This window comes from Zingiber officinale, chromosome 8A (assembly GCF_018446385.1).
Source record: "Zingiber officinale cultivar Zhangliang chromosome 8A, Zo_v1.1, whole genome shotgun sequence".
In the NCBI taxonomy this organism is placed as follows: domain Eukaryota; kingdom Viridiplantae; phylum Streptophyta; class Magnoliopsida; order Zingiberales; family Zingiberaceae; genus Zingiber; species Zingiber officinale.
The window spans coordinates 85,541,332-85,613,420 of record NC_056000.1 but is presented as its reverse complement, the minus strand read 5'-3'; positions in this window follow the sequence as shown (position 1 = coordinate 85,613,420).

The window sequence follows — 72,089 nt, the reverse complement described above, 5'->3', positions numbered from 1 at the left end:
ATTCTTGATTGCTGCAAAGGCCAATTGGAGAGACAACAGATGAGCATGAATTTTTTTAAGACAGATTTTTCCGTCTCGACAAGAGTTTAGGAATACACTTATGAAACATGTCATGATTAAATATATGAGATATAACCCAGTTGACACCTTGATAAATAAAGTCAAAGCAATCTACTTCAATTAACCATGTATACGAAGAGTAGTTAGACAGGAGATGTGAAGTTCATGGTTATGAAATATGTAAAGGAACACCAATGTGGTACCATTAGAGAAAGTGCTGATCATCAAGCATGCTCTTCCTCATTTATAGCATCTTTTATTGAAGAGCGATTTGCTTCTAACAAATAGTACAAACCAAGTATAATTAAAAGCTAAGTTTGGAGTGGCCATACCATACAAAAAAGAATGCATAGCCTGAGAGAAAGCGTTGAAGACGGTCATTGGAGATTATGATCAAGCATATAGAGATTTTCCACTATATCTGCGTAAGTTAAGAGGCATGATTCCTGAAACTTGTATGACACTACACAGAAATGGTAACAATCAGTTCAAGCTTTTGACACTTGTCGAAGAATATTCAAGTCTTATCTACACAAACTTATTAGAATTGATGTCACACATCTAAAAGGAAAGTATCTAGGTGTGTTGTTGATGGCTACATAAATTGAAGGTAATGGTAAGGTCCCACTAGTTGCCTTTGAAATTGCTGAAGTTGAATGTGGGTCTACATAGGAGTGATTTTTGGATCATACGAAGAAATTCTTTATTGTCGATGCACAGTCAATGGGCATAGTATCAAATAGACATCGCGCTATTACATCAGTAGTTAAAAAATATACCCGACCACTCATCATGTTTTCTGTTGCTATCACATGTTTTGCAATATGGTAATAGATACTAGCAGTAGGTCAACTTTAGGTTTGTTTTGGATAGCAGCATGAACAAAAATAACACTCTAGTATGATCTCATAATATAGTCCATGCTTGAAAAACATCCAGATGTCCATAAATGACTTCTAAATATTAACTCTAAAAGATGAGTTAATGCACACTTTAGTAGGAGAAGGTACACAATGCTAACCACTAATTGTGTAAAGAGTTTAAATGCTTTGTTTAAGCATACATGTGAACTTCCCATAAATAGGTTAATTGATAATACCTAAAGAAAGGTAGCTAGATAATTCTTTAACCGTAGGGAGGAAGTCTCAAAATGATATGTTGCTTTAACATCTCATACTACCAAAGAAATAGATTCAAGGAAAGAGAAAGCTAGATCATATAAAGTTCACCCCTACTCTCAATCTGAAATAGAAGTAGAGACACAGGGTGCTTCATACATTATTAATTTGGAAAGAAAACATTGCAACTGTAGGGAGTTTCAAAATTCAGGACTATCTTGCTCACATGATATTGTCGTCATTATTCACTGGAATATGGATATACTCCCGCATTGTGAGTATTATTTTCATTCAGAAAATTAGAATGTCACTTACATAAATCATATTTACCCTTGTCGAAGTAAGGATTTTTTTACCTAAGGGTGAAAACAACATTATGATTCTATGCCCCCGTAGCCCTGTGCAGCCTAGTAGGCAAAAGAAGGAATGAATCAAATCAAAATATAGCGAGAAGATAAAAATCAAATACAACAGCTACAACAACTAGGTCATAATTGAAGGTCTTGTAGAATACCACTAGTCCCTGGTTCTTGACTTACTATATATGTATGCTGGAATATTATGTTGGATCGAGAAGCGCTAGAGGGGGGGGGGGGTGAATAGCGCTCGTGGATTTCACAGTCGATTTCATAAAAATATCGAGTTATAACGCAGCGGAAATAGTAAAATGCACAAACACACAGAAGACTCGAGAAGTTACTTCGTTCGGAGCCTATCTCGACTCCTACTCGAAGGCCCGCTGTCGCTAACTGCTTTCGGTGGGCAACAACTATAGTTTGTAAAAACTATTACAGACTAAGTACAATTCAAAGCAGTAATAATAAAACTTATACCGACAACAAAAGACTAAATCTGGAGCTCCGGGTTGTCGGTGTTGAGTTGAGGCTTTGTCGGAACGTCTCGTTAGCAGCAGGTTGAGAAAGATTGCTTGTGCGAAGTTGTAAAGAGCTGCTGTTCGAAGTCCCCTTATAAATAGTGCTGGAGGCGCCTCCAAGCCTATCCGAGGCGCCTCCAGGCCGCCGAGTCGTGCGGGTGGATTAGCACAAACCTGGTCGCATCTCATCCCTCTGAAGGCGCCTCCAAGATGCTCCAAGGCGCCTCCAACGCCTGGTCCAAGGCGCCTCCAGCTTCCTCCGAGGCGCCTCCAACTCTTCTGGACAACTAGCTTCGGCTAGCACCCGAGGCGCTTCCAAGCCCCATGGAGGCGCCTCAGTTAAAGATGCTCCTTTGTTCCTGCAAATTGTGTTAGTCCCAAACACAAACCCTGCAAAACAAAGTTAGCACATGGATAATATTATAGATAAACTTGACAGTCGTCGAACTGTTCGGGTCTGACTTCAGATTTTTGACCGGAAACCCTAGGTCGACCCGACACCTACTGTTCCCTCTACGGGGAACGCGTCCTCACTTACTCCACTTAGGAGATTTACCTGTTGCCAGTGCGATCCTCCAGATCGACTGGACTTTTGCTCGGTGCTCGATGCTTCCGGACTTTCCGCTGGACGCCCGCTTCTCGGCTGGTCCAGTCTTTCACCTGGTTCACGACACCAGGACTTTCCACCTAGGGTTACCCCCTAGGACTTTTGCCTGAAGCACTCGACCCATCAAGACTTTCCGCATAGGGTTACCACCCCCTATGACCTAGGGTTACCACCCCCTAGAGTTTTCACTTGCCTAACCACAGCTAGGACTTTTCCTGAAACACTTAAACAGACTTGTTAGATCACAACATAACCTTAACTTTGAATCCTTTGCCATTATCCAAACTCAGGTTCGATTATCGGATGCTTCCCGCACCAATAATCTCTCCATTTTTTATTATGGCAATTGAAATTCAAAGTTAAGTAAAACAAATGCATAAATATATTTAAAAGGTTTAAGTGAGCAGGCTTAAGTATATAAATTCAAATACAAGCATAACTTAAGCTAACACTTAAACTTTGTGAAGCTCCCCCTTAATATAGGGCTTTCTTTTACTTTTGAATTTCCCTACTCTCCCCCTTTGCCATTTATCAAAAAAATAAGCCAGTTATAACAAGTTTTAAGTTTTTAGAAAAAACAGATTAGGCTTTGAAAGAAGGTAAAAATGCTTGTGTAACACTTAGATTATAATTAAATTTTACTGAAAAAACTGTTAGCTAAGTGAGATAGAGGACTTAAGAGGAATATTTTTCACCTAAGTTTAAAAGGCTAATATATGGTTGACTTCGAAGGATGACTTTAGCCACTTTTGAAACTTAGTTGTTTTTGAAAAAAATACTTAGCTAAATTTTGAAAATCTATTAAGAAGAAAAACTTAGCTTGATTTTAAAGAATTTTTGGAGCTAAATAATTTTTGAAAAAAATTTTGAAGGCTCTTTTTACTTAGCAGAAATCTTTTCACTACAAGAAATTTTAGATTTAACCACACCTAATAGACAACAGTTTTTCGAGAAACTGTTGTCTTTTTGCCATTTAACAACGGTTTTATTGGAAACCGTTGTTGTTCATCATAATTTTTTTTAAATGACAACGGTTTTTAAAAAACTGTTGTCTAATGTATGTCAAAGACAACGATTTTTAAAAAACTGTTGTCTAATGTATGTCAAAGACAACGGTTTTAAAAAACTATTGTCTTTTAGCGTTGCTTACATGATAATATACAACAATTTTATTAAACTGTTGTCTATTGAATGTTGTTGAATCCAAAAAAAATAATAGTTTTTTTTAACTTCACGAAAAAAAACTCACGAACAAAGAGTTTTTTTTTGTTCGCGTGAGGCTAGGTCACCACTGCCGATTCCCCTTTCCCCTCCTTCCCAACCCGATACTTCTTCTCCCCGCATACATAACCACCAGCCAAGAGTTACTCGACGCCGGCTGAAGCCTCATTGAGTCGTGCCTTGCTCCAATCAACGCCATAGCTGCCGTCGTCGAGCCCTAACTCTTCCCCAACGCCGAAGCCATGAGGAAATCGATCGCGCTAGCACCAAGCGTCCATCGCCGGCTAAGGCTCTTCTCCACTGATCACTGGAGTCACTACTAGAAATATGATCTATTATGACACTTTCTTTATGACATTTAATTTTAAATGGCATTATAAATAATTTTTAATGACATATAACCCAAGATGTTATTTTTAATATTAAAATATCATTTTAGGTTATTTATGGTGACAAATTTTAATAATGTCATTATATAACCTATACACTTATACGAGTTATATGAGTTAGCGTTTATTTTTTTAGCAGCCGCATCATTTTTTTTGCCCGAGCCCTACTGTTCCTCCTCAGCGCCGATTCTTTCTCTCGTGCAATCCCTAATTCTCGTCGTCGTCGCTGTTCCTCCTGAGCACCAATTCTTTCTCCTCCTTAACTTGCTCTTGCCGTCGCCACTCCTCTCACCCATGTTCATCATCTCTATTGCTGCTCCTCACCCTTTTTCCTCCCTAATTGACCTGCTCTCGCCGTCGCCGCTCCTCTCACCCACGTTCACACATCCTTGTCTGCGCCGCCTCCAGGCGCCGCCAGCCGCCAACCTCCAACCGCCTAAGCATCCTTGTCGCCACCGCCTCCAGCCGCTTAAGCAATATGAAGTTTTATAGGTATTTCTTTGTTATCTGATACCTTTTGTTTTTGTGTACTTTTGATTTTGTCAATTCGAACCCTAGAGAGAAAGGCAAGAATATTTGGAACCCTAGAGAGAACATTTTGATCCACCTCCAGCAACCTAAGCATCCTTGTGTACTGTTGATTTTGTTAATAAGGTGCTTGGATAATTACTGATATGACAAGAACATTTGGAGATTTTTTTTATCATTCAGATGATTAAAACGTTCACTATAGGATATTCAGACCCTCCATCACTGCATTCTATGCAAGCTGGAAGATATGCACTAGGAGGAAGCTGTGCTGCTAAGGCAGATATATGCTGATTTTGATGCTTTAGCAGGGTTTGATTTATGCTTAATGAATATTCCAATTTTCATAATGCAAATCTTAGAACTCTTGCTAAGGTGGTGATCCACCTTTTTTTCAATCAGGCCGACTCTCCTTGGCAAGCTTGTAGAACAATAGATTTGTAGATAGGGAGATTGCCACTAGAGCTTCAACTAAGCTATTTTTTTTATTGTACATTTGTTAGCTTGACCCCTAACATGCAAGTTGCATTCCAAAAATTTGCTAGCCAAATTCTAGCCTAACAACATTTTTTTTATTGTACATGTCTTCGGATACAGGTTGCCATCTGCAGTCAATCTGTTTACTAGCGCATATTTGAATACTATGGCATAAGTACTAAAATTGCAACTTCATTACCGTACTAACACTGTAACTAAGCTATTTTTTAATTGTACATGTGTTAGCTTGATCCCTAACAACATGTATGTAGTATTCTAGTCAAATTCTAGCCAACACGTGTTAATTTGCTTGATCCCTAACAATCCTTATTTCTACGAATAAATAGCTAGCCAAATTCTTAAGTTTCAATAAAAGTTGCACATAGACTTAAGTAGCACATAGACTTAGTAGCACATAAACTTAGCACATAGACTTGCTTGTTTTCTATGCTTCTTCAGCAAGTCACTTTAAAACCTCAATTGCAGGAATAGAAGAAAGTAGTGAGTGGAGGTTTTGGCCTAAGACATCAGAAGCTTAAGCTTTAAAGGTCTTTCCTTGTTACCTTTCTTATTATACTTGAATTTCACTTGTAACTTAGTTCTTTATTTATGAATGTTCAATTTAGTATATATGCATTTTAAAATTCAACAATTTGTCATAATGTTAAATTGATTTTAAGAACATCCATAATGCCAACTATAGATATGCCAACACTTGGCAATTGAAGTTAGATGAACGATAGATAATAATCACATAAACCAAAATGATAAAATGAAGAACATCCATAATGCAAACTATATGAATAGTAGTTACATGTTAAATTGGCCAGGAACATGAGCAAAGGACCATGAAGTATTATAGTACCATGATATATTATCGACAAATTGACTATATTGATTATGTATTTATGATAAATATTGCAATGCTTATCATCTGACAAACAAAGTTGCCCTGACTCCATATGAATCTTTCACATTTCTTGGTTCATCTAAATAGTCAAGTGATTAATGTTTTAAGTCTCAATTATTTTGTCTAAGATGAAATTTAACCGAAGCATATCTGTAAGTTAGAGTTTTGACTAAAACATGATAAAGAACAATATTGATTTGCTCAAATTTCTCTTATCATAGAGATAGAAAAAGAACTGAGATGGTGAAAGAGTACTCCTCAGAGTCTATGTTATGTACCATGGCAACAACTCCATACACAGAGAGAGGAAGCATAGGCATACTGCAGCCATTCCTAATATAGTTGGTGAAAACCTTAACGTGTTCATGACTTTAAGAGCCACCATATTGTTTCAAGAGGTTACCATTTATGTTACATAGATAACGCTTTTTGCATTTCTGTTAGATGACTAGATCAAATGGTTTTTATGGTTATGTAACATTTATGCAGTGCAATTAGATTCATGCGTACAGTTTAGTTTTTAATTTGTAATATATATCTTTATTCGAATAGGTGTCCTCAAGAGTACTGGGAAGAATGCCGACAAGCCAAAAAAAAATGGAGAGACTTTAACAAATTAAGGAGCACTAGGAGCTGCAGTCCCTCCTCTTCACCGACATCTAAGTAGAAAATCTCGTGTTATATTGTTCTACCTTTGTTTTAATAGTGTTATCATTTTGTTGGTTGCTTATGAAATTTCTTCAGAATGTTATAGATATTATTTTTGAATGTTAGAAAATTGTATATTAAATTTTATTTTGAAATTTAATATTTTGAATGATTTATAATATTGGAAAATTGTGTATTATTTTTTTTAAAATTTTTTATCTAAAAAAGACAACGGTTTTTCACCGTTGTCATAGATAGTTTAAAACTGTTGTTGAAGACCCTGTTGTTAAAGGTAGATGCTCAAAGACAACGGTGAAAAACTGTTGTCGTTGAATGAAAAGACAACGATTTTTCACCATTGTAAAACTGTTGTCTTTGCCTTCAAAGACAACGGTTAAAAACTGTTGTCTTTGGGCACCCCTTTTAACAACACGACATTTAACAACAGTCCAAAAGGGACTACGACAACGGTGAAAAACCGTTGTTGTTAGACTTTTTTCTTGTAGTGTTTGAAAGCAATGAGTTAAGTTTTGCAAAAATATGCATTTTAATACTTTTAGCTAAGTAAAGAATGAATTTGAGAGGTAACTTAGAAAAATATTTTAGCAAAAATTTATAAAGTTAGATTTCAAGGTTGGCTAAGTTTGAAAAAGTTTGAAGGTTACTATATGAATCACTTAGCTAAGCCTTTTGCAAACATTGAATTTTGAAAATATAGCTTAAGTTTAAAGAGGTACTTAGCTTAATTTAAAAAAAACTTAATTTTTAAAAAAGTAGGAGTAAGAACTTGTTAAATTTTAGGACGAAGAGGGAGTAACTAAATATTTAATTTATTTATTCAAATTACTTGGTCCTTAAGTCCAAGCATGAGTCAAGTTAAATAGATTTTAAGTTATCAAAATTGTTTTGATTAGGTATCAGAGCCCTAAAGTACAAGCATGCTCAATCTTAAAAATCTCTATTTCCTTCACCAAGTGTCTAACCTTTAGCTACTTGCTGATTGCCTAGAGGACAGCAGCTTTCACTCGGTTAGTCAAGTTAAGTCATTTGGTCCAGTTAGATTTGACTGAGGCTGGATGACTTAAACTGATTACTGTTAATAAAGTATTTAACGCCCAGACTCATAATGATGCACAGATATAAGCATATTGGAGTCCAGGCTGTACCCTATGCATCTCACGCCGTCTATGTTTTTCAAACACAAGCAAGGTATACCTAGGTGTTTGTGAGATGCTCTGGCTTAAATCTAGGGGAACATGATTTTTAGGGTAGAGCCTAAACTAAGTCCAACTTTTGAAAATTCTAAGAAAATGAGATTTTAAAATCATTATTTTTCCTAGAATTTTTGAAAAGAACAGGATGATTAAATAAGAGTTTTGAAGTAAGACAATGAGTTTCAAAATCAACATCTATTCTACCCAGCACATTCCTATTTGTCTTCTAAGTGCACTGAACTCAAGTTCAGGTAAGGGTTTTGTAAAAATGTCAGCTAGGTTTGATTTTGACTCAACATGGTTGAGTGCAAGTTCACCTTTAGCTACGTGATCCCTTACAAAGTGGTGTTTTACCTCTATGTGTTTAGTCCTAGAGTGGTGAATTGGATTTTTTTGTTAGATTAATTGAGCTTATATTATCAATTAAAATTTTTATATTTTTGTATTCTAATTGATAGTCTTTTAAGGTATGCATCATCCACAAAAGTTGAGAGGCACACTATCCTAGGGCTATGTATTCAGCTTCAGTAGTGGATAGAGCAATACAATATTGCTTTCTGCTTGACCAACTTACTAGGCACTGGCCTAGGATTTGGCAGCTACCACTTGTACTTTTTCTGTCTAATTTGCACCCGGCATAGTCTGAGTCAGAATAGCCAAAAAGGTCAAAGGTGCTAGTTCTAGGGGTACCAAAGTCCTATATTGAAGGTGCTCTTAATATACCTAAGTATTCTTTTAACATAAGTTAGATGTGATTCTTTTGCATAAGATTGGTATCTTGCGCACATACCAACTGCAAATATTATATCTGGTCGACTTGCAGTTAGGTAGAGTAGGCTTCCTATTATACTTCTATAGTACTTTGGGTCTACTGGTTTTCCTTCTGGGTCAGAGTCAATGTTGATGTTAGTGGCCATTGGGGTATTTATGATTTTTGAATTTTTCATGCCAAACTTTTTAATTAGTTCTTTAGCATAATTAGTTTGGTAAATATAGATTCCATCTTTTGTTTGTTTAATTTGTAAACCTAAGAAAAAATTTAGTTCCCCAACCAAACTCATTTCAAATTCATTTTCCATTAATTTAACGAATTCTTTTAGAAATTTAGAGTTAGTTGAGCAAAAATTATATCATCAACATAGATTTGGGCTATGAAGATGTCTTTTTCTATAGTTTTACAAATAGGGTCGGATCTATGTGACCTTGGTTAAAGCCTTTGGATGTTAAGTAATTGGATAATTGTTCATACCATGCTCTAGGAGCTTGTTTAAGTCCATATAAGGCCTTTTTCAATTTAAATACATGATTAGGGTAGTCTAAGTCCTCAAATCCTGGGGGTTGGTTTACATAGACCTCTTCCTTAATTAACCCATTTAGGAACGCGGATTTTACATCCATTTGGTATAACCTAAATCCTTTATGTGCTGCATAGGCTAATAACATCCTAATGGATTCGAGTCTAGCTACTGGTGCATAGGTTTCGTCATAGTCTAAACTCTCAACTTGACTAAATCCTTTGGCTACTAGTCTAGCCTTATTTCTAATTATTTCACCCTGATCATCCAACTTGTTTCTAAATACTCATTTGGTATCTATTATTGATTTATCTAAGGGTTTAGGTACAAGTTGCCAGACTTGGTTTCTATCAAATTGGGCTAACTCTTCTTGCATAGCAATGATCCAGTCTAGGTCAGGTAGGACTTCTTCTATAGTCTTAGGTTCAATTTTAGAAATAAGGGCAATCTGACTAAAGTTTCTATAAGAGGATCTAGTTCTGACTCCTAGGTTTGGATCACCCAAAATTTCGTCAGGTGAGTGAGAGGTACTTGCTCTAGTTGGTCTTATGTTTGGGTCAGAAATTGGTTCCTCTGGTTTATTAGTGTTGGGATGAATTTCATCGTCTTCAATAATTCTTGGATTAATGTCAACATTTTCATTTAAGTTAGGTAGATTATTTTCTTCATCAAATATTATATTAGTTGTTTATTCAACTTTGAGGGTATTTTGGTTATAGACTCTATAGGCCCTACTGGTTGTGGAGTACCCTAAAAAGATTCCTTGGTTTGATTTGGGTGTAAATTTTCCTAAGTAATCTTTAGTATTTAAAATATGAACTTTACATCCAAAAACTTTTAAATAGTTTAGGTTGGGAATTTTATTATAATACATTTCATAAGGAGTTTTATTGTGAAGTTTGTTAATTAGAATTCTATTTTGAATATAATTTGCTGTATTTATGGCTTCGGCCCAAAATTGATAATTTAAGTTATATTCATTTAGTATGGTTCTAGCGGCTTCTTGTAGGGTTCTATTTTTACGTTCCACTAGACCGTTTTGTTGGGGGGGGGGGGGTTCTAGGACATGAAAATTCATGTTGGTATCCATTGATTTTACAGAATTGGGTAAACCTATGTTTTTTAAACCCCCCCCCCCCCCCCCCCCCCATGATCACTTCTTATTCTTTTAATTTTAGTATCTTTTTCATTTTTTGTTAACTTGCAAAAATTACTAAACTCTTCAAAAGTTTCATCTTTTGTTTTTAGAAATTTTACCTAGGTGAACCTAGAGTAGTCATCAATTATAACTAAGCAATACTGGTTCTTGCTTAGTGACTTGGCTCCATGTGAATAAAATTGGTCAAGGTGAAGGAGCTTAAGTAAAGAGTTAGTTCTTTCTAGATTAGTTGATTTGTGGGTTGACTTGGTTTGTTTTCCTTGTTGACAAGCATTACAGATTGAGTTTTCAATAAATTTTAATTTGGGTAAACCTTTAACTAGACCATTTTGACTCATTTTTGAAATGAGTCTGGTGTGAGTGTGACCCAATCTTCTGTGCCACAACTCAGTTTCCTCTTCTTGTGTTAGAAAACACTTTATTGAGGAAGTGGGTAGATCAATTGAGTACATATTATTTTTCCTAAGCCCCTTAAGTGTGATTTCAGGGTTTTCAATATTTTTAACTAAACAACTAGATTTGTCAAAGGTAACTAAGTATCCACTATCACACAATTGACTTATACTTAGAAAATTAAAATTGAAGTTTTCAACTAATAGAACTTTTTGAATAATAAAATCGGAACTAAGTTCGATGTTACCTCTTCCGATTACCTTAAGTTTGCCGTCGTTGTCGAATGCAACAGACCCTAAATTTTTTAGTTTGAGCTTTGTGAACTTTAATTTATCTTCAGTCATGTGTCTGGAGCATCCACTATCTAACATCCACTGATCCAATTCTTTATGTTCCTACACATAAATTGTTTGAATTGGACTCTATTTGATGAAAAGAAAGTGAAGTGATTAAGTTTGAGTTTGTATTGGTTGAAACAAAAGTTTTAACTTTAGGTTAATTTATTTTGAAAATTAATTTAAGTTTGATTAATTTTTAAAGAATAATTTAAGTTAACTTTAATTGTGAAAGAATAATTTAAATTAATTTTGAAAGAATAATTTAAGTTACTTAATTTAAAAAAAAATAATTTAAGTTAATTAATTTTAAAAGATAATAATTTAATTTCAAATTTAATTCTGACTTTGGATTTGAGTTTAAATTAGTTACAAATTTAATTTTGAATATGAATTAATTACGAGTTTAATTTTGAATTAATTTTAATTATGAATTTAATTTTGAATTAATTTTAATTACGAGTTTAATTTAATTTTAATTACGAATTTAGTTTTGAATTAATTTTAATTACTTAGTCATCTCACCTGATCTAAATTTTCAATCAGGGAATCCTATAATTTTGTGAGATGAATTAGTTTCAATTTAAGGGTTTTGTTTAACTTTGTGTTAGATTTAGGTTTAGTTTTGGGTTTAACAAGCAGACGTTTTTTGGATAAACTTCTGGGTTATGGTGAGTCACAAGGACATCATTAAAGTAACCATGTCTTCGAGGTTTTCCAAATAGTCCTACCCATTGAACTTAGTACAAAACATTGGTCTAACTGGTTAGGATCCATAAAGGGTAGCTTCTGTTGGAGCAGCGGGGACCGGCAAGAGGGGGGGGGGAGGTGAATTGCTTGCGATAAATATTATACCCTCCTCAAAGCTTTTCAACTCTTAAAATAAAGCAACAATAATAAAATGAATAGCAGAAATGAAAGGAGACAGAAATTAACCTAGTTACAACCAAGAGGGTTGTTAATCCAGGGCAGTAAGAAAAGCGCAGTAAGAAAACTCCTTTTCTGAAGGCAGAGAAGCCTTTTACACTTTGACAGCACAGTAGTTGCTAAGAGAATGAGAGTACAAGAGTTGCTATTTCGTTCATGTTTGTTGTTTTGTAAAGCTGCCCGAGACCCTCCTTTATATAGGGGTTCTAGAGCTTATCGGATGACCTGATCTTCGGGATCAGGTTTTGACTCGAGAGGGATCGGTCGATCGATCCCCAGGTTCGGTCGACCGAATTTGCTGTACCTGCCCAATCTTCCGTCCAGGTGCAGTCTCTGTGGATCGAGCTTGGGTTCGGTCGACCGATCCTTATGTTCGGTCGACCGATCAGCCAACAGTCTCCAGCTGAGTTGGCCCGATCAAAATGCTCGACTGAGTCTATGGATAAACTTGGGTTCGGTCGACCGATCATGAGGTTCGGTCGACCGATCACTTCACCACTGGCTGATGTGATGCTGACGTTTCACCAACGGCTGTGCTCTGATGCAAAGGGGTTCGGTCGACCGATCAGGGTGTTCGGTCGATCGAACCATTGACAAGTCAACTTCCAGTTGACTTGTTCTGGTTCGACTTCCTTGGGTGATTTCGGCCATCCGGAATAGGGCTCACCCAAACCCAGTTCCCGGCCTTCTCCTCGAGCAGTCTTCCATCCCGGCTTTACGTCCCTCGAACACCGCGCATGTTCTTCATGCCCACCAGGTGTACTCTTCCGCAGCTCTCTCGTCCTTTGGACGCACCGAGCCCGTCGGCTCCCTTCCCGTGCCGTCCTTCTCGCTAGTTGCATCTTCTGCTCGACTTCCTGCGCTCCTAAGCTCCTGCACACTTAGACACAGGGATCAAACACAAAACAGGGCCTAACCTTAACTTGGTTGATCATATCAAAACTACCACGGGGTTCAACAATCTCCCCATTTTTGATGTGCATCAACCCAAATTCAGGTCAGGGTTAAAACAAACAGATAGTAATTTAAAGAAATTACTAAACTAACAATTCAGGCATAAATTTGCAACTTTAAAATAATTTGCAACATGAAAATTTATACTTAAAAAACTTTTTAACTAACTCCCTCTAACTGAACTTATCTTTATTCTCCCCCTTTGATCACAGCAAAAACGGGGTGAAAATAAATTTCAAAAAATGAGTTAGGTTTAATTTCAAAAATTTCTAAGTTAAAATGAATTTTCAAAATTTTAAAAAAAAATTCTAAGTAAAAATTTCAAGAAACACTTTTTCTAGAGAAAAAAAATTTAAAGAATTTCTAAGCATTGTTTAAATCTAATTTTTTAATGTTTTTGTCAGAAAGTTAATTAAACATTTTTATTTTGATATTTCGGCTTCCAGGTCGTGGCGAGGCACTAGGCCTTCTTGGTTATTGGAGCAACAACTACTTCCTTAGACAAAGCTTCCATAAAGAACCTCAATGTTTAATTTTCTCACTGTAAGCTTTTAATTAAAAGAGAAATTTAAACTAGTAAAGATTTTGGAACCCAATAAAGGTTCCTACCTACAGGGTTGGTCAAAAACTTAGGGGGTACATAGTTCTTGGTATTTTCCTAAGTTGACCCTGATGCTTCCTTATGTACCAATTTAATTTTCCATATAACTTTATTTTTGAATGTGGAAAAATATTTTTAAAACATGCATCAGTTTTCAATTTTTTAATTTCTAATTTTAAAGCTTCATTTTCTGATTTCAAATATTCATTTTCCTTTTCTACTTTATCTAATTCTTTAGAAAGAGCTTTAATAAAACGAAAGGATCGTTTAGGGTTTAGGGCATGTACCTTACTTACCTCGTCTTGCGATGCTCCCCCTTCATTACAGCTTTCTTCTTCTTCTGTTGTTCCTCCCCCTTCATCTATGCTCATTTCTGAGCTAGATGTTTCTTCTAGCTGATGGTTGGCCATTAGTGCTAGTCCTGAGAATTCTTCGACTTTGGATTCGGAGGACGATGAATCATCCCACGTGGTCTTTAGGTTGTATTTGGGTCGAGTTGGCTTCTTACTCTTTTCTTTACTTTTGCTCTTCAGTTTTGGGCAGTCATCTTTGATATGTTCTTCTTCGTTGCAATTGTAGCAACGAACCACTCTTTTCTTTTGCTGGAACTTTCTCGACTGCGATCTAAATTTATTAGATTTAAAAAATTTATTAAAGCGTCTTACCAATAGTGCCGCTTCCGATCCGTCGATCGAGGCTTCGGAGTCAGAACCGTTTGTTCTTGCCTTCAAAGCGATGTTCTGACTAATCTTTTCTACTCTATTAGGCTCTGCAACTCGAGATTCGTAAAGTTCAAAAGTAGAAAACAAATGTTCTAGAGTACTTACCTCGAAATCCTTAGAGATGTAGTACGCATCTACTAAGGAGGCCCACTCGGGAGTTCTCGGGAAGGTGTTGAGCGCGTACCGGATCGAGTCCCGGTTCGTTACTTCTTCTCCAAGATTGGTTAGTTGTGTGATCAGCTCTTTGATCCTTGCTTGGAGTTGTGCTACCTTTTCGCCTTGGTTCATCCGGAGGTTCGTCAACTGGGTCAGGAGGATGTCGCGCCTTGTAGCTTCGCCTCGGAAGTACCTTCGTGAAGCTCCAGGAATTTTTCCCAGAGATCTTTCACGGAGTCGTAGCTTCCGATCCGATTTACCTCTTGAGGTGGCAGGACGCTAAGCAGGTGGAACTCAGCCTTTCTGTTGGCGACAAAATCGGCTTGCTCCTTCTTGCTCCACGTGTTTTCTTCTTTATCTTTCGGCGTTGCAAAACCATATTTCATTGTAATAAGAATATCAAAATCCGTTTTAAAGAATACCTCCATTTTTCGCTTCCATGTAGTGCAATCTCCGTCAAACTTCGAGGGATGAATGTTCGCGCCGGCCATTGTTATGATCTTTGTGCTTCAAATGACGGTTAGTCCCTCTGAGGCTGTTGGGCTCTGATACCACTTGTTGGAACAGCGGGGACTGGCAAGAGGGGGGGGGGGGTGAATTGCCTGCGATAAATATTATACACTCCTCAAAGCTTTTCAACTTTTAAAATAAAGCAATAATAATAAAATGAATAGCAGAAATGAAAGGAGATAGAAATTAACCTGATTACAACCAAGAGGGTTGTTAATCCAGGGCAGTAAGAAAAGCGTAGTAAGAAAACTCCTTCTCTGATGGCAGAGAAGCCTTTTACACTTTGACAACACAGTAGTTGCTAAGAGAATGAGAGTACAAGAGTTGCTATTTCGTTCGTGTTCGTTGTTTTGTAAAGCTGCCCGAGACCCTCCTTTATATAGGGGTTCTAGAGCTTATCGGATGACCTGATCTTCGGGATCAGGTTTTGACTCGAGAGGGATCGGTCGACCGATCCCCAGGTTCGGTCAACCGAACTTGCTGTACCTGCCCAGTCTTCCGTCCAGGTGCAGTCTCTGTGGATCGAGCTTGGGTTCGGTCGACCGATCCTTATGTTCGGTCGACCGATCGACCAACGATCTCCAGCTGAGTTGGCCCGATCAAAATGCTTCACTGAGTCTCTTGATAAACTTGGGTTCGGTCGACCGATCATGAGGTTCGGTCGACCGATCACTTCACCACTGGCTGATGTGATGCTGACGTTTTACCAACGGCTGTGCTCTGATGCAAAGGGGTTCGGTCGACCGATCAGGGTGTTCGGTCGACTGAACCATTGACAAGTCAACTTCCAGTTGACTTGTTCTGGTTCGGCTTCCTTGGGTGATTTCGGCCATCCAGAATAGGGCTCACCCGAACCCAGTTCCCGACCTTCTCCTCGAGTAGTCTTTCATCCCGGCTTTACGTCCCTCGAACACCGCACATGTTCTTCATGCCCACCAGGTGTACTCTTCCGCAGCTCTCTCGTCCTTCGGACGCACCGAGCCCGTCGGCTCCCTTCCTGTGCCGTCCTTCTCGCTAGCTGCATCTTCTGCTCGACTTCCTGCGCTCCTAAGCTCCTGCACACTTAGACACAGGGATCAAACACAAAGCAGGACCTAACCTTAACTTAGTTGATCACATCAAAACTACCACGGGGTTCAACAACTTCGGTCAGTTCCACTTAGCCAAATGCACCAGGTCGAAGCCATATCTTCCTAGACATGCGATGACTAAGTTTCCCCAACGTACTATAATCCAATACTTCACCAGTACCGTGGGTCAAGTTAAACCTAGCCCATTTTAATCTAACCCTATTTACCCTGCCGGGTAGGTAAAGTTCGGTTACCCTATCGGGTAGATTAAGTTCGGTTACCCAGTCGGGTAGTTTAGTTGGGGGTGTCTGCTATTCTGGATCCTCCTTCTATTTTTATTTAATTTAAGTTGAATTTTACTTTTAATTTTGAATTAATTTTGAATTGAATTTCGAATTTTGAGTTCGAATTTTTAATTGAATTTTGAATTTTGAAATTTTAATTTAATTTCAAATTTTTAATTGAATTTTGAATTTTAAATTTTGAATTTTGAATTTTTAATTGAATTTTGAATTTTGAATTTAATTTTGAATTTGTAATTTAATTTCGAATTTTTAATTTAATATTAAAATTTTAATTTAATATTGAATTTTGAATTATGTTCGTTTTATTAATATCGTCTTTCTTTTTGCTCCCCCTGGATCATAGCCTCAATATGGTCTATCGAGGTAGTGTATTTGATCCTTCGGGATCCAATATTGACCAAGTCCAACTTGATTAATCAATTTGGACTTGGGGACCCATGCTTGGACTATTTTTCTATTTGCTCTTTGTACAAGAGATAAATAAGATTTATATTTTTTCTTTGGTTTAAATCCTAGACCAGTTCTATTGTAAACGGCTCTTTGTGTCCCAAGAATTAGGTCAAGATTCTTGGAACCTAAAAAAAATCGTTCTAGTGTTTTCTCCAGATCCTTGACTTGAATTTTCAGGCTGGAATTCTCTTCTACAAGTTTTTGGACTTGAGTTGAATTTCCAGTCTGAACTGGTTCAGTCAAAGATTCGGAGTTAGTCACTTCTTTAAGGACTTCTACGTCCTTTAGAAGTGACTTGACTCTAAGGTTTGATTTAGCTAATTTTCGTAACAAATAATTAACTAAATTATTGAGTCGAGAGATACTTACAGAGGGATCAGGCCCTTTGGAAACAGATACGGATCCGTGGCTTCGCTCGGACTCGGCCTCCGACTCGCTTTCACACTCGGACAGGTTGATTTGGTCTCGGGCCATCAGCGCCAGTAAACTTGTCTGATCAAGTTCGTCGTCGTCGTCTTCTGAGGAAGATTCATCCCATGTCGCATTCAGGGCCTTCTTCCTTCTCTGCTTCTTTGCTTCCTTTTGGTTAGGGCAGTTGGCCTTGATGTGCCCCTTCTGGTTGCATCCGTAGCAGATCACCTCAAATTTTACCTTAGAATTCGGTTGGGCCTCCTTGGATTGGACTACCTTCTTTAGGTCCCTCTTGTTGAAGCTTTTCTTCTTCTTGTAGAGTCTTTTCACAAGGTTCATGAGTTCAATGGTTAGTTCATTGTCTTCTTCATCTGAGTCAGTTTCTGCTTCCAGCTCCTGTTCGGTTCTTCGTCGTGATCTTGATTCGCGAGCTTCACAGGTACCTGCAAGCAAAGCAATTCCTTTCTCGGAAGGCTGTGTATTAGTCTGCTCATGAAGTTTGAATTCTGAAAATAGCTCGTCTAATCTAATTGAAGATAAATCTTTGGAGACTTTGTAGGCATCTACCATTGATGCCCACAATGTACTCCTAGGAAAAGAGTTGAGTGCATACCTTATGATGTCCCTATTCTCGACCTTTTGACTGATTGCGTGGAGGAAGTTGAGGATGTCTTGTATACGTGCGTGGAGTTGACAGGCCGTCTCATCTTCCAGCATTTTTAGGTTATACAATTTATTAAGCAACAAGTCACGTTTACTTACTTTTGTATCGGAGGTTCCCTCGTGGAGTTCGATCAGCTTCTCCCAAAGCTCTTTTGCGCTGGAGAATGGTCCAACTCTGTTGAGTTCCTCCTTGGTTAGTTCGCATTGGAGGGTGCAGGTTGCTCTGGCATCAGCTTCCACCTTCTTAATTAGGATCGGTTCCCATTTTTCGCAGGGTGTTGGCTTGCCGTCTTCGTCAGATGGAAGTTGTAGTCCGGTCTTGATTATCATCCACGTGTCGAATTGTGTCTTGAGGAAGGTTTCCATTCGCCCCTTCCAATATCCGAAGTCTTCTCCGGAGAAAAGTGGGGGGAGAACGGTGCTGAAACCTTCTTGTTGGGCCATTTAAAATCCTGAACGACAAAAACAACAAAACCGGTTCCAAGACTGGGTCTTGGATTAGTAGTGCGGGAGAAAGAAGAAAAACGAGCTCGAGTGGTATTGTACCAACCTCGAGCAAAACCGATTTGATAAAACAATTAGAATGTAGCTATTAAGCTAATTCTAATTTGACTCCGAAAAATCTGAAAATACCACGAAAAAAAAAGTTTTGAATAGTGGTTACACTGATTCAAAACGACCTCGCTCTGATACCAATTGTTGGATCGAGAAGCACTAGAGAGGGGGGGGGTTAATAGCGCTCGTGGCTTTCACAGTCGATTTCGTAAAAATATCGAGTTATAACGCAGCAAAAATAGTAAAATGCACAAACACACAGAAGACTCGAGAAGTTACTTCGTTCGGAGCCTATCTCGACTCCTACTCGAAGGCCCGCGGTCGCTGATCGCTTTCGGTGGGCAACAACTATAGTTCGTAAAAACTATTACAAACTAAGTATAATTCAAAGCAGTAATAATAAAACTTATACCGACAACAAAAGACTAAATCTGGAGCTCCGGGTTGTCAGCGTCGAGTTGAGGCTTTGTCGGAACGTCTCGTTAGCAACAGGTTGCAGAAAGATTGCTTGTGCGAAGTTGTAAAGAGCTGCTGTTTGAAGTCCCCTTATAAACAGTGCTGGAGGCGCCTCCAAGCCTGTCCGAGGCGCCTCCAGGCCGCCGAGTCGTACGGGTGGATCAGCGCAAACCTGGTCGCATCTCATCCCTCTGAAGGCACCTCCAAACTGCTCCAAGGCACCTCCAACACCTGGTCCAAGGCGCCTCCAGCTTCCTCCGAGGCGCCTCCAACTCTTCTGGACACCTGACTTCGGCTAGCACCCGAGGCGCCTCTAAGTCCCATGGAGACGCCTCGGACGCTGTTCATCCGAGGTTAAAGATGCTCCTTTGTTCCTGCAAATTGTGTTAGTCTCAAACACAAACCCTGTAAAACAAAGTTAGCACATGGATAATATTATAGATAAACTTGATAGTCGTCGGACTGTCCGGGTCTGACTTCGGATTTTCGACCGGAAACCCTAGGTCGACCCGACGCCTACTGTTCCCTCTACGAGGAATGTGCCCTCACCTACTCCACTCAGGAGATTTACCTGTTGCCAGTGCGATCCTCCCGATCGACTGGACTTTTGCTCGGTGCTCGATGCTTCTGGACTTTCTGCTGGACGTCCGCTTCCCGGGTGGTCCAATCTTTCACCTGGTTCACGACACCAGGACTTTCCACCTAGGGTTACCCCCCCTAGGATTTTTGCCTGAAGCACTCGACCCACCAAGACTTTCCGCATAGGGTTACCACCCCCTATGACCTAGGGTTACCACCCCTAGGGTTTTCACTTGCCTAACCACAGCTAGGACTTTTCTGAAACACTTAAACAGACTTGTTAGATCACAACATAACCTTAATTTTGAATCCGTTGCCATTATCAAAACTCAGGTTCGATCGTCAGATGCTTCCCGCACCAACATATTATGATTGATTTATATATTTTGTAAGCAGAAAGAGTGGATGCATATATTTTGTATGTAGTATATTGATAGTGTTGTAAGAAAAAAAGTTATGCATAGTGTTGTTACTTTTATATCTTTCTATATAGTATTGGTTATTTAATACATGGTGTTATCTATGATATGAAAAGTGGATACTGAATGATCACAGGAATAACAACATGATTGTCTAGCCAAATAGAAATCACAATGTCTAAATTGGCATGGTGTTGCTGATTAGTGAAAAGAGTCAATGTTAATGTAAACCAATCTCAGCAAGCTAGAAAAGGATTATCTTGTTTCAGACTCTGTGCCAAATGCCACCACATTGCTTAGAACTAATACTTTAAACCATATCTACATTCTGTAAATGTAAACTAAACCCTTCCTAATAGTTGTGATTCTTTAGAAATTCAGGTTTAAGTGTGGGTATCAATTCTACAGGGTGTACTTTAAAATTTCAAATAGTCTTGTAAATTAGGTTTCAACTCTAAGTTATGAATATAAAAATAGGATATTATTGTACTTGTAAATTTATACTTGACAAGGTATGATGTTCATTGAAATCTATTAGTTGTACTATTCTGCGCCAACTAACACACCACAAGAACTTCATTGAAAGTGGTTAGAATTAAGGTTTGACACCATATTTACTTTTTCCTCGATCAACCCTTCCTAGTGATTACGAGTTTGTAGAAATAAAAATACCCTAGGTCCATGAGTGAATTTTAGTCAAAATCCACTGATGGACCAAGACTGATCTGATTGAACCCATTTTAAGTCTTGTCAATTTATGGTATTGCAAGGACTCTAATGGTGTCATCCATTGTTTATTTAGAGCTCTCCAAAGGTGCTCCAGCATTACGATAAATTTCATCTTGAATGTGGACCTGATATGATCCCATATCAGGTCCACGTTGGGCCTGATATGATCACATATCAGGTCCACTTTGTTCATTGATCACAACCAAGGTTTTAACTTGATATCTAAAACTTCACACCATATCTACATTCTATGAATGTAGACTAAATCCTTCCTAGCGGTTGTGATTTTTTTCAAATTTAAATAGGTTTGGTCCAAGCGTAGGTATCAAGTCGATAAGATATACTTGGAAATTTCAAATAATTTTGTAAATTGGATTTCAACTCTAAGTTATGACTATAAAAATTGAGTGTTGTTGTGCTTGTATATTTAAACTCAATAGGGTGTGTTGTTTATTGAAATCCATCAGCAACACTATTCCTTGCCAACTGACACGCCACAAGAACTTTATTGAAAGTGGTTAGAACTAAGGTTTAACGCTATATTTACCTTATTCTCGATCAACTTTTCATAGTGATTGTGAGTTTGTAAAAATCCAAATACCCTAGGTCCATTAGTAGATTTCAATCAAAATCCACTGATGGACCTAGATAAATCCGATTGATATCATTTCAAGTATTGTCGATTTATGGTGTTGCAAGGACTCCAACAGCGTCGTCCATTGCTTATTTAGGGCTCTCCAAAGGTGCTCCAATGTTATGATAAATTTCAGTTTGAATGTGAGCCTGATATGATCCTATATTAGATCCACTTTGTTCATTGATCACAACTAAAGTTTTATCTCGATATCTATATTCTGTAAATGTAAACCAAACCCTTCCTAGCGATTGCAATTTTTCAAAAATTCAAATAGGCTTGGTGGGTTTCAAGTTTACAAGGTATGCTTAAAAATTTCAAATACTCTTGTAAATTATGTTTCAACAATAAGTTATGACTATAAAAATTGGATATTGTTGTGCTTGTATTTTTAAACTCGACATGGTGTTTGAAATCCATGGGTTGTAGTGTTCTATGCTGTTTAGAAATTTCAAATATTTTATACAATTTTTTAAAAAATGATAGAAATAAAAGATATAAAGATTAAAAATAAATAAATAAATTAAAAGTAAAAAATAATAAAAAGATAAAATATATAAAAATGGAAATTATAAATAGATATAATAAGAATAAAAAATAAAGAAAGAAAAATAAAATAGAAATAAATAAAGTATATAGATTAAAAATAAAATCAAATAATGAAGATTATAATAAAAATTTATTATAAAAAATTAAATTAAAAAAATTAAAATATAAAAAAATAAAATAATAAAAATGAATATAACTAAAGTATGAATGAGAAAAGAATTCAAATATTTAAGAAATTAAAATAAAATAATAAAAATATATAGAGGGATAAAGAAAATAATATAAAAATAAAGAGATTAAAAATAAAATATGAAAAAACAATAAAATAATAAAGTAAATATAATAAATAGATTTATAAAAAATAAATAATTATAATATAAAAATATTAATATATAGAATAAAATAAGAATTAATTTTAAAATAATACTAAAAAAATTATAAAGAGATAAAGAAAATAATATAAAAATAAAGAGATTAAAAAATAAAATATGATAAAAATAATAAAATAATACAGTAAATATAATAAATATATTTATAATAAATAAATAAATAAATATAAAAATAATAATATATAGAAGAAAGAAAAATAATAATTTTAAAAGAATATTAAAAAAGTATAAAGAGATTAAAAAAATAAAATATCATAAAAATAATAAAATAATAAGTAAATATAATAAATATATTTATAAAAAATAATTAAATAATTATAAGATAAAAATATTCATATATAGAAGAAAGTAAAAAATTAATTTTAAAAGAATATTTAAAAAAAATATAAAGGGTTAAAGAGATTAAAAAATAAAATATCATAAAAAATAATAAAGTAAATATAATAAATATATTTATAATAAAATAAAAAATAATAAAAAATAATTATAATATAGAAAATATTAATATATAGAAGAAAGTAAAGAATTAATTTTAAAAGAATATTAAAAAATTAAGATAAAGAAAATAAAAAATAAAATATGATAAAGAAATAATATAATAATAAAGGAAATCTAATAAAAGAATTATTTTTAAAATAATATAAAAAATATTATAAATATAATAAAATAAAGAATAACAATAAAATTAAAAAAAAATAGGACAAAAGAATAATTTAAATTATAAGAATATTCCCATATTGACCTGATATGCAATCATATTAGGCTGACGTTGGAATCATTCTTTTCTACATAGTTCCGATAACTTGAAATCACACTCTCCTCTTGCTTAGGATCGACCGCTATCATCTTCTTTCTTGAAAGCAATGTTTTTTTCTCCATTGAAATCGTGTCTCTAGGGTCCTTGTCATTCTACCATTGGTTTTGTACGTAGCTTTATTGCTTATTTAGTTTTTATTTTTATAATGGGTTTGCCTAGGGTTATCGTTAATGTTTAGGGCATGGACGAATTTGAGCACACCTTTTTTTTTACAAAATCTAAGAGTTTTTCCTGTCTGTGACTGCTAATTTATGGTTGCTTAGTTCGGGATGACTTCAAAAAGATCATCGTCAAGTGGAGGTGTTGCTCGACCTATTTATGCCAGTTATGTCAACATAGGACAAACTAAAAGAATGAACTAGAAAAGTAGCCTTTGCCATTTCAAAAAATTTATTTCTTCTGTTCAACCGACAACAAAATAAGAACAGTTGATTTGAAGCACACTTTTTTCGTGGGTCATCGACTTCCCTATTAATTCTTTTGTAAGTGGCCAAGTCTAGAATATGTTTGATAATTGGGACCAGGAGGAACATAACTTCATATTCCATCAGAAAAAACTCAAATTTACAAAGGTAGATGTTGCACTAATTCTAGGCCTATTTGACAATGGAGAGACAGTTCTTGTAAAATACCATAACTAATTAATAATAAAAAAAGGTTAAACAGGCGATTAACTTTACCCGAATTTTTAGGAATTTTCTGGAAATTTTTCCGAACTCGTATGACGAGTTTAAGGGGATCAACTATTGGGCCACGAGAAAGCCTGTTTAGGCTACCCCATTTAAACGAGGAAAAGTTTTGTATTTCTTTTATTTTTTCTTTTCTTTTCTTCTTTTCCCCCGCCGCGTGCCCTAAGCCTTTTCCCGCCGCCGACTTCTCCCGATCTCTTCTGTCTCTGCCCAAGCACCAGCGACCTCGACGCCGAGATCCACGATCGACTAGCCTCTTCTCTTCACCTTCTCCATCTCGCGCCGAAAACCCTCCTCCCGATCCCTTCCTTTTGCCCTAGCGTCGACCTAGTTCCGCGGCTACCACTTGATCGCCCCGTAGTTATTCTCGTCGGGTCACGCTGCTCCGATCACCTGACACAGGCACCCCTTCGCGTGAGGCCAAATCGGAGATGACATAGCCACCGCATCTCAGTCTTCTCCGATCTTCATCGTCGACCTACCTTCCTCCTAGAGTGTCGCCGCCTCCTCTCTTCCCCTCTTCCGATCCCGAGGTTGATTTTGTGCCGGCATAAAGCCACCATCGCGTACCCTAGCGACACTACTTCCACCCGAGGGCAATGTTTTCTTCAACTCTGTTGCGGGACTTTGTGGCATCGTCGATCACCGGCGCCGGCCAAGGCGTAACTTTTGGATGCCACCCATCGATCCACGAGAAGAGGGTTGCAGGTTCAATCAGTAGCATCATTGCTTTGTTGATTTCGGGCTGGCAAGTGTTGAGATGGAGTACTTGATAGACGACAGTAGTTTTGCCTAATTCCTACCGTAACTTCCAACTTCTCTAATTGAGAGTCAACAGAGCAGCTCCACCTGGTGTCGTCTACCCTTTCCAGCAACAATTAACATCTTCATGAAGGGCTATGTGTAGAGATTGAGGACATTAATTCGGGATGAGCATCTCGACGTAAGGTTATTTATCTGATACAATCTTCTTTTGAGGCGGGTATTTCTTGACTTATCTTTTATGATATTATCACTTTGATATGCATAGTAATTTATAGCTAGTAGCAATGATCATGCTTAAATTTGCCCTTGGTATGCCACTATTTGATACCTATAGCATGTTCTGTTAGTTGCCTATCATGTATCCATGTTTATATCTCTTGATTATTGCTATGTGTACCTTAGTTCCTAGTGTAAGTGGCATACTAGGCTTCACTGAGTATAAGATTAGTTTTCTGAATTTTATTATCTGACATGTGTACTTAGACCTGTGATATCTAGGTCATGGTATGATCTATTTTCCTATTTGCTACATATTATGTGGAGGTGATTATGGTTAGGATTTACATGCTTAGTGTCATGCACCATCTTGCATGATTGCATACTGTGTGATTGTCGGCTCAATTATTGTTGAGCATATCGTAGTTACATGACCTGCGCATACACAACCACTCATGGGTTAGTGGTATTTTAGGCAAGGGGTGTGTTGCAGTTTGCTCTGTCAGGGCTTTGCTGGTCTGCTCATGGGTAGCGATGACTACAGCGTGTAGCCGGCAGGGATCCCTCCTCGGGGCTGACTAAGGGAGATGAGAGCATTGAGCTCTCCCACTCTGTTTGGGGTAGGAGGATAGGTATACTCCGACAGCATCCTGTCAACTCGGTCACTCAGGAGCAGTGATGGCAGAGTGCACAATTGTCATAGCCCTACCCACTCAGTCTCACCATCACGTGTGAGATGGCTGACTTGCGTCAGGGGTGACACATGTCATTTTTGCATCATATGCATTGATTGCATTTATGGTTTGTGATTGCTGCACTTTGTTTGCTATAATTTGGTGGTTGCATATGATTGATATGCATACAGGAGACATTATATATCTGGTTTGATGACCCTTACATCTGATAGGAGGTCATGGTGAGTACAGTTCTTCTTCTGTTATCTTTTCAGTTTGCATTTCTTATTATTGATCAGAAGACTGTACTCTATGATTATTTCTGTTAGTTATATCTTACTAGGCATGTCAGCTTGATATCCGCTGAATTCTTGGTGTTGGGTGCTACTCGGAATTCTATTCTGTTTCCCTTGTACAAAAATGTGTACAAGCACAGAGACTTTTCCTAGCAACCCATGTGCTTTTCATAACTTAAATTTGGATTGCAAACGAAACTTAACATTATTAATCCAAATTCATCCCATGTGATCTTTAGAAGTTAAACTTGGATTGCAAATGAAACTTAACATTATTAATCCAAGTTCAACCCATGTGTTCATCAGAAGTTAAACCATATTACAGAAGTTAATTAAATATCTATTTCAATGATTGACTTCCAGGTCATTGGCGAGGCACTCAGCCTTCTTGGTTATGAGATCATCCACCACTTCCTAGACAAAGCCTTTCAAATAATTGAATATTTAAACTCCTCACAGTAAACCCTAGGTTTAACTAAAGAGACCTCAATCGAAGCACAAATCGAAACACAAAATTGCTAGCCTCTTGTGTTGGTATTTTAGGATCCATATAAAGAAAAACTAAACTAGTATTGCTGTAGAAACAATTAACTAGTTATACCTTTCTTTGTAGCTTAAAGACCTCTTGGTCTTCTGCTATATTCCTCTCCTCCTTTTGGACACCATGTGGGCGATGATCTACTAAGACAAAGACACTCGACCTTCTTCTTCTTTTCCAAGCTTTCGACCACCAAAGAATACAAAGTGAAGAGGCCTCCTCCTCCTTCTTCTTCTCCTCTAATCAACTGGCCACAAGGTGAAGGTCCTTCTCTAAGTGCCGCCGGCCCTTATGAAGAGGAAAGGGAAAAGAGGGAAGAGTCGGCCACAAGAAATTAGAAGAGGAGCCTTAGTTGCCTTTAGAGAGCATCCCCTCCTCCTCTTTTATAATCTTTGCTAGCGGCTAATAAGGAAAGTTTTTAATAAAATTTCCTTTTATTTGCTATTGTAGATGGTTACAAAAAGGGGAAGATTTTAACAAAATTAAAATCTCTGTTTTAGACCATTGTAAATAGCTATAAAAGGAAAGATTATAACAAAATTTGTTTTAAACAAAATCTTCCTTTTATTCCTATAATGGTTGGTTACAAAAAGGGAAAGCTTTTAATAAATTAAAATCTCTCTTTTAACCATTGTAGATAACTACAAAAAAAGGAAAGATTTTTAACAAAATTAAAATATCTCTTTTAACCATTGTAGATAACTACAAAAAGGAAAGATTTTAACAAAATTAAAATCTTTCTTTTAATCCATTGTAGAAAGCTATAAAAGGAAAGATTTTAATAAAATTTTGTTTTCAACAAAACTTCCTTTTCTCTTCTTGTATGGCCAGCCCCATGCTTGGCACCAAGCATGGCTTGGTTGGCTCACATCTTGGGCACCAAGAGGGCTTGGCCGACCCCTTGCTTGGGCACCAAGCAAGGATGTGGCCGACCCCTCATTTGTGTAAGAAGCAAAATCAAAATGGGTGAACGCGAGGCTTTATAGAGGCTACAACAGGGACCGAGAGGAGGAATTGGTTTTGACCTCCTGATGAGCTTGAGCTTCCTGTGTTCGACCCGAACACCCAACTCAAGTTCATCAATAATAACTCATACTACTAAAGAGTTATTATTGTACTACCGCACCAATCCCTTATTACATTATGAGCTCCTTCTTATCATGAGTGCGTTAATCTCCCTGTGTTTAAGATATCGAAGTCTATTAATTAAATGAGTTACTGACAACTCACTTAATTAACATATAGCTCCAAGAGTAGTACCACTCAACTTTATTGTCATGTCGGACTAAGTCCACCTGCAAGGTTTACATGATAATCCTTATGAGCTCCTCATGGGGACATCATCAACCTAAATAACTAGGACATAATTTCCTTCTATAATCAACAACACACCATATAAATAATATTATTTCTCAACTTATCGGGCCTATTGATTTAACGAATAAATCTAACCCATTGATAAATCAAAGAAATAAATACTAAGTATATGTGCTTATAATTATTTCATGATTAAGAATACGCACATCCATAATAACAGAGGTTTTTGTCTTTTATGTAGTCAGTATAAAAGGAACAACCTCAAATGATCCTGCTTAATACACACATAGTGTGCTAATGTAATTTTATAGTCAAGATAAACTAGTACCAAATTACATTGCAACCATTCCAATGGTTTGCCCCAATCCATCTTGGTTGTGAGGTACTATTTATAATTTATAAGGAACTGATAATATGATCTTCTGTGTGACACCACACACCATGTTATCTACAATATAAATTAAATGGACAACTGCATTTTGCTAAATACAGATTTTTCCCAATGTGATTCTCATTTAAAAATAAATGTTCATAAAAAGCTAGGCTTTTAGTATGCATCCTAACAATCTCCCACGTATACTAAAAGACTATGCTGCCATATATGTTGCCATACATCTGATTCCCATCCCCTCAACATGCCCATCAAAAGCTCTCGCTTGAAGGGCCTAAGTGAAAGGATCCAGGTTATCTGCTGATACAATCTTGGTGACAATAACTTCTCCTCGTTTTACGATGTCTCGTATTAGGTGGTACTTGCGCTCAATGGATTTACTTGCCTTATGGGCTCGTGGTTCCTTCGAGTTTGCTACTGCACCACTATTATCACAATAAATGATAATTTTGGGTAAACCAGAAATCATATCTAAGTCCATCAAGAAGTTTCTGAGCTATATATCTTCTTTGGCTACCTCAGAGGCTGCCACATACTCAGCTTTCATGGTAGAGTCTGAAACACATTTTTGCTTAACACTCCTCCATGCTATGGCTCCACCTCTCAAAGTAAACACATACCCCGAGGTTGACTTACTATTGTCCCTATCTGATTGGAAGTCAGAATCCGTGTAACCCACAGGGAGCAAATCATCTGCTTGATAAACCAACATATAATCTCTAGTCCTTCTCAGGTACTTTAATATATGCTTTACGACAGTCCAATTTTCCTGTCCTAGATTACTTTGATATATGCTAATCATGCCCACGATAAAACAGATATATGATCTCATACACAATATTGCATACAGTAGGCTTCCTACAATCAAAGCATAAGGAACTGCCTTCATGTCCTTTATCTCCTTTAATGTTTTAGGACACATCTCTTTAGATAAAGGTACTCCATGCCGAAAAGGTAGAAAACCTTTCTTGGGGTTTTGCATGCTAAAACGAGCTAGGATAATATCAATGTATGAAGCTTGGGATAAACACAGCATTCTTTTCTTGCGATCCCTCATTACTTTGATCCCAAGAATATGTCCACATTCTCCCAAATCCTTCATATTAAACTGCTTGGACAACCATACCCTTACGTCTGACAACACTTTGACATTGTTGATAATGAGCAAAATATCATCTACGTATAGTACAAGAAATACCACCACGTTTCTGTCACTCTTCTTGTATACATAAGACTCATCCGGACACTGAATGAATTCATAAGATTAAATCGGATGTTCCAAGATCTCGAAGCTTGCTTAAGTCCATAGATAGACCGATGTTGCATCTTTATCTTGGAGTGTTTCATCATATGTCCAGGGATCAGATTCATGTTCACCATGGATCAAGTCTGAAGATTCTCCTAAAAACATGAATCTATCAGGTTGCCTAACAACACTCCCACTACGACGAGACATTACTTGTAATTGTGAATCATTTGTGACACATGTTGTAGTTTCTTGTGGTATCTCATCTTATACCAATGGTACTAAGGTAGACGTGTCTTCTCTTATTTCTTCAAGAATAATTTTACTCATGGGCTTGTGGTTCATTACATAGCCCTCTTAAAAATCGGGCATTGGTGTTAATAATGACCTTCTGATCTTTAGGACTATAAAATAAACCACCTTTCGTTCCTTTAGGATAACCCACAAATAAGCGAACTTCTGTACGTGATTCCAACTTATCAGTGTCTCCCTTCAGCACATGTGCTGGACTACCCCAAATCTGAATATGCTTTAGACTAGGCTTATTCCCATTCCACAATTCTGTGGGAGTAGAGGGTACTGACTTAGAAGGTACCAAGTTCAGAATGTACACTGCCGTTTCTAGAGCATATCCCCAAAACAAATTTGATAATTTTGAATAACTCATCATTGATCTAACCATTTCCATAAGAGTTCTATTCTTTTGTTCAGCCACACCATTCTGTTGGGGTGTACCAGGTACAGACAGTTGGGATTGAATCCCGGCCTCTGATAAGTAACTCCTAAACTCTCCTAAGAGGTACTTGCCACCACGATCATACCATAGTGTCTTAATACTTTTACCATAACGTTTCTCCACATCAGTCTTGTATTCTTTGAACTTATCAAAGCACTCAGACTTACAGCGCATCAAGTAAATGTACCCGTATCTCGAATAGTCATCTATAAAAGAGACAAAATATTTGAAACCACCTCTTGCCTGGATAGTCATAGGTCCACACAAATCAGAATGAACCAATTCCAACACATCTTTGGCTCTATACCCCTTAGCTTTAAAAGGTCTCTTGGTCATTTTCCCTTCCAAGCAAGACTCACAGGTTGGAAAGTTTTCCACCACCAATGAATCCAAAAGTCCATCGACTATTAACCTTTGAGTCCTACTCAAGTTAATATGACCTAGCCTTAGATGCCAAAGATATATTTGGTTCATTTCTGAAAACTGCTTTCTCTTATTTGAATTAGAAGATATGTTATTAATTTCCATTTATTGCATCGTAGGAGTTATTGGATTTAGAGTATACAAATTGCCAACCAATGTACTAGAACAGATAGCTACCATATTTTTTTTAACAACTACTTTATCATCAAAAGAAACAGAATATCCATCCATAAGTAGTTTAAAAACTGAAATCAAGTTCTTTCTAAAACTTGGTACATAATGACAATTTCTCAAAATCAATATTTTATTCCTATCAAAGGATAAATAAATATCTCCCACTGCAACAACAACCACTTTTGTAGCATTGCCCATGTAGACGGTGATTTCCCCTTCATATTGTTGTCAGGTTTCCTGGAACCCCTGCAATGAATTGCAGACATGATCAGTGGCTCCCGTATCTACACACCAGGTACCGGTAGATAACACCGCTAAACATGTTTCAATAACTAATGAATAAGATACACCTTTATTGTTCTCACTTTTGCGAGGACAGTCCAAGTTTTGTTTCCAATCAATGTAATTGGGACCAATAAGTTTGTTCTCTTTCAATATATCAGCAAGAGGATTGAAAGCCGTTTGAAATCCTAAGAATCACAAAATATTTGGTCAAAACTTTAGAATTTAAAATAATATTGATTCCTCAAATAATATCGTTTAAATTCACCAACGCCTCAAAACACCGTGAATTTTGTATGCCATGATAGTGTGGACGTATATAAATTCAAACATTTGTAAAAGGGGGTTTTATCCATTAATTTTATTACCTTATCAACCTAACTTTATGACAAATAAAATTAATAGTTGGTTTTTCTTCGGTCACACAAATAATAGCTATGACTCCGATGGGGAGGATACTATTAAATGTACCTAAGTGTATACCATTACTTGATACTTAGTCCATTAAATATGATTGTGCCCCTTCAGATGGAGAAGATCACACAAACCTAAATAATTTCCTATAATCATCCATAAAGGAAGTTTGATCTAGTGATCCACAAATAAACTCATCCGATGTGGAGGAAGGCACTCAAAGACAATGTATAAGTTTGAATGCATCACTTACAAACCAGTAATGGAGACTGTGGAATTTAAATAATTCCTCTCCTACTTAGTTATTTAAAGCGAGGAATTTTAACATGCACACACACAACACATATAGATAGCATAAAAGGCAATAAATATGAAAAATAAATTTCCAACTATTATGGCCTCATCTATAGCTGTCCTCCATGTGCCACTAACCCTAGCCACCGCCAACGGATCATGTCGTCGCATCTATCTTGCTTCCTTTTCCGTTGCGCCTCTGGTCCTCAAATAGCACCACGCCTCGCAAGGATACGATCCACGACAAAATAAAATTTTACATTTATCGATTCTATATTCTATGAAGGAATGTACATGTAACCTAGATTGAACAAAATGTAAAATCCTAAAAACTAACACAGCTCCTACTGTATTTAATAATTACAATCATGCACACACATAAAATGCCCTCGACATGCCCGAGGGTCTAATCACACACAAACACAATAGGGCTATAATAGTTGGAACTAGGATGCATGCAACCACAGAGTTAATCTATTTACACAACCTATTATTATCCTGCCTAAATTTATGTATGAAAAGTGCATAATTTAACTGAAAACCAAACACACAGAGGCAGAAAACTAGCTCTGATACCAAATGTTGGGTGCTACTTAGAATTCTGTTCTGTTTCCCCTGTACAAAAATTTGTACAAGCACAAAACTTTTTCTAGCAACCCATTTGCTTTTCATAAGTTAAACTTGGATTGTAAACGAAACTTAACATTATTAATCCAAGTTCATCCCATGTGATCTTCAGAAGTTAAACTTGGATTGAAAACGAAACTTAACATTATTAATCCAAGTTCAACCCATGTGTTCATCAGAAGTTAAACCATATTACAGAAGTTGATTAAATATCTATTTCAAGGATTGACTTCCAGGTCGTTGGTGAGGCACTCGACCTTCTTGGTTATGGGATCATCCACCACTTCCTAGACAAAGCCTTTCAAAGAAATTGAATATTTAAAATCCTCACAGTAAACCCTAGGTTTAAATAAAGAGACCTCAATAGAAGCACAAAATCGAAACACAAAATCGCTAGCCTCTTGTGTTGGTATTTCAGGGTCCACATAAAGAAAAACTAAACTAGTTTTGCTGTAGAAAAAATTAACTAGTTATACCTTTATTTGTAGCTTAAAGACCTCTTGATCTTCTGCTGTATTCCTCTCCTCCTCATGGACGTCGTGTGGGCGACGATCTACTAAGACAAAGACACCTGACATTCTCCTTCTTTTCCAAGCTTTCGACCACCAAAGAATACAAAGTGAAGAGGCCTCCTCCTTCTTCTTCTCCTCTAATCAACTGGCCACAAGGTGAAGGTCCTTCTCCAAGTGCCGCCGGCCTTTATGAAGAGGAAAGGGAAAAGAGGAAAGAGTCAACCACAAGAAATTAGAAGAGGAGCCTTAGTTGTCTTTAGAGAGCATCCCCTCCTCCTCTTTTATAATCTTTGCTAGCGGCTAATAAGGAAAGTTTTTGATAAAATTTTCTTTCATTTGCTATTGTAGATAGTTACAAAAAGGAAAGATTTTTAACAAAATTAAAATATCTCTTTTAAACCATTATAAATAGCTATAAAAGGAAAGATTATAACAAAATTTGTTTTAAACAAAATCTTCCTTTTATTCCTATAATGGTTGGTTACAAAAAAGGAAAGATTTTAACAAAATTAAAATCTTTCTTTTAGCCATTGTAGATAACTACAAAAAAAAGATTTTAATAAAATTAAAATCTCTCTTTTAACCATTATAGATAACTACAAAAAGGAAAGATTTTAACAAAATAAAAATCTTTCTTTTAATCCATTGTAGAAAGCTATAAAAGGAAAGATTTTAACAAAATTTTGTTTTCAACAAAACTTCCTTTTCTCTTCTTGTATGGCCGACCCCATGCTTGGGCACCAAGCATGGCTTGGTTGGCCCACATCTTGGGCACTAAGAGGGCTTGGCTGACCCCTTGCTTGGGCACCAAGCAAGGATGTGACCGACCCCTCATTTGGGTAAGAAGCAAAATCAAAATGGGTGAACGCGAGGCTTTATAGAGGCTACAGCAGGGACCGAGAGGAGGAATTGGTTTTGGCCTCCTGATGAGCTTGAGCTTCCTGTGTTCGACCCGAACACCTAACTCAAGTTCATCAATAATAACTTATACCACTAAAGAGTTATTATTGAACTACTGCACCAATCCCATATTATATTATGGACTCCTTCTTATCATGAGTGCGTTAATCTCCCTGTGTTTAAGATATCGAATGCCCATTAATTAAATGAGTTACTGACAACTCACTTTATTAACATCTAGCTCCAAGAGTAGTACCACTCAACTTCATTGTCATGTCGGACTAAGTCCACCTGCAAGGTTTACATGACAATCCTTATGAGCTCCTCATGGGGACATCATCAACCTAGATAACTAGGACATAATTTCCTTCTATAATCAACAACACACCATATAAATAATATTATTTTTCAACTTATCGGGTCTATTGATTTAATGAATAAATCTCATCCATTGATAAATTAAAGAAATAAATACTAAGTATATGTGCTTGTTATTATATCGGGATTAAGAGTATGCACATCCATAATAACAGAGGTTATGTTCTTTTATGCAGTCAGTATAAATTGAACAACCTTAAATGGTCCTGCTTAATACACACATAGTGTACTAGTGTAATTTTATAGTCATGATAAATTAGTACCAAATTATACTACAACCATTCCAATGGTTTGTCCCAATTCATTTTGGTTGTGAGCTACTATTTATAATTTATAAGGAACTGATAACATGATCGTCTGTGTGACACCGCACACCATGTTATCTACAATATAAATTATATGAACAACTGCATTTTACTAAATGCATACATTTGACTAATGTGATTCTCATTTAAAAATAAATGTTCATAAAAAGCTAGGCTTTTAGTATACATCCTAACACTTTGAACTCACACCGTTGAGCTATTTCTTTTTCAGGTAGCAGGTAGATTTATGGAGTCGCTTGGAGTATCCTGTCTACCGGTTCCCACGTCACATCCGAAGACCTATTTCTGGTTTTTATTTGTACTTTATTTGGCCTATGTTTTGGTTTACTTAGCAATGTAGAATTTCGATTTTGGTTCCGTAGTGTTGTGATGTGGTGTTTTGTATTGTTTGTTGTGTTGTGTAAGTCTAGCCATCTAGCGGTCATTCATTTGGTTTATAATGATTTTTCTATTGTATTTTTCACTGTGTTCTTCTTTTAGTACAACTAAGTGGGTTGTTAGATATATATATATATATATAACTGCGTGGTTGTATTTTTGTTGTTACAGCCGAGTGAGCTGAATATAAACTGTGTGGTTGTGCATATATTCCAGCTGAGTGTGGCTGATGTATATCTGTGAATGTAGAAATGATTTAGATTCACTGTTACAGGGGAGATGTTGCCTGATTTTCCTCTGGCTGGGACTCCTCGGGGCATGATAATTTATTTGGTATCAGAGCCACAGGTTTACGAGGCCTTCTTTTTGTTTTTTGATTTCGTGTTTTGATTTTCTCGATGTGACTTTTCAAGTTTTGGGACTTGACAGTGGCAGTACATCTCCAAGCTATAGGAGGTATGTTGGTATATGGTTATCATACATTTCTATTAGTATATGCATTGTTGACTATGATAGTTATGACATATGTTAGTACTCTTTGTTAGTACCTATATAGTTGTTGTAGCACATATTACATGTGTTGGGTATCACGGTCGACCCTACTATATGTTGGTATATGGTTATCATACATTTCTATTAGTATATGCATTGTTGAGTATGATAGCTATGACATATGTTAGTACTCTTTGTTAGTACCTATCTAGTTGTTGTAGCACATATTACATGTGTTGGGTCAACCACTGATCACGGTCGACTCTACTATAGATCAAGGATTACAGTCTCAGGTGATTTTTCATATCATACCACCGTTAGTTTTAGCTTCTGTTACTACTAGTTGATTAGGAGTTGGAGGCACATACCAGTCTCTACTTTTATTAGCCGAGAAATGGATAGTATTTGTATATTCATGTTGACTCAGCCAGTAGAGTACCAATTTAACTTAGTTAGTTTCGGCAGTAGATAATTAATGTACTTTTGTTAGATTTAGTTAGTAGATGATCGATCTGATTTTTGGTTAGTCTGATCAGTAGGGGATCGACTTACTCTATTTTATAGAGATGCTGATATTTGAGTTACTCGTGCTTGGTTAGATATTGTACTTTGCATATATGATTTGCACTTTGTTTTGGTCTTAAATCCAAGTCCGGATTTGTTGTAAATGGCTCGCTGTTTTACAAGAATCAGATCCAGATTCTTGGAACCCAAGGTGAACTGTTCTAACGTGTTCTTGAGTTCTTTAATTTGAGTTTTCAAATTGGAATTTTCTTCCTCAAGTTGTTGGACTTGAGTTGAACTTCCAATTTGAACTGGCTCAATTAAAGAACTCGAGTCAGTCGCTTCCTTAAGGGCTATTACCTTCTTTTGGAGTGACTTGACCCGAACATTGGATTTAGTTAATTTCTTAAGCAAGTAAGGAATTAACTTTTGCAAATCATCTAATTGAGTTTTGGCAAGTAAGGTATTTACAGTGGGGTTTGGCCCTTTGGAAACGAATGCGGATTCGTGGCTTCGCTCGGACTCGGTTTCTGACTCGCTCTCCATTTCGGATTCGAACTCAGACTCTGTGTCAACAATGTTCGTTTGCACAGGTAACGAGAGGAAGCTCGTCAGTTCTTCTTCGTCAGTCTCGGATTCATCTGATGACTCGGACCAAGTTGCCTTCAATACTTTTCTTCTTTTCTTCTTGTTTGGACAATCTGGCTTGTAGTGCCCCTTCTGGTTACAGCTCTAGCAGGTGACTCCAGTCTTGTCCTCCTTGGTTGTTTGAGTCACCTTTTTCAATTTACATATCTTCCATACAAGCTTTACCAGTTCGAAAATAACCTCGTCGTCGTCTTCTATGTCTGATTCATCTTTGGACTTGAGTTTGGTTTTGCACCTGGACGTCGGTTCGCGCGTTCTGCTGGTACCTGCAACCAACGCAACACCTTTCTTGGCCGGACGTGAGTTAACCTGTTCGTGTAACTCAAACTCTGCAAATAATTCATCTAACTTAATTGAAGATAAGTCCTTGGATACCATGTACGCATCTGCCATGGATGCCTACAAGGTATTCCTAGGGAAGACGTTTAAAGCATACCTTACGATGTCCCAATTCTCAACTTTTTGTCCGATTGCATGTAGACCGTTGAGTAGATCTTGTATCCGGGCATGAAGCTGGCTGGCCGACTCACCTTCCTACATTTTAATATTATATAATTTATTGAAAATTAAGTCCCTCTTACCTACCTTAGCATCGAAGGTGCCCTCGTGTAGTTCGATCAACTTCTCCCATAGCTCTTTGGCGCTTGAGAAGGGTCCTACTCTGTTGAGTTCCTCCTTTGTCAGCCTGTATTGTAGCATGCTAGTTGCTTTGGCATCGACTTCAACCTTCTTCTTTATACTAGCGTCCCAGTTGATGCATGAGACTAGTTCTCCCGCGCCGTCACGTGGAAGTTCGAGACCGGTCTGGATGATAATCCACATCTCGACTTGTGTCTTGAGGTGGTATTCTATCCGGTTCTTCCAATAAGCAAAATCCTCGCCGGAGAAGAGTGGCGGGTGAACTGTGCTAAAGCCTTCTTGGAGGGACATTTTAAACCTTGCACACAGAGAATACGAAAACAAAATATCCCAGAACTTGATCCTGGATTAGCAGTGTGGTATGGAATTAAACAAGAAAAGCGAGCTTGAGTGGTGTTGCACCGACGTCGAGAAAAAATCAATTGGAAAAAACTAGATCAGAATATAGTAATTATACTAATTCCGATCGACTCCGAAAAATTTGAAAACACCACGAAAAATTTGCTTGACTGGTGGTTGCACCAAATCGAAGCGACCCCGCTCTGATACCAATTGTTGGATAGAAAGCGCTAGAGGGGGGGGGGGGGGGGGAATAGCGCTAGTGGCTTTCACTCATTTCAGAAATCTTACGAATAACGTGGCGGAGATAAACAAGAGACAGACACACCAAAGACTTCAAGATTTACTTGGTTCAGAGCCTGTGATGACTCCTACTCCAAGGCCCGTGATCGTTGATCGCTTTCGGTGGGCAACAACTATAAGTTCATAAATATTTACAAACAGGTGAGTACAAATATAAGCTTGAAAGAAAAGTTATACCGACAAACTACAAAAGATGAAAGTGATTGCCGATTGTCGAAGCAGCAGAGTGTAGTCGAAGGCTTCAGAGCAGCACACCAGATCGCAAGTTCTTCTGTTCGAGTTCTGTCTTCAAGCTGCACCCGAGGTTCCCTTTTATAGCTCTGCAAAAACTAATCCAGATCCCCAAGGCTCGGGATCAAGTTTGACCCGAGGAGGATCGGTCGACCGATCACCGATTCGGTCAACCGATCAGATGACCTCCACCTCATCTGATCCGCTCACTCCGCCTCGATCCGGTCAACTTTTATCCGAGGTTCGATTGACCGATAAACAGGTTCGATCAACCGATAAGCTGCTCTGACTCAGTCTAGCCGGCCTTATCCAGTTGACGCCCAACCTTGGTTCGGTCAACCGATCCCTAGGCCTGGTCGACCGATCCCCTGGTCGAGCCCGGTCCAACCTCTAGAAATCTGTTCTGCTGGCTTGGGGTTTCGGTTGACCGATCCCAAGGTTCGGTTGACCGATCCTGGTCAGTCCTAACCCTGCATAAAAATATTAGTTTCCTGTAAAACAGAGTTAGAACTCAAACGATAATATCTAGAAATAAATTTGACAGTCTCCAGACTGTCCCGTTCTGACTTCGGATTTCCAACCGGAAACCCTAGGTCGAACTGACGCCTATTGTTCCCTCTTCCGGGGAACGCGTCCTCACCTACTCCACTCAGGAGAGTTTACCTTTGCTCAGCGTCCAGTCAGATGCTTTCGGTCTTCATACTGGACGTTCGGTCCTTGACCCGTCCAGTCTTCCACCTGGTTCGCGACACCAAGATTTCAACCTAGGGTTACCGCCCCTAGGAATTTTACCCGAAGCTTCGACCCGCCAAGACTTTCCGCATAGGGTTACCACCCCCTATGACCTAGGGTTACCACCCCCTAGGGGTTTCCCTTTGCCTAACCGCAGCTAGGACTTTCCTGAAACACTCAATCATACACATTAGATAACAATTAAACTTAACTTTGAATCCCTTTGCCATTATCAAAACTTGAGTTCGATCGTCGGATGCTTCCCGCACCAACACGGATCAATGCCTAGATCCTGCAATTATCTATGATTAGAAACTCTTCTTATTTGAGTTTCCAGGATTGGTAATCATCCGTGCCAACTTTAAATTGAAATTAAATAAGTTAGTACAAAACCAACTAACCAGTACAAAATCGGCTTAATTTAATTTATATAGGCATGGAATCAACATTATTAATCAAGAAAAACAAATCTTCTTGATTTTCAGGAGTCTAAATAGACTAATCTATTTGATCGGTTGATTAGGAATCCAGATCTTGAGCTCTGTCCAATGTCCTCCTATGTTCTGTTAATCTAAGCTTATTTAAATCAATTTCAGACTTATTGATCAAACTCAGGTCCATTTCATCAATCCAATGCTTATTGGATTAAGTCTGATCCATTAGAATAAATCTAATCATTTTGGTTAAACCAATTTATGTAATCAAAATCATCCCAATTAATTCAATAATAAACCAAACTGGTTAAACCAACGAATGATTTGAGCTCGATCTAGGTATTATTGAATTAAACTGGTCTAGTTAAACCAACTAATGATTTGAACCAGATCTAGGATCAAGCTGGTATAGTTCAAAATTTGATAAAGCGAATCTGTCACATCCGCTAATCAAATTGTACAAATGTATATTCCACTGAACCCCTTAATTTCACAATAATGTTGTAGTAACGAGCCCAGGATCGATCCGAGGAACCAACGGTAGAATGTAATTTAGGATTGTCTTTTATTCCTATTTTTGGGGTTTTTAATATGTAAATGGAGTTGGGGGGATTTAAGCTTGAATCTAAATGTAACAAAGGTAAAGCACAGCGAATAAGAAATTAATCTAAAGCAAGAGTGAAACATAACTATGTGCCAACGAACAAATCATTATGCATTGTCACACTACGTTGTGATAAATCCATCAACACACATCAAACTAAGGATGAAATACAAGATGCAAATAAATCTGATCTAAAGCAAGATGTAAACCCTAGCTTAGAATTTAAACACTAAACAAGTAACCAAGCATCAACTAAAACTTAAACTAAGCTTCAACAAGGAAAGAAATGCTAACTACTTGCATAAAAATATAACAAAACATAAAAGTAATCTGTGCTAAGCTATAAAAATAATAATAAAAGTAAACTAAAACCCTAACCAATCCAACTCACAACTAATCTCACCAAACTTCACACTCAAGCCGTCACACAATAGTGCCAAAGTCGAGACCACCCAACTTTGGACCTCAATGGAACATCTCAATGGCGTATCAGCTCAAGGAGTGCTCAACTACACCGACGGACCACCCCCGGCGAGCTAAGAACAACCCTAAACCCACTCAAGTGCCGAAAATCTGGAAATCTACCATCCTTGACCTCTGAATCTGGAATGGGAGCTACGGAATGCGAATTGTGGTCGGATGAAGCTCAGGAACGCCGGAGGACCACCGCCGAGCGTTGCTGATGGGAATCAGAGCTCAGATTTGGAAGAACACCTCCAAATCTGAGGTGAACAGAGGCATCGAAGAAATGGAGATTGCGCCGGAGGGAACACCCAAATCGGTTCCAGAGAATCGGGATGAAGCTGCTGGGACGTCCTTCACCGAGGTTGAAGCTCGGAAGAATGATCGGAGAAGAGAAAGGGGCCAGAATCCGGAGAAATGCCGCGGGGACGAAGCTGCTGTGCGTGGAGGATTCGACGAAGCAGAAAGAACACTGTAGCTTCTGTTTTGAATCTGTTCCAGATCTGAACGGACGGCTGGGAGCAATTTGGAGCTAAATCAACGGTGAAAGCTTGCCCAAAATCCGATCTGAAGGTACTGATCTTGATCTAGGGTCTGGATCTACTCTCCCTTAGGTTGGATCGACCAGATCATCACTGGATGGCCCAGATCTGCTGATCTTCAATAAACGGCCCAGATTAATCCGGCTGGATCAATGGCTGGATGAACTCAGATCTGGATCAAAACTTCTGGATCTTCATCAATGGCTTAGATCTGATCCCCATTAGGTTGGATCGGCCAGATCTTCAATGGATGGTCTAGATCTGTCCTATTCTTGATGAATGACCCATAATGCTCCAAAGCTTGATCTTCTTGTTTGAACTCCGATTCGAGCCCAATTTCGGTCCAAATAGATCCAAATTCAAGATCCTTTGATGCCTACAAAATAAGAATCAAATATTAGCATCAAATAATATAAACATAAAGTAATTTGCAATTAAGTCCAAAAATACACACAATGCACAAAATGTGATGTAACCATGATTTTAACCTATGAAATCAGCATCAAACCATGCATATATGAATCAAAATAATGCAGTAAAATCATGGTTATCAAATCCCCCACACTTAGTCTTGAACGTCCCGTGCAAGTAAAGAAAACTAAAAATCATCTCCACAAAAAATTCCCTAGTAATACCTAGAAGATAGTAAAAAGAATTTAACTAAGATCATCTAAAGATCACATCCAATCATGAATACAATTCAAACAATAATCAGTAGGTATGGTAGTTTCAATCCAATTGAAAAAATTAAGCAAGTTGCATCTCACAAGGAATTTACCTAATCTATCTCTCACACTCAAACATGTGTATAAGTGGAGCTCACTCAATGCAACTCACAACATTTCACTACCATAAGCTTGCTTATTTTCTAAATCTCCATCACTATAAACATAGTATACATGAATCAAAAGGAATTTATCATGAAGAATTGAAATGGAAGCAAAAAGAACAATTGAAATGGATGAAATAGGTAAAAGAAAAAGAATTTAATGAAGAAAATGAGAAGATGAGAGTATTGGAGGAGTATACTTGATGAGTTGACCATTTTGATGTGAAAAGAGATGAATACCATTTGTTTTTATCAATTCAAAATACCAAGCTAGCTAACTCCCCTTCAATTTGATGGCAAACATTGAATCTTGATACTCTATCTCCACCTTTGATACTTTTTTGATGTGCCAATTTTTCCTTTCCTTCACTGTGTTTACTGAATTTCCACTTCAATTCTATCACTTCAAAGATAAAACCATCTCACAATAATTAATCAACAAGAATCCCCTCCCCCACACTTAAATTGTTGGTCGTCTCGGACAATTAAACAAATCAAACTTCCTAATGGCTTGATACTCTTCTAGCCACATTCTTTGTCTTCCTTCATTCAGCAAGTGTCTGCATATTCAAATTCATCATAAACAGAAGCAATATGTTGGAGTGGTTACTGCAACATAAGAGAAGTCAACATTCCTTGGAGTTTGATAAAAATAGGAACCAGTCCAGGAAGTACATAAAGAAGTTGACACAAAATAGAGATGAAATACCAAGTTCAGTTTCAGAATTCATCGGAGTTACATGCTTCTGTGCAGATCAAATTAAGTCACTCAATTTCAGAATTGATAGCTCAAATACAACTCCAATCAATTCAAGAATGAAAGGTTGGCACAACGCTCCAAAACTTAACAGCCAATAGGCTGATTTCTGCACAATGCAGAAATCTGTTTCTGATCTTGCCATTACTCACTCCAAGCTTCAATAATTAATTCCCATAGATCACCATTTGCCATTGAGCATACAATACATTTGCTTAAGTTTCTCAATGATTTGAGAATTAAATGCAGAAATTGGTACACAATTGGCACAATTCAAAAATTGAAATCAAAACTCAAATCTCTGAATTCCATGCTCTAGCAATGTGCAGCTCAACACCAGCAGATTTTCATATCTGTTTCAGTTTTTAAGGCAGCAATCTCAAGTTCTGCAGCCATTGCAACTAAATTTAGTTTCCTATCATGTTGCAAGTGAACACCCCTAATACCACCTTCCTTAACAAGCATACTTTCCAAATTTCTTGTAAAACTGAATAGTTTAAGAAAGTCAATCTATTGGAGTTGCATATCTCGATTCAAGGTGAGCTCGGAAAGGAAGGAACAAAACATATAATGATAGCAAGTTCCTGCTAATGGCATAAGCTTGGACAAGGCATTTCTGAATTCTGTTTTCTTCCTTAGAAGTAGCACAACGACAGAATTCTGTACTGCAATTCCAACACCATTGCAGTTTCAGCAATCATGATTTACTCCTACTGCAGTCTAGAATTGAAACTCATAAGAATACCAACTCAAGCTCTTTCATTAGCAGCAAAGGTAGGGAACTAATTCCAGCTTATAATTGATTTAAGGAATTTCTAAAACTGTGAAGAATCAAAATTCTGTAATACTTCTATGAATATGATTTCAGACACTGAAATGCAGAAACAATGTCGTTAGCAACATGTATACAATTCAGAACTTGTTATTTGAATTCAGATTCAAGATAATCTCTGCAGAATTCACAGTTTCCAGCAATACAACTCATTACAATTCATTTTCCATATTGGCACAAATCTGCAATATCACTTATGCTGTATAATTCTGCATTTCTGAATTCTGCCTTCTTTTCTTGATACTGCTTCTGAATTCTTGATACACCATTACTTCCACACTAGCTGCATTTGTTTTCTTTTCTATTTCTGCAATTTCTTCAGCTTTTCATTCCATTTGTTTCTGCACCCAAAAGAGCTTCACTTGGGCCTTTTTCTGATTAAATTGCTACTCTTGATTCTTGATACAAATCTGATACAAAATGCACCTCATTTTTCAGCTCTGCACTTAAATTTCCAGCTTTGTAAAAGTCTCTGCACTTAAATTTCCAGCTTTGTAAAAGTCTCTACACTTCAATTCTGCAGATTTCCACAGCTCCCGGAATTCCAAGCTATTGATAACACTTCTACTCACACATCAAATGTATCACTTATTAGAAAAAGACACCAGCCAATAAAATCCACTATGCTTCCTCTTTTCAGTGCATTCACTCACTTCCCAACATAAAAGAACTCAATTTCAATTAAACCCCCTCCCCCAACACATAAAACCTTGTCCATCTTAGCAATCTAACTCATCAAGCAATCAATCCAAAACTCTCAACAAAAGAAGAATGACAAGCAAAAAAGTGATCAAGATTTAGAATGCTAGATAAGAATGTTTAACGAAAATTGTGGAAAAAGAAATGGAAAGTATGAAGGGGAACAAAATTGACAAAATCCTCAATTTCCATGCACACCAATGCTATTGTGACTTTGAAAAGAAACTAAGCAAGTTCTAGAGTTTCAATTGTTGTAAGTGCATGCCACACAAAAGAAAATAATGTTTAGGCTTAAAGTGGTCCTCTCTAGGTTTTTTATATGCAATAAAGCTCAATTGATCAAATTGGAATTCACTATCATTTTAACCAATATCATGTAAGAAAGGCATCCAATCATGTTAAATGACCTAAAATTGATGGTCAAATTTAAGAGACTTTTACCATCTTACAAATATTACTTAGAAAATTCCTATGGTGAATTTTATTCAAATGAAATGCTATGCACTAACTAAATGCAAAGTATGGAAATAAAATGCAAAATGTAAAAACGAAGTGCAAATGCAAAGTATAGAACCAAAGAAATGTATAACTAATTTATTAGAGAAAAACTAAACACAACATGAATTTAAAATGCAAGAGCAAGCAAGATTGGAACCAACTCCCCTTTAATTCCCGGTGGTTGAAGAAGGTTTAGAAGTAGTAGCCACCCCGGAAGTGGAGTAATCATGGTTCCACTTAAATTCTTCTTATTAATCCTTTTTCCCTTCACCATTCTTTCTGGAGGTCTTAATCGGTTCAGTTTTAGCACCCACTCCGGGAGCTTGTGTTTTCCTACAACATCAATAAAAGAAAATACCTCCCACACGCATGTGGGGTAAAAAGAAAATAGGAGAATATTAGTGTGGGTAAAAGATATTTCAAGAAATGAATCACAAATAATAAAATCAACAATTGGTACCTCAATTAAATTTTCTGAAAAATTACAACAAATACTCACCTTGTCATCTTGAAAAGTACCTAGAGTGGTGATTGTTACCTCTTTCTCCTCAAATAAATGCTCAGACTCCAGTTCTGGTGAATGTTCTACTTCATGTAGTGATTCTTGGGTGCTTGGCTCCATAGCACAAGTCCCTACACTTACATCCTCCATTCTTGGTGATTCTTGAGGTAATGCTTCCAGTAAGCATTCCCCTACACTTAAATCATCTTCTGCAACAATACCTGCATCTTCAACAACATCTAAAGCAACACTATCAGTAGAATCAGAAATATGAACAACTACATCATCATCACAAATAAAATTAGATAAATCTTGTGAATTAATGGGAATAGTGTCAGGCCTTACAAAATCACTACTCTCCATCTATCCACTGGAATTCTGTGCTTGTAACTGATTAATGGATGATGCAATCTGATCTAACTGACTCTGAATATTCTGTATCCTTGCAAATTGTTGCTCTTGATGCTCTCTCATTTGTTGCATAACTTCATTGCATTTCCACATTGATTCTTCAATTTGTTCTTGTGTATCCTCATACGTATTCCGCTGCTCCATAGGTAGGTAGGACTGATAGAACTGAGTCTGAGACTGATAAAAATAATTCTCCATCCCATCTCCAAAATACTGATGATATGGATCCATGGTCACATGAATTTCATGTTCTTACACTGAAACACTAGAAAATAAAATCAGAAGACTCAGGAACAAATAAAATCAAACACATGGATATATAATCATAAAAGCAATCAAACAACAATCCTAAAATTACTAAACATTGCATATTACAATTTCCCCGGCAACGGCACCAAAATTTGATAAAGCGAATCTGTCATATCTGCTAATCAAATTGTACAAATGTATATTCCACTGAACCCCTTAATTTCACAATAATGTTGTAGTAACGAGCCCAGGATCGATCTGAGGAACCAACGGTAGAATGTAATTTAGGATTGTCTTTTATTCCTATTTTTGGGGTTTTTAATATGTAAATGGAGTTGGGGGGATTTAAGCTTGAATCTAAATGTAACAAAGGTAAAGCACAGAGAATAAGAAATTAATCTAAAGCAAGAGTGAAACATAACTATGTGCCAACGAACAAATCATTACGCATTGTCACACTACGTTGTGATAAATCCATCAACACACATCAAACTAAGGATGAAATACAAGATGCAAATAAATCTGATCTAAAGCAAGATGTAAACCCTAGCTTAGAATTTAAACACTAAACAAGTAACCAAGCATCAACTAAAACTTAAACTAAGCTTCAACAAGGAAAGAAATGCTAACTACTTGCATAAAAATATAACAAAACATAAAAGTAATCTGTGCTAAGCTATAAAAACAATAATAAAAGTAAACTAAAACCCTAACCAATCCAACTCACAACCAATCTCACCAAACTTCACACTCAAGCCGTCACACAATAGTGCCAAAGTCGAGACCACCCAACTTTGGACCTCAATGGAACATCTCAATGGCGTATCAGCTCAAGGAGTGCTCAACTACACCGACGGACCACCCCCGGCGAGCTAAGAACAACCCTAAACCCACTCAAGTGCCGAAAATCTGGAAATCTACCATCCTTGACCTCTGAATCTGGAATGGGAGCTACGGAATGCGAATTGTGGTCGGATGAAGCTCAGGAACGCCGGAGGACCACCGCCGAGCGTTGCTAATGGGAATCGGAGCTCAGATTTGGAAGAACACCTCCAAATCTGAGGTGAACAGAGGCATCGAAGAAATGGAGATTGCGCCGGAGGGAACACCCAAATCGGTTCCAGAGAATCGGGATGAAGCTGCTGGGACGTCCTTCACCGAGGTTGAAGCTCGGAAGAATGATCGGAGAAGAGAAAGGGGCCGGAATCCGGAGAAATGCCGCGGGGACGAAGCTGCTATGCGTGGAGGATTCGACGAAGCAGAAAGAACACTGTAGCTTCTGTTTTGAATTTGTTCCAGATTTGAACGGACGGCTGGGAGCAATTTGGAGCTAAATCAACGGTGAAAGCTTGCCCAAAATCCGATCTAAAGGTACTGATCTTGATCTAGGGCCTGGATCTACTCTCCCTTAGGTCGGATCGACCAGATCATCACTGGATGGCCCAGATCTGCTGATCTTCAATAAATGGCCCAGATTAATCCGGCTGGATCAATGGCTGGATGAACTCAGATCTGGATCAAAACTTCTGGATCTTCATCAATGGCTTAGATCTGCTCGCCATTAGGTTGGATCGGCCAGATCTTCAATGGATGGTCCAGATCTGTCCTATTCTTGATGAATGTCCCATAATGCTCCAAAGCTTGATCTTCTTGTTTGAACTCCGATTCGAGCCCAATTTCGGTCCAAATAGATCCAAATTCAAGATCCTTTGATGCCTACAAAATAAGAATCAAATATTAGCATCAAATAATATAAACATAAAGTAATTTGCAATTAAGTCCAAAAATACACACAATGCACAAAATGTGATGTAACCATGATTTTAACCTATGAAATCAGCATCAAACCATGCATATATGAATCAAAATAATGCAGTAAAATCATGGTTATCATTAAACCAACGAATGATTTGAGCTCGATCTAGGTATTATTGATTTAAACTGGTCTAGTTAAACCAACTAATGATTTGAACCAGATCTAGGATCAAGCTGGTATAGTTCAATTTTTAATTAATCGAACTTTGATTAATCAATTTCAATTGATTAAATAGTGAGCAATCATTTCACGCATGATTAGCATAATTTACTGTTCATGCATGAAATCTTAATCGATTAAAACAATCATTTTCAAACAGTGTTGACGGATGAACAGTAATTAATACTGTTCGTCTTCGTTTAATCGATTATCTCAATCGATTAAAAAATATTTGAATCGATTACTCCAATCGATTACACAGATTCACTGTGCTTCGTTAGTTTAATCGATCGCACAACTTCTTCTCTTCTCTATCGCGATCGCGACACTCTCTTCTTCAGCCGCGACGAACGCGATTGTCATTACCTTCGATTGTCAGCCTCCTGACGTGGTCGCCGGTCGCCGACACTCTCTAGCCATGGAAACTGATAGCCAGCAACTTCTCGGGGCTCGACAACTATGGCAGATCGCAACCTAGTCGCGATCTTGCCTAGCGACTACAGTAGAGAGATTTTCATTTTGATGAAGAGATTATTTCATGCTTAGGCATCACTCTGATACCATTGTTGATAGTTCTAAGCATGAAAAATAGTAAACATAAAAACTGTAAACACTTACAGTGATCTTCCGCAGATCCGCAATCGATGACAGAATGTAATCTTCGGACTTGCTGTCGGAAGAGCAATCACGAACAAATCGAAAAGCTCTTCATGGTTCACAAACCAAATCCCTCTTTCGAGATTAGACAAACTAATCTTGAATGTTCTCCATGTCTTTTTCAATCTTGTGCACATGGACGAACCTTGCACAGAAACCTTTCATATGGGACGAACCCATTCTCTTTGACTTTGCACAAAGCTCGCACACAGCAAGTCCCCTCTTCCTTTCTCTCTTGTGCTCATCTTTCCTTTAGGTTGCTTGGATGCCATTATATATAGGTGTACAAGGTCTCTTCCCCTTCCTTCATTTATGGAGGAAGGTGATTGGATTGGAAGAGGAAGGGGAACGGGCACCTTCTCGCCTTCCTTCTCCAACACTTCTAGCTCGGCTTGGTAACCTCCAACTTCATTAATGCTGATTTTCACTAAATGTCGGGCTGGTTCGATTTTTAGGTCTAGCCATTCAGGAGGAGTACTGTTAAATGTGCAAACCACAAAAGTTTCTTCTTCTTCTTCTAAAGCTATAGAAATAATGGTACCCAGTTTCTTTGGGAAATCTTTCACTGAATCTGGGTCATGAACTCATAATTTATATAGGAGGCCATGATCAAGTAAAGTAAAAGGAGTAATCTATCGTCCTTTGTAGGTTATAGTTATGTATGATTCATAGCAGGTTTGCAGGATACACATATGACTCAGCTTGATGGCTTCAGACCCATTGAAGGGTGGAGCATCCGAGGGATCGTGGACAAGGCGGCAAGGACAAGAGCCGAGGGAAGCACACTTGGAGACATACACGAAGGATGACATTGGGACGAGCGGTGGGCTTAGATGCATATGAGGGACGAGAGTCAAAGGAAGTAAGCTTGAAGACAAGAGGTCAAAGCTGCGAAGAAGAAGAGTCAAGTGAGTCGTGAGAGTCTGAGTGCGAGAAATATTCTCGAGAAAGGGAACCCTAGGTTTAGGGTTATACCAGTCGACTGGTACTGAGATTAGTTGACTGGAGATGAGCACAAAGAGCTTCTATGCCCGAAACGGCTGGGATCAGTCGAATGGTCCATGGACCAACCGACTGGTAGAGAGCCATTGAGAGAGTCATTGGGCTAGTACTAGTCGACTGGTGCAAGGACCAGTCGGCTGGTACAAGCTGACTGGTGTAAGGACATGTCGACTGGTAATGGTAAAACAGCAGGGTTATTTTCTCCTTAGCTCTATAAGAAAGAGCTTGGGATGGCTGGCCAAGGTGATGAAATTGGACTTGGTTAAGTCTAATTAGTAGTCTACTAGTTCTCAAGTACTTGTGTAATCCAAGAGGTCTTGGTTGGAGTTGTGATGAAGTTTCTCCACCCACAAGGAGGCTTGAGCTAACTGAAGTTTGCCGGGGACTAATCCACCGACGAATTGAGGGATCGTCCACCTTACGGACAGCCTGGAGTAGGAGCAAGTTATCTCCAAACCACGTAAATAAACATGTTTACGGTTTGCATTTCCTTATTGTCTTTAGATTAGCTTTCTTGTTTATATTTGTATTCATATTCATATTTGTTCTTGTATTATTCCACTGCGCAACTAACGAATACGTAGGAAGCGATCATTTGGGGGCACCGTCTATCCAACCCCCCTTCTAGTCAACCGCAAGATCTCTAACAAGTGGTATCAGAGCGAGGATGCTCTCCTTCAGACTAATCGCCAAGGAAGTAAGAAGATGGCCGACTTGATAGTGTTATGATTCCGCAAGTTCACGGATTCGTCGTCAGTAATAAAGATTATCGATCCCACGAGGACTGGTTATAAGCACTAGTGATAATACACTTAGGATTAGCTACACTATCGATGGTTGTAAGTAATCTAAGAAAAGAGATTATAAGGCGGAAATGAGAACTAGGAACGAGAAGTAATCAACCTGGTTTATGAAGAGTTCTAGGAGTTCGGTTTCATTGTGGTGGTATTGATGTATCACATACTATCCTATACTCATTGTCCATCAGCATGCATTCACTAGAAGCTAAAGCAATTATCCTTAAGCACCAAATAAAGACGATCTCTATGAAATCCTATTACGGTAAACAATCATAATATTTATGCACATCAGATAGCACCTCCAAAGTTTGAAGGAGGAGGGGTGGGTGCAACGGAGGCCGACAAGAGGGGGGGGGTGAATTACTGAAAACAAAAATAAACTATACCCTCCTCGTGCTTTCAACTCAATTAGTGCAATAGTAAATAAAGCAGTAAAGTAATAAAGCAGTAAACAGAAAAGAAACAGGAATTTAACCTGGTTACAACCAAGGAGGTTGTTAATCTAGGGCAATGAGAAGCGCACTAAAAAGAATCTCCTTTACTGAAGGCAGAGAAGCCTTTTGCACTTTGGAAGCTTAGAACTATTGCTAGGAATGGCTACACAATTGATTGCTTGAGTTGTTTTTGAATTCCTAGCTCCAGGGGCCTTTAAATAGCCTCTGAAAATCTGATCTCGAGGGTCCAAGGCGCCTCCAACAGGGGTCCAAGGCGCCTCCATCGAGTAGGCGGATAAAACTTTATCCGCAGCGCAAACGGTCACTTTTGACCAGTCGGAGGCGCCTTCATCAAGACTGAAGGCGCCTCAAAGGCAGATGAAGGCGCCTTTATCAAGGCTGAAGGCGCCTTCAAGCTGGAGGCGCCTCCAAGCCTGATAGAGGCGCCTCCAAGCTGGCAGCTCGAAATTCCAGCTTGTTTCTTTGCTTCGCTTTGACTTCCGTCGCTCCGATCTTTTGGGTGATTGCAGCCAACCGGAATAGGGCTCACCCGAACCTAATTCTCAACCTTCTCCTCGAGCATCCTTCCTCCCCGGCTTAACGTCCCTTGAACGCCGCGCACGTTCTTCTCGCCCACCGGTGTACTCTTCCGCAGCTCTCTCGTCCTTCGGATGCACCGAGCCCGTCGACTCCCTTCCCGTGTCGTCTTTCTCGCTAGCTGCATCTTCCGCTCGACTTCCTGCGCTCCTAAGCTCCTGCACACTTAGACACAGGGATCAAACACAAAGCAGGACCCAACCAATTTGGTTGATCACATCAAAACTACCACGGAGTCCAACAGGAGGCTTATGGGATATCACATATTGGATGATGAAGATAGAAGTCTTCTTCAATACGGATTGGGATACCATGATGGTGGTCAAAGAGCCATTCGAAATCCCAAGAGACAAGAAAGGAAAGAAGCTCCATCCACAATATTGGATGGAGTAGGGATGACAATTTTTCCCACGGGTTCAAGGCCTCGCGGGGAAAACTCAAAATGGAGACGAGGATCCCTGTTTTTTTCGGGGATGGGGCGGGTTCGGGGCGGGTATGGGGATATTATCCCCATCCCCGAACCCGCCCCGAAAATAATAGTAATAATAATATTATTAATATAATAATATTATTTTTTAAAATATTAATAATAATATTAATATTGAAATTTTAAAATATTAATAATAAAATTATTATTAATACTGATATTAATATTAATATTAATAGTAAAATAATAATAATATTAAATTAATTTGGGGGTGAAAGCGGGGATGGGGTCGGGGATGGGGATTTGACCCCCCCTGAATCCGAAAAAGTGGGGATGGGGTCGGGGATGGGGATTTGAACCCTCCGAATCCGAAAAAGTGGGGATGGGGGCGGGGATGAAATTCGGGGGCGGGGATGGGAATGACAAACCCGTCCCCGCCCCGCCCCATTGCCATCCCTAGGATGGAGGAGCAAACCACATGATCGAAGGTAAATTCAAAGGTAATATCTATTTTGATTGTTATTTTTCCTAATGATGTGATGAGTCATGTAGGTGAATACGAGAATGCTCACGATTTGTGGAGCAAGATAAAGAAGATTTAATGGGAAGAATCTATGCCTACACAAGAAGAAGAAGACCTCAAGGAGATTGGTTCAATTGCTCAAGGAGAGGAGGTGGAGTAACCGGAAGTTGAGTCATGCTCAACATCCGAGGAGGAGAAGGATGATGAGGAAGCATCATCAACATCCTCAAGTGTTGAAGAAGAATTCAAGGCAGATGAAGAAGAGGTCTTAGAGGTCAACTTAGTGAGCGTCTCCACCGAAGTCAAGTCAAAGGACCACATCATTTGCTTCGGGTGCAATGAGAAGGGACACTACAAGATTTGGTATCCATTGGGTAAGAAAGAGGTAACTCCTAAACTCAATTCAATTCCTTTAGAATCTAATTTGAGTTGTAGGGAAGAAGAAGCCCAAAGGAGGAGAATGCACATTAGATGCTTTACATATGGTGAGATAGGACACTACCACACAAGATGCCTAAAGAAGAGAGAGCTCAAGAAGTTGGAGCATTTGAAGAAATAGGCGAAGAAGAAGAGGAGCTCAAGTCTAGGGGGGAGCTTCAAGGGTAAGAGAAATATACCCAAACTTGAACATAATTCAACTTTTCATTCTTCCATGCATGCTAGGAGAAATGATTTTGTTAATCATAGTATGCCCATGTAAAATTTCGGATTTAGATATCATGATAGGAATAGGGTAAATGTTAGAGATAACCTTAGGAAACCTATGCATGATAAATCTAGAATGGTAGACCTAAGGAAAACCAAGGCATTAATCCCAAGAAGGGGAGACACATGCCTAGGAAGGGTAGGTTTAGGAATGTCCATAGTGGATATCTTGATTCTAGGTTTAGGAACCTAGAAAAGGAAAATCAATATTTGAAGGAAAAGCTTGATCAATTGGAGAAAACCCTAACCAGATTCATGGTTGGATCTAGAGAGTTGAGTATGGTGTTGGGTAGTTAAAGACCCAACAATGATAGATTGGGTTTAGGATACCGATCTAGTGTCTCCAAGGCTAAGGGAAAGTATTATGCTAGGGTTGCATATGACTATAGCAAGGATAAGTCAATAAATGGCAAGGGAAAGTCATTTAAAGGTAAGGAGAAATTAACCAAGGATAAGGTGTCTAAAGTTAAAAAGGTTAGGTTTGTAAGCTAAGTGTCACCAGAGGTGCACCGATGTGGCCTAGCTGTTAGGATGTATATTAAACACCTAGCTTTTTGTATAAACATTTATAAGAATCACGTTGGTCAAAAGTCTACATTTATGCTAAGTGTAGTTGTCCATTTAATTTATATTGTAGATAACATGGTGTGAGGTGACATACAGAAGATCATGTTATCAGTTCCTTATAAATTATAAATAGTAGCTCACAACCAAGATGGAATGGGAAAAACCATTGGAGTGTTGTAGTGTAATTTGGTATTAGTTTATCTTGACTATAAAATTACACTAGTACACTATGAGTGTATTGAGCAAGACCATTTGAGGTAGTTTCTTTTTATACTGACTACATAAAAGAACAAAACCTCTGTTATTATAGAAGTGCGTACTCTTAATTATGATATAATAACAAGCACGTATACTTAATATTTATTTCTTTAATTTATCAAAGGGTGTGATTTAGTTCGTTGAATCAATAGGCTCGATAAGTTGGGAAATGATATTATTTATATGGTATGTTGTTGATTATAGAATGAAACTGTACCCTAATAATCTAAGTTGATGATGCCCCCTTGAGGAGCTCATAAAGATTGTCATGTAAACCCTGCAGGTGAACTTAGTCGAACATGACAATAAGGTTGAGTGGCACTGCACTTGGAGCTAGATATTAATTAAGTGAGTTATCAGTAACTCATTTAATTAGTGGGCATTCGATATCTTAAACATAGGGAGACTAACGCACTCATGATAAGAAGGAGCCCATATTGTAATATGGGATTGGTGTGGTAGTGTAATAATAACTCTTTAGTAGTATAAGTTATTATTGATGAACATGAGTTGTGTGTTCGGGACGAACATGAGAAGCTCAAGCTCATCAGGAGACCAAAACCAATTCCTTCTCTCAGTCCTTGTTGTAGCCTCTTATTTATAAAGTCTTATATTCACTTAAAGCCAAGCTTCTTACCCATCTTTTTGTGGCCGACCAAGCCAAGCTTGGAGCCCAAGCTAGGGCTGGCCAAGCCCTTCATGGAGCCCAAGTAGGGGCCAGCCAAGCCATGCTTGGTGACCAAGCATGGGGTCGGCTGAAGTAAAATAAAAGGAAGTTTTGTAAATAAAATTTTGTTAAATCTTTCCTTATTTGTAGTAATATACAATTGTTAAAAGAGAGATTTTATTTTGTTAAAATATTTCCTTTTTGTAGTTATCTACAATGGTTAAAAAAAAAAATTTAATTTTGTTAAAAACTTTCCTTTTATAGTCATCCTCATGGTTTTATAAGAGAGTTTTAAAATTATAAAATCTTTCCTTTTATAGCTATCTACAAAGGATTAAAGAGAGATTTTAACTTTGTTAAAATCTTTCCTTATTTGTAGTTATCTATAATGTTTAAAAGAGATATTTTAATTTTTGATAAAACTTTCCTTTTTGTAACCATATTTTAAAAAGAGAAGTTTTAATTAATCTTTCATTTCTGTAGTTGTCTACATGTTTTAAAAGAGAGAGATTAATTTTAAAACTTTCCTTTATTGCCATGTACAATAGGAAATTTAGAAAAGAGAGATTTTAATTGTTGTTAAAATTTCCTTTTTTAAAGGGAGGTCACAAATAAGGAAGTTTTAATTATGTTTAAAACTTTCCTCTTTTACCTTGACCAAGGATTATAAAAGAGAAGGAGAGGGTGCCTCATGAGGAGATACAACCCTATTCTCTCCTCTCTTTTCCTTGGTGTGGCCGACCCCTTCCTCCCTCTCTCTTCCTTAGGCCGATGACACACCTTCCTTCTTCTCTTCTTGTCTTCTTTCTAAGGTCGGCATCCATATTCTTTGGTGGCCAAAACTTGAAGGAAAAAGGAGAAGACTCTACATAGGTGGCCGGTTACTAGAAGGAGAAGAAGAAGGAGAAGAAAGGAAGAAAGTTTCCTATTTTGGCATCCCTTGGTGGCTCAAGAGTCTTGGAGGAAAAGAAGGAGCTGGGGTGGATTTCATCTTGGTAGATCGTTGCCCACACGATGTCCAAGAGGAGGAGAGGAATACAACAAAAGATCAAGAGGTCTATAAGCTACAAAGAAAGGTATAACTAGTTATTTGTTTCCGCATCATAACTAGTTCATGTTCTTTGTATAGATCTTGAAAAACCAAACACAAGAGACTATCGATTTTATGTTATCGTTTTTGTGTTTCGATTTCATGTTTTGATAATGTGTTTCTATTGAGATCTCTATAGTTAAACCTAGTTTACTGTAAGAAGTTAAATATCCGATTTCTTTGTGAAGCTTTGTCTAGGAAGTGGTGGATGATCCCATACCCAAGAAGGCCTAGTGCCTCGCCATGTTTAACCTGGAAGCCGATCTTTGAAATAGATATTTGATAACTTCTGTAATATGGTTTAACTTAGGAAGATCACATCGGTTAAACTTGGAGTAAAAATGTTAAGTATCGTTTCCAATCCAAGTTTAACTTCTGAAGGATAATTTGGATTAATAATATTAAGCATCGTTTGCAATCCAAATTTAACTTCAGTAGAGCACATGAGTAGCTAGGATAGTTCTATACTTGTACAAAATTTTTGTACAGGGGAACTAGGACGGTATTCCGAGTAGCAACCAACACTAGCAATTATGGATGAGTCACTTACGGAGGTGACCAAGGTTAAGAGCTCTAGGAGGAGCTTAAAGAGTCAATTTGGGACCCATGACCATTGAATCTCTAGTGGGTTTTGCTTGGGAGTCTAGAGGAGTCATGGAGTGTGCCAAATGGTTTGGAGACAGACTTGAGTTCAAACCTAGGGATTTGACACATATAGATTGTGTTTCATGCAAGAAAATATAACATTGGGGTCATATTGCATGATAATTGATTTTGGATGTATAGATGCCATATAAATCAATGCTAGGGATGCATTATGGTTTAGTATGGGCAAATACATCAACAGAAAGTCAAAACTAGGACTTTAGGTCAAGATTCAATTGAACCATTTAGCTAATTTTAGGTTTTGTATTGATCTGGGGATTAGTGATAGATATATTTTGTAATGTATTTTTCCCAAGTAGACATTGGTAAAACAGATCTCTCCACAAAATTTAGGAATTTTTGGAGGTTTGTGAAATTTCTGGTGTATTTATGAAATCGGGTCAAAAATGCTAAAAAAGCCTGGAATAGGGCACTAGTCGACTGGTGCAGTTACCAGTCGACTGGTAACAGTATTTTTCGATCACAAAATACTTCTGAAAGGTTGTGTCGAACGGATCAGTCGACTATTACTTGGGGGCAGTCGACTGATATCAACTTGAAAGTGTTTTCAGCGCTGTTCTTGACCAAGTCAACTCATTTAGATGTATGAGATCCATGGGGATAAATACATGAGTTTATGGTCATTTTGATGATCAAGTTTTCAACAATTGGGATATTGCTGGAAAGCTTTTTGGATGTTAGTCAAAGGGGAAGAAGCTAGGTTTAGTTGGGAAAACCTTTAGTGTCTTTGCGTAGGAGGATCCTTGTGATAGGTTTTTAAAAATCCCTGTGGGAAAATTCTAATTCATTGGGGAGCTTAGGTGTAGGGGAGCCTTGTGATAGGTTCTAATACATGTTTGCATTTTGTTTCGACAGTGTAAGTCCAAGTGTGTAGTATTAGCAACGTAAGTCCATTCGGTGGTGTAACTCCAAGTGTGTAGCCTTCCTTGTGATAGGTTCTTAAAAATCTCTGTGGGAAAATCCTAGCTCATTGGGGAGCTTAGGTGTAGGGGGAGCCTTGTGATAGGTTCTAATACATGTTTGCATTTTGTTTCGGTGGTGTAAGTCCAAGTGTGTACCTTGGCAATGTAAGTCCATTCGACGGTGTAAGTCCAAGTGTGTAGCCTTGACAACTTAAGTCCATTTGTTATTAGCATTATTATTTGCTATTTGTTTTCCCTAACTTAAACGTATTGCCAAATATCAAAAAGGGAGAGATTGTGGGAGCAATCCCAATAGTCCGTGTTACCATATGTTTTGGTGTCTGGGTAAAGGGTTTAAGTTAGGATTACCCTCGTTATTTGATTTGTGTATGTGAGTGTTCAGATTTACAGGATACACATATGACTTTGTTTAATGGCTTCAGGTCCGGTGAAGGGTGGAGCATCCGAGGGACCGTGGACAAGGCGGCAAGGACAAGAGCCGAGGGAAGCACACTTCGAGGCATACACGAAGGATGACATTGGGATGAGCCACGGGCTTGGATTCATCTGGGGGACGAGAACCAAAGGAATTAAGTTTGAAGGGAAGAGGTCAAAGCTACGAAGAAGAAGAGTCAAGTGAGTCATGAGGCACTACAAAAAAAATACCCATATAGAAGCAGTTTATTAGGAGCGGTTGTAACACCGCTCTTGGAAATCCAACAACAGAATCAATTTGAACTAAACCGTTTCTAGTGTCTTACCTTTTCAGAACGGTTTTGCAACCACTCTTGTTGAATAGCTTTAGCACTAATTTGATTAAACCGCCGCTATAAACCACTTTTAATGATATAACTTTTAGAAGCAATCTTGAAGCTACTGATATTGGGTATCTTTAATAATGGTTCTATGTCAAACACTGCTAGAAACCGTTTCTATTGCTCTAACTTCTAAGAACAATTATCAAACTATTCCTACTAAATACTTTTAACATCATTTTGTGTAAAGTGTCATTATAAAAGGCTTCTATTTCTCCATTGTTTTAGAATTAATTTTCAAACTACTCCTATTATATAGTTTTAACATCAATTTAAATAAACCATCGCTGTAAACTGCTCTTAATGATATAAATATTAGAAATAATCATGAAACTACTGATATTGGGTAATTTTAGCAATGGTTCTATGTCAAATGTTGCTACTAACCATTTTTATTGCTCTCACTTCTAAGAACAATTATCAAATCATTCATACTGAATACTTTTAATATCGTTTTGTGTAAAATGTTGCTATAAACCGCTATCAAATCATTCAAACTTTGGTCGGTAATATTTAATTTGTTTTTATAATTAAAGTTAGATTTAACAAGTAATATATAATTTTTTACTAACCAAATTTATTTTTTCGGTAATGTTTAATTTATTGTTTATCAAAACCATATTTGAACGGTAATATTTAATTTTTTTACTAATGTAAGTTAGGTTTCACTAATAAATTAAAATATTTATTGGTTATACTTATTATTAATTTTTTATATATTTTTTAAAAATTTTGGACATAGCATTTTTATGTTTAATTTTTTTAATAAAAATATATTTAATATTAAAATAGATTATTTCTCTTTAAATTTTATTTCTTTCACAATTTCTATCTTTTGTTACCAATTTTTATACTATTGTTTTCATATTCTCATTTATCTGGATGCTAAAAAAGAATTAATTACTAATTAAATATTTTTGACCAGATAAATTTAGTTAATAACTTATCAAAGTTAAAATTTATCAATAATATTTTTAAAAAATAACAATTAAAGTGTATCAATCCGACGAACCCAACTTAATGGATAGCTCTATCCCGAGGAAATGGTGCAATGGATCACAAGACATTGAAATTATCTACGTAGTAATGGTTTTATGTCAAATACTGCTACTCACTATTTTTATTGCTTAACTTCTAAGAATAATTTTCAAACCACTAACAACATTTTATATAAAGTGTTGCTATAAACCATTCTCTCTTCTAATGGATAAGAATTAGTGCGACAATAAACCACTTATATTCTCTCTTCTAATGGGTAATGCCCTAGGGCATAACACAAATGGTGGACGCATGACATCTCTAGTGTAATGGTCAGGAATCGATTACCAGGAACTGATGACCTGTGATCACCCACCATACGTTTAACATCTGTGTATCTACATTTACCTTCTTTCATATCCGTGGGGCCGACACGAGGGACCCGCAAAGGTAACGGATCTATTTTTTTCTAATAGATAAGAATTGATTTGCAAACTATACAGTTTCAAATTACACTCGTCTAAATTATAGTAGTACATAAATAAATAATATAAAAAAACTTTTAAAAATTTTAAAAAGAAAAATGTGTAATTTTTTTTTAAAAAAAAATAGAAAATCTTGTAAAAATTAAAAATAAAAATCATGTAAATAATAAAAAAGGAAATATATTTAAAAATATAAAGGGGAAAATGTGTAAAAATTTAAAATAGGAAAAATGTGTAAAAAAAATAAAAAAAAGGAATAGCGTGAAAAAAAAGAAAACCGTGTAAATAATAAAAAAGGGAATACGTGTAAAAAAATATTTTAAAAATAAAAATATTTTAAAAATAAGAAAGGAAAAAACCAATGATGGGCTACATCGTGCTATTGTCATTTATTCAGTATTATTGATAATGGAAGATTTGTGGAGCATGTTTTGCTTAATTGGAAAAGGTGATTACCGCCATGTGAAAGCTAATCGTGACAGTCGAATATCTAAATTTCTCACATCATCTAACACCTTTAGTTGTTCCACATTGGCAATCCGAGTGGCGACCCATTCAATAAAATCATGTGCAAACCTTACCCATCTAGCATCCATCATTGCTGCTATTTTTTTTCCCCGTCGAATAGCTTCGATCTCTTGTGATGAGTTCGACGACAGTGGAGGCGACGACAACTAAGAGTGGCCATAGCAAGGCCAAGGGGACGAAGGTTGTTTCTTGGTTGCAGAAGGTTGACCTCCAGTTCTCGATGGGGTGCATCACTCACTACCTTGGGGTCGATCGATACTCTTAGCGCGTTGGTTTCGGTGCATCGGTCTCTCTCTATAGTCCTCGAGTACATAGATGCTAACGTAAGCTTCGTTGTTTTATTCTTTCACTAGGGATCCCCTTCTCTACCTAAATTTATATTTCTTTATTGTTCAAGGTGTTAGAGTTGGCCAAAAATGACGCGTCATCCCAAAGCACATTCAATTGCTCATGAAAAACGATAAGGAGTTTGGCAGGCTCCTAGTGTGTGCGACGATTTCCAATGATGGGTCATGCCCAACATCCATCGGCCTTTACTGCCCAAGAAGCAAGGCAGAGGGAAAAGTAAACCAGAGATCAGATCACCCTCACAAGAATTCTAGGCTTTTTTTTGTTCATCTTCATGTTTTGATTGTAAAAGAATCTATAGAGTTGTAATTAAAAACATCTTTTAATTGTAGTATTCGCAAGTATCTAATCTCAAATCATATTGATTTATTCATCATCAGGCACGATTAACATGATAATTTTGATTTACATAATTGATCAGGTAGCTTAATCTGTAAAATTATTTAGATCACTTTTAATCAATCAATAGGTTGTACTTTTAAGCATAATTTGAAACAAATCTAAAATTTCTAACATCAATTTTGAAATTACTCTTATTTTCATGACATGTAAGAGCACGGGTTCAAGAGTGGTTTGTAGTGCTCTTAAAGCATTTTAAAATGCTCCTTTATCCATGACATTTAGAAGTGGATTGAAATCACTCATATATTGTGAAAACTGTTATTAAACCTTATGGGTTCTAGAGCAATTTGAACCGCTCCTATATTTCTAACTTTAATAACATTTTGAAGTGCTCCTACACCCATGACATTTAGAAGTGGTTTGAACCGCTCCTAAATTTCTAGCATCAATAGTGTTTGGAAATCGCTCTTATATTCATGGCGTGTAGGAGCGGTTTAAAATTGTTCTTACACCTAAAGGGTTGTAGAGCGGTTTAAACCGCTCCTGGATTTATACCTATAGAAGTGGTTTGAAACCGTTGTTATATGCACAACGTGTAAGATTGGTTTCAAATTGTACCTACATAGAATAATAGGAGTGGGTTTTCACCTTGTACCAACGGTTACAAAAACCGCTACTATAGGATATAGGGAGGGAAACAAGAGGAGCGGTTTTACAACCGTTGGTAAAAGTGTAGGAGCGCTTGAAAACCGTTTTTAAAAGTAAAAAAACCGCTCCTATATGGGTGTTTTTTTTGTAGTGAGGGTTCGAGTGTGAGAGAAATGCTCTCGGGAAAGGAAACCCTAGGTTCAGGGTTGTACCAGTCGACTGGTACTGGGATTAATCAACTGGGGATGAGCACAGAGAGCTTCTGTGCCCGAAATGGTTGGGATCAGTCGACTGGTCCATGGACTAGTTGACTGGTAGAGAGCTGTTGAGAGAGTCGCTGGGCTGGCACCAGTCAACTAGTGCAAGGACCAGTCGACTGGTAACGGTAAAACAGCAGAGTTGTTTTCTTCCAATCTATATAAGAAGGAGCTTGGGATGGTTGGCCAAGGTAACGAAATTAGACTTAGTTAAAGTCAAACTAGTAGTCTACTAGTTCTCAAGTTCTTGTGTAAGCTAAAAGGTCTTGGTTGGAGTTGTGGCGAGGTTTCTCCACCCACAAGGAGGCTTGAGCTAGCCGGAGTTTGCCGGGGACTAATCCACCGACGGATTGATGAATCACTTACCTTACAGACAACCGTGGAGTAGGAGCAAGTTATCTCCGAACCACATAAATAAATGTGTTAGCAATTTGCATATCCTTATTGTCTTTAGATTAGCTTTCTTGTTTATATTTGTATTCGTATTCATATTTGTTCTTGTATTATTCCGCAGCGCAACTAACGAATACGTAGGAAGCGATCATTTGGGGGTGTCGTCTATCCAACCCCTTTTCTAGTCGGAAGCAAGATCTCCAACAAAGCTTTCAAGGCTTCACATAATTCAATAAAAGCTTGTAAAGTAGATTTTTCAGCTAGGCTACACACATAAGTATTAATGTCTTCAGGAATAGTATTTGGCAAGTCGGCTAGATGTGTCTCAGATGGTCGTTATAAAGCTATAGTCTTATTTTGTTCTTTGAGTTGGGCTAGAGTTAAGTACTCAGGTATGGTAGGAGGTTTAGTAGAGTGATCTGTAGTGTTGGCCAAGCTATTTTCTGGAGTCTGTTCTACTACTTAAGTGTAAGTAAGAGCCTGTGTGCTTGGGCTCATAGCTTGTATTGGTGTATTTTGGATGGATGTAATAAAGAAATGTGGCCCAAGATGGACTCTAGCTGCTGTAAAAGCCTCTTCAAGAGAGTAATAACCTTTAAGTATGGATGTTCCAAGTTTTGTATGGCTAAGTTGGTTTCTTCCCAGGTCGTGTATACTCCTGCTTGAGGACTTAAGAAGACCACGTAATAAGAAAACTTCTTTCCTACTGGTTTTTGTATGGTAGTAAGAAAATAATTGGAAAGAGCATTAATCACAGCTATCTTGTGTCCTAAGCTCCCTGGAAGGGTAGGGATATGCTAAATATTGTCAATAAGATAATTTTGGATGTGATCAAGTTTGTCTCTGCCGGTAAAATGGAAATGATCTTCGAGTTGTATGAATAAATTGTAAATCCTAAGTACCAAAATGCATGGGTTTGGTAGAAAAAGTGCAAACTTTCATTGGTTCGTCCATCCTGTAACAATATCTCAAGAAGTAAATAGAAAAAGTTAATGCAATAGTCTGTTAGAGTGTATACTAAAAGCCTATCTTTTTGTAAACATTTATTTTGAAATAAAGAATCACATTGGTCAAATGTCTACATTTATATGCTAAGTGTAGTTGTTCAATTAATTTATATTGTAGATAACATGGTGTGTGGTGTCACACACAGAAGATCATGTTATCAGTTCCTTATAAATTATAAATGGTAGCTCACGACTAAGATGGATAGGAACAAACCATTGGAATAAGTCGTAGTGTAATTTGATATTAGTTTATCTTGACTATAAAATTACACTAGTACACTCTGAGTGTATTGAGCAGGACCATTTGAGGCAGTATCTTTTTATACTGACTATATAAAAGAACAATACCTCTGTTATTATGGAAGTGTGTACTCTTAATGATGATATAATAACAAGCACATATACTTAATACTTATTTCTTTAATTTATCAAATGGTGCGATTTAGCTCGTTAAATCAATAGGCCCGATAAGTTGGGAAATAATATTATTTATATGGTGTGTTGTTGATTATAGAATGAAACTGTGTCCTAGTAATCTAGGTTGATGATGCCCCCTTGAGGATCTCATAAGGATTGTCATGTAAACCCTGTATGTGGAGTTAGTCCGACATGACGATGAAGTTGAGTGGTAATACTCTTGGAGCTAGATATTAATTAAGTGAGTTGTCACTTGTAGGTGGTACTACCCTGCAGGTGGACTTAGTCCGACATCTATATGAGGCAACTAGAGGGGTTTATTGCAAAGGGCAAAGAGAATCTTGTATGTAAGCTCAATCGGTCTATTTATGGACTGAAGCAAGGTTCAAGATCTTGGAACACCCGGTTTAATGAAGTAATCCAGTCTTATGGATTTATTCAGTGTCCGGATAAGTCTTGTGTATACAAGAAGTGTGACGGAAACGTGGTGGTATTTCTTGTATTATACGTAGATGACATTTTGTTAATTGACAACAATGTCAAAGTGTTGTCAGAAGTAAGGGTATGGTTATCCAAGTAATTCGATATGAAGGACTTGGGAGAATACGGATATATTCTTGGGATCAAAGTAATAAGGGATCACAAGAAAAGAATGTTGTGCTTATCCCAAGTTTCATATATCGATACTATCCTAGCTCATTTTAGTATATAAAACTCCAAGAAAGGTTTTCTACCTTTTCGGCATGGAGTATCTTTATCTAAAGAGATGTCTCCTAAGACATTAAAAGAGATAGAGGAAATGAAGGCAGTTTCCTTATGCTTCAGCTGTAGGAAACTTAATGTATGCAATGTTATGCACGAGGTCAAATATTTGTTTTACCGTGGCATGGTTAGCAGATATCAAAGTAATCTAGGACGGGGACATTGGACTACCTTAAAGCATATATTAAAGTACCTGAGAAGGACTAGAGATTACATGCTGGTTTAACAAGCACATGATTTGCTCCCTGTGGGTTACACGGATTCTGACTTCCAATCAGATAGGGGCAATAGTAAGTCTACCTCAGGTTATGTATTTACTTTAGGAGGTGGAGCCATAGCATGTAGGAGTGTTAAGCAGAAATGTGTTTCAGACTCCACCATGAAAGCTGAGTATGTGGCAGCTCTGAGGCAGCCAAAGAAGCTGTATGGTTCAGGATCTTCTTGATAGACTTAGATATGATTCCAGGATTGCCCAAAATCATCATAATTTATTGTGATAATAGTGGTGCAATTACAAACTCGAAGGAACCACGAGCCCATAAGGTGAGTAAACACATTGAGCGCAAGTACCACCTGATACGAGACATTGTAAAGCGAGGAGAAGTTGTTGTCGCCTAGATTGCATCAGCATATAACCTGGCAGATCCTTTCACTAAGGCCCTTCCGGCGAAAACTTTTGATGGGCATGTTGAGGGGATGAGAATCAGATGTATGACAACATTTATGGCAGCATAGTCTTTTAGTATAAGTGAGAGATTGTTAGAATGTATACTAAAAGTCTATCTTTTTGTATAAACAGTTATTTTGAAATAAGAATAACATTGGTCAAATGTCTACATTTATATGCTAAATATAATTGTTCATTTGATTTATATTGAAGATAACATGGTGTGTGGTGTCACACAGAAGATCATGTTATCAGTTCCTTATAAATTATAAATAGTTCCTCACAACTAAGATGGAATGGGACAACCCATTGGAATGATTGTAGTGCAATTTGGTATTAGTTTATCTTGACTATAAAATTACACTAGTACACTCTGAGTGTATTGAGCAGGATCATTTGAGGTTGTTCTTTTTATATTGACTATAAAAAAGAATAGGACCTCTGTTATTATAGAAGTGCATACTCTTAATCATGATATAATAACAAGCATGTATACTTAATATTTATTTCTTTAATTTATCAAAGGGTGAGATTTAGTTCGTTGAATCAAAAGGCACGATAAGTTGAGAAATGATATTATTTATATGGTATGTTGTTGATTATAGAATGAAATTGTGTCCTAGTGATCTAGGTTGATGATGTCCCCTTGAGGAGCTTATAAGGATTGTCATGTAAACCCTGTTAGAGTGTATACTAAAAGCCTAGCTTTTTGTAAACATTTATTTTGAAATAAAGAATCACATTGGTCAAATGTCTACATTTATATGCTAAGTGTAGTTGTTCAATTAATTTATATTATAGATAACATGGTGTGTGGTGTCACACACAGAAGATTATGTTATCAGTTCCTTATAAGTTATAAATAGTAGCTCACGACTAAAATGGAAAGGAACAAACCATTAAAATAGTCGTAGTGTAATTTGGTATTAATTTATCTTGACTATAAAATTACACTAGTATACTTTGAGTGTATTGAGCAGAACCATTTGAGGTAGTATCTTTTTATACTGACTATATAAAAGAACAATACCTCTGTTATTATGAAAATGTGTACTCTTAATCATGATATAATAACAAACACATATACTTAATATTTATTTCTTTAATTTATCAAAGGGTGTGATTTAGCTCATTAAATCAATAGGCCCGATAAGTTGGGAAATGATATTATTTATATTGTGTGTTGTTGATTATAGAATGAAACTGTGTCCTAGTAATCTAAGTTGATGATGTCCCCTTGAGGAGCTCATAAGGATTGTCATGTAAACCCTGCAGGTGGACTTAGTCCGACATGACGATATGGTTGAGTGGTAATACTCTTGGAGCTAGATATTAATTAAGTGAATTGTCAGTAACTCGTTTAATTAGTGGGCATTCAATATCTTAAACATAGGGAGACTAACACACTTATGATAAGAAGGAGCCCATATAGTAATATGAGATTGGTGCGGTAGTTCAATAATAACTCTTTAGTGGTATGAGTTATTATTGATGAATTCGAGTTGGGTGTTCGGGGTGAACACGGGAAGCTCAAGTTCATCGGGAGACCAAAACCAATTCCTCCTCTCGGTCCTTGTCGTAGCCTCTTATTTATAAAGTCTTATACCCACCTAAACCCAAATTCTTACCCACCTTAAGGTGGCCGACCAAGCCTAGCTTGGAGCCCATGCTAGGGCAGGCCAAACCAAGGAGAGATGGGTTCAAGTGGTGGTCGACCCTAGCTTGGAGCCCAAGTAGGTGGCCGACCACAATAAAAATAAAAGGGATTTTAATTTTAAAATCTTTCCTTATGTAGAAGCCATGATTTAAAAGAGAGTTTTAAAATTAAATTTTTCCTTTTATAGTTTCTACAAAGGATTAAGTGAAAGGTTTGATATCTTTCCTTATTTGTAGTTAAAAGGAAGATTTTAATTTTGGAGAAAACTTTCCTTTTTGTAAGCATCCACATATTTTAATAGAGAGATTTTAATTTATAAAAGTTTCCTTTTATAACCAACCATGAAGGGAATTTTTAAAAGAGAAATTTTTATTTTAAAAAATTTCTGGAAACAAATTAGGAAGTTTTAATTTTGTGTTTAAAATTTTCCTTGTTTGGAGGACTTGTAGGGGTCGGCCACAAGATAGGTTAAGAGGAAATTTTAATTAAATTTTCCTTATTAACCATTAGCAAGGAAAATAAAGAAGTTTTAATTATGTTTAAAACTTTCCTTATTTGCCAAGACCAAGGAATATAAAAGAGAGGGTAGAGGTGCCTCACCTTACAACCTAATCTATTATTTCCTCTCCTCCCTTCCTTGGTGGTGGTCGACCCTCATTCTTCCTCTCCTCCTTTTCTTCTTCTTTGGTGGCCGGTGGCATCAACTCTTGGGGAGATTGTTGGTGGTCGGATTTAGCTTGGAGAAGAAGTAGAGAAAGGAGGCTCGGTTTCCTAGCATCCCTTGGAGCTTGGTTGGTGGCCGAAGTTCTTCATCTCAAGGAGATTGTTCGTGGCTGAAACTTGCAAGGAGAAGAAGGAGGCTTGGGTGGATTCTCGTCTCGGTAGATTGTCGCCCACACGACGCCCGAAATAAGAAGAGGAATACGATAGAAGATCGTGAGGTCTATAAGCTACAAAAGATATAACTAGTTATTAGTTTTCGCATCATAACTAGTCTATTCTTTTGTTTAGATTTTGAAATACCAAATACAAGAGGCTAACGATTCTAGGCTATCGAATTTATGTTTCGATTTTGTGTTTCTTTTATTTTTTTGATCTTGTGATTCGATTGTTCTTAATAGTTAAACCTAGGGTTACTATAAGGAGATTAAATATTGAATTTCATTGAAAGGCTTTGTCTAGGAAGTGGTGGATGATCTCATACCCAAGAAGGCCTAGTGCCTCGCCATGTTTAACCTGGAAGCCGATCTCTGAAATAAATATTTAATCAAATTTGTAACATAGGTGGATTTGGATTAATAATGTTAAACATCGTTTGCAATCCAAGTCTAAACATCTAAGAACAGATAAGTTGAATTTGGAATCAATAATGTTAAGTTCTGTTTGCGATTCCAAATTTAATTTCTAAATAATACAATAGGTTGTTAGGAAAGGTTCAGGACTTGTACAAAAATTTTGTACAGGGGAACCAGTACGATATTCTGAGTAGCAACCAACATAGTCTTGATAATGTATCGACTAAGGAATTATTAACTCCTTTAATATGCTCCCATTGTATCTTGAGGCCCTTGTTGATTATAGTATCTGTAAATTTTAGCCAACGCTTTATACTGAGGCCTTTCTTAACCATTTTAGTTTGTTGATCATATTTGACTATGACTTCACAGTCTGTTCTAAGAAGGATTTCAGGTTTATTGCAAATAAATAATCTAAAAGCCTCTAAGTAGTAAATAACCGCTAAGATCTCATAATCTAATGATGTCAGATGTCCTTTTTCATGGTATTTTCCTGAGGCATATCTGCATAATGATTCAGTTGATTTAGGCTCATATTTGGGTGTTTTGCGGTATAAAATATCTCCTCATCCTGTTTCACAACCATCTATTTTAATAACTAAATAATCTGAGTCAAGAAGTAAGGTTAATTTAGGAATAGTTTTGACCAATTACTTAATTTGCTGAACTAAGGCTATATCTTGTTGGTTAAAATATTTTTATCCAGTCAAAGATGTCTTATTGTATACAGGCTCGCTAATTTTTCCTATGTCTTTAAGGTATGGTCGTGCATAATTTAGAAGACCTAGAAACGCTCTTAGAGTCTTAGTATCTTCCATTTTGTAGGGAAAGGCAAAAAGTTTAGCTGAGATATAATGTTGTCATGTGATTTGTCCTTGGCCTATCTCGGCCCCGAAAAATTCAATATGTGTTACTGCCAGTTTCATTTTGTTCCGCTAAATGATAAGACCATGTTTTTCAAAGAGATTAAAAATTATGTGTAAATAGGCATAATGCTCTTGTTTAGTTTCAGAAAAGAATAAAATATTATCTATGTAAACATAGATAAATTGAGAAATATTTCTAAAAATATCATCCTTTTTTCGTTGGAAGATTTGAGGAGCGACTTTAAGGTCAAAGGGCATAACAAGCCATTCAAAGTGGCCTTATGGGCAGGAAAAAGCTGTCCATTCTATAGAGTCTGGATTCATTCTCACCTACCAAAAGCCTAATTTCATGTCAAATTTTGAATACCATTTAGAATGTTGTATCTTATTCAAGAGTTGATCTTTATCGGGTATTTTATAGTCATCCTTCTGGCAGTTATCATTTAATCTTTTGTAGTTAAAGACCATTCGGGATTGACCATGTTTTTGTTCGGCTCTCTTATTGACTATAAAAGATGGGCTTCTATGTCGGGATTTTACTAGGCATGTAATGTAAATGCATGGCCATATATATTTACTAGGCATTTTTCTCTAATATCAAGAGTTTTACTTGTGTTACAGATACTATAGGCCTTAATGAACACCATATCAGTATTTGGTGAATCTGTAAGTTGTAAGTTTTTACCCTTATTAGAAGGATGTGGAGAAAGCTATAAGACTAGGTCTTCCAATTGATTTGTTACAAGATCCAAATGAGCTTTCAACTGATTTATTCTATTTTCTAATGTTGATACTCTTGTTTCTAAAAGAATATTTCTAATACTGCTTTTAGTGGGTTGTGTTATAGGGATCATAACGTTAAAATAGCTATGGAGACAAAGATTATAGGCCTGCTTTTTGCAATTTGTGTAGGTACCTCTTTTATCAACTGATGGATAATAACTACACAAATAGAAAGGAATGTTATCTGTTCCCGTTTTTAATTTCCAATCATGTGTACAGTTGGATTTGCCTAGAGTTGTATTTAGTTGTGTCATCATTAAGTTAGTGTCTATGGGTGGGAATACATCTCATAGGTCAGTATCTAGGTTTACTGGACTATAGTCTAATTCTGGGTAAATGAAGGTTGTAAGAAGGAGTTTACTAGGCTATAGTTTGAAGAGGGGAGAACTTCTTCCATGTAATCTACGGAAATAATAGACTAGTAAATGAAGTTTCTTTTCTCTGCTTTTTCGGACGTAATATGTTTTTCTTGGCCTGACATTTTTGGTTTTAATAGGTTGTGTAGTTGTTTTAGTATTTCTATAGTGTTTTTGTTTTTGTTTAGGTACCATTGAGCCGTACTATTAAGGGGTGTAGATTTGACAACAAAACTCATATTGTTGGTTTTTAGTTGTTTTTAAATATGGATATAAGTATATTTTTCTTTTAATACAGGGATAATGTGTTGTATGCATATTCCAATATTGTCATACTGGGATGCTACTTTCATGTTTGTCCACACCTTATGTATTTATTTTCCTAATTCTCCAGGAAGTTTGCTAAATAGTCTTTCTCATAATTCTGGGTTACAGTAATTTCCTGATACAACTGTTAAGGCAAGGAAGTCATTGCAAAAAGGTTTAATCCAATTCCAATTAAAAAGTTATAATTGTTCTAAATCTCTCAAAGCTTCTTTTTATCTAATATCTAAACCCATGTTGGCATCTCTTGCTATAAAAAGTCTATGAATGGTATAACAAAAATTAAGTATGTTATTTCCCTGAGAAGCAATTCTAGCCACTTCTTCTAGATGAGTAGTTTTATATAATTCCCATGCTACTCTGGCTACATCGGCTAAATAATTTTCACCGACTCTTATCATAACATCACCAAATTCTATGTCTAGCTCATGCTTGGCTTGGTAGTCTCTTTTAATAGAGACTATCCACTTCTAAGTAAGTGTCATACATTTTAGGGTCATCGCATTCTCCTATATTAAGTAGAATCGAATTTTTACCAAAGTTCGTAATTTCTGGCAGTCTTTTTTTTCCTATAGTTCTTAACAAAGGATTATTGTTTGTATAAGGGTGAATTTGTGTTATTGGAGGATGTTATTAGGATCCTTGGCGGCCGGCTAGAGGGAGGGTGAATAGACCCTGCACAAATTAAACGAAACAAATACCTTTCTCGGACTTATAACTTAGAATAAAACACTTGCATAGATAAAATAAGAAATAAACTGAAAAGGCAGAGACACAGAGAATTTTACTTGGTTACAACCAGAGAGGTTGTTAATTCAAGGAATAAAGTCACGCTAATTTCTTCTTCAGGCGGAGAAGCCTCTTTATAGCAATGAAGCACAGAAAGACAGCTAAAATAGACAAAGAAGCGTGTACAAGTGTTGCTTGAATAATTCTTGTTGTTTTTAGCTTCTAGGAGCAGGGTTGCTTATATAGCCCTGCTCAGGATGCCTGGAAGGGTTCCAAGCGTCTGGAGGGGGATAAAACTTTATCCCCTTCGCAATAGATCGCGATCAAACGCGATTCAGATAAAATCCTATTCCGGCCACCCGGAAGGATTTCAGGCGCTCGGACTAGGAAAGTCAACTAAGTTGACTTATTCCAGTCCAGGCCTTCCGCTTCGGTTTCGCTCGCCTTGGTCTGAGTCTTCCGCTCCGGTTCCTCTTGCTTGGGTGATCTCGGCCATCCGAAATAGGGCTCAATTGAACCCAACTTCCGACCTTCTCGAGCAAGCTTCCGCTCCAAGCTTCTCGTCCCTCGGAAACGCCGCATGCCTCCTTCTCGTCCACCCACGTACTCTTCTGCAGCACCTCATCCCTCAGACGCACCGAGTCCGTCAGCTATCTCCCGTGTGATCCTTTTCGGCGTCTTTTGCTCGACATCTTGTGCTCCTAAGTTCGTGCACACTTAGACACAGGATTAAACACAACAGAATCTAACCTAACTTATTTGATCACATTAAAACAACCTTGGGATACCAACAATCTCCCCCTTTTTAATGTGAGCAACCCAAGCTAAGTTAGGGTAAACTAACATAAAGTAAAAGAAATAAATTTGCAATTTAAAGTGTAAAAATTTAAACTACCTTCTCCTAGACTTAATCTTCCCTTCTCTCCCTTTGATCACATAAAAAATAGGGTACTAAAAAAAATCTAAGGGTGATTTTTTATATATTTTTTAGTTTTTATAAAATTCTAATTTTCAAATTATTTTGAAAAACTTATCAAGTTTTTGAAAACTTTGAAAATTTTTGAAAATTATTTTGATATCACTTAGAAAAATTTACAATAATTTTAGAAACTTTAAGTTTTGCAAAAAACAATTGTAAGTGATCCTGTCTAAGAAACTTGACAAAATGGAAAGTTGGGGAGAAAATCTACTGCTGATGAAGAATAATACCTGACTGACTGGATACCGATCCGAGAAACCCAAAACGGATCGGGGAGAATAAAATCACATAATGCCCTCCTCGTGTAAAGCTTCAATGATGAGAGAGAAATCTGACTAAAGAAAACCGAGATCCGGAGCTCACAAGGTTTCAAGGCTTCCTGCACACAAGCGACCAACCAACACTATCGTCAGTGACCTAAGACCGGGGTGAGAATCCCTGGCTAGGCCGTTCAACCCTCAAGTGTAAAATACCGAAAATAGGCGAAAATTAATAAGGGAATTTTCTGGAATTTTTAGAATTTTTTCGGGAATTTTTCAGAGCTCGTACGGACGAGTTAACGGGGATAAAAACAGGACCCAGAAAAGCCTGTTTAGGCTACCCCATTTTAACGAGGAAAAGTTTTCTTTTCCTTTTTATTTCTTTTTCTTCTTTTCTTTATTCCTTTTCTTTTTCCCTCCCGCGAGCCCGTGCCGTGCCCTAAACCCTTCGACGCCGTCTCCTCCTCCTAATCGGCGCCCGACGGCTGCCCTAACCGCCCACGGCGGTTCCTCCTC